Source organism: Ursus arctos, chromosome Y, assembly GCF_023065955.2.
Source record: "Ursus arctos isolate Adak ecotype North America chromosome Y, UrsArc2.0, whole genome shotgun sequence".
NCBI classification, from domain to species: Eukaryota; Metazoa; Chordata; class Mammalia; order Carnivora; family Ursidae; genus Ursus; species Ursus arctos.
In genome coordinates, this window is record NC_079874.1 from 1398846 (window position 1) to 1468246 (window position 69401).

Consider the following 69401-nt stretch of genomic DNA (forward strand, 5'->3'; position numbering starts at 1 on the left):
TGTTGTGAGTGTGGCAGTGTGTGTTTCTGTGTGTGTTTGTGTTGGCGGGAAAACATTGTGTATGCCTGTAAGAATAAGTCGATGGATGTTTGTGTGAGTTTCATGTGTATGTGTGTGTCGCAACCACATTTGTCAATATTTTAGGGCAGTTCCAAGTGTTGATGGTTCTGCTGGATACCCATTGTGAGTGCTGTGTTGTAAGTGTGACTGTGTGTGTGTGTGTGTTCGCGGGATACCGTTGTGTATGCCTGTAAGAAAAAGTCGATGGGTGTTTGTGTGTGTTTCTTGTGTATGTGTGTGTCGGTAAAACGTGTGTGAGTATGTTAGGGCAGTTCCAAGTGTTGATGGTTCTGCCGAGGCCCAGTGTGTGTACTGTGCTGTTAGTGTGACAGTGTGTGTGTGTGTGTGTGTGTGTGTGTTGGGGGAAACCCCACTCTGTCTGCCTGTAACAAAAAGTTGATGGGTGTTTGTGTGTGTTTCTTGTGTATGTGTGTGTCGGGACCACGTTTGTGTGTATGTTAGGGCAGATTCAAGTGCCAGTGTGAATGCTGTGTTGTGAGTGTGATAGTGTGTGTGTGTTTGCGGAAACCATTGTGCATGACTGTACGCAAAAGTCAATGGGAGTTTGTGTGTGTTTCTTGTGTATGTGTGTGTCGGGACCACGTTTGTGAGTATGTTAGGGCAGTTCCAACTGTTGATGGCTATGCCGGGGACCCAGTGTGAGTGCTGTGTTGTGCGTGTGATAGTGTATCTGTGTGTGTGTGTGTGTGTGTTTTGCTGGATACCATTGTGTATGTCTGTAAGAAAAAGTCGTAGGGTGTTTTTGTGTGTTTCTTCTGCATGTGTGTTTCGGGACCACGTTTGTGAATATGTTAAGGTAATTCCAAGTGTTGATGGCTCTGCTAGAGATCCAATGTGAGTGCTCTGTCGTGAGTGTGACTTTTGTGTGTGTGTGTGTGTGTGTGTTTGCAGGAAACCATTGTGTATGCCTGCAAGAAAAAGTCGATGGGTGTTTGTGTGTGTTATTTGTATATGTGTGTGTCAGGACCATGTTTGTGATTATGTTAAAGCAGTTCCAAGTGTTGACGGCTGTGTTGGAGACCCAGTGTGAGTGCTGTGTTGTGAGTGTGATAGTGTGTGTGTGTCTGTGTGTGTTTCAGAACCCCCTGTGTACGCCTGTAAGAAAAATTCAATGGGTGTTTGTGTGTGTTTCTTGTGTATGTGTGTGTCGGGAAAACGTTTGTGAGTATGTTAGGGCAGTTCCAAGTGTTGATGGCTCTGCCGAGGCCCAGTGTGAGTGCTGTGTTGCGAGTGTGACAGTGTGTGTGTATGTGTGTGTGTGTGTGTGTTTTCGGGTAACCATTGTGTATGCCTGTATGAAAAAGTCCATGGGTGTATTTGTGTGTTCTTGCGTATTGTGTTTCAGATCCACATTTGTGAGTGTGTGAGGGCAGTTCCAAGTGTTGATGGCTCTGCTGGATACGCACTGTGAGTGCTGTGTTGTGAGTGTGATAGTGTGTGTGCGTGTGTGTTTGCGGGAAACCATTGTGTACGCCTGTAAGAAAATGTCGATGGGTGTTTGTGTGTTTCTTGTGTATGTCTGTGTTGGGAAAACGTTTGTGAGTATGTTAGGGCAGTTCCAAGTGTTGATGCTCCGCCGAGGTACAGAGTGAGTGCTGTGTTGTGAGTGTGAGAGTGTGTGTGTGTGTGTGTGTGTGCGTGTTTTCGGGTAACCATTGTGTATGCCTGTATGAAATAGTCGATGGGTGTATTTGTGTGTTCTTGCGTATTGTGTTTCAGATCCTCATTTGTGAGTGTGTGAGTGCAGTTCCAAGTGTTCATGAGTTTGCTGGATATCCAGTGTGAACGTGTGTTGTGAGTGTGACAGTGTGTGTGCGTGTCTGTGTGTGTGCTTGCAGGAAACCAGTCTGTATGCCTATAAGAAAAATTCGATGGGTGTTTGTGTGTGTTTCTTCTGTATGTGTGTGTCGGGACCACATCTGTGAATATGTTAGGGCAGTTCCAAGTGTTGATGGCTCTGCTGGAGACCCAGTGAGAGTGCTGTGTTGTGAGTGTGACAGTGTGTGTGTGTCTCTGTGTGTGTGTGTTTGGGGGAACCCCACAGTGTATGCTTCTAAGAAAAAGTCGATGGGTGTTTGTGTGTGTTTCTTGTGTATGTGTGTGTCGGGACCACGTATGTGAGTATGTTGTGGCAGTTCCAAGTGCCAGTGTGAATGCTGTGTTGTGAGTGTGGCAGTGTGTGTTTCTGTGTGTGTTTGTGTTGGCGGGAAAACATTGTGTATGCCTGTAAGAATAAGTCGATGGATGTTTGTGTGAGTTTCATGTGTATGTGTGTGTCGCAACCACATTTGTCAATATTTTAGGGCAGTTCCAAGTGTTGATGGTTCTGCTGGATACCCATTGTGAGTGCTGTGTTGTAAGTGTGACTGTGTGTGTGTGTGTGTTCGCGGGATACCGTTGTGTATGCCTGTAAGAAAAAGTCGATGGGTGTTTGTGTGTGTTTCTTGTGTATGTGTGTGTCGGTAAAACGTGTGTGAGTATGTTAGGGCAGTTCCAAGTGTTGATGGTTCTGCCGAGGCCCAGTGTGTGTACTGTGCTGTTAGTGTGACAGTGTGTGTGTGTGTGTGTGTGTGTGTGTTGGGGGAAACCCCACTCTGTCTGCCTGTAACAAAAAGTTGATGGGTGTTTGTGTGTGTTTCTTGTGTATGTGTGTGTCGGGACCACGTTTGTGTGTATGTTAGGGCAGATTCAAGTGCCAGTGTGAATGCTGTGTTGTGAGTGTGATAGTGTGTGTGTGTTTGCGGAAACCATTGTGCATGACTGTACGTAAAAGTCAATGGGAGTTTGTGTGTGTTTCTTGTGTATGTGTGTGTCGGGACCACGTTTGTGAGTATGTTAGGGCAGTTCCAACTGTTGATGGCTATGCCGGGGACCCAGTGTGAGTGCTGTGTTGTGCGTGTGATAGTGTATCTGTGTGTGTGTGTGTGTGTGTGTTTTGCTGGATACCATTGTGTATGTCTGTAAGAAAAAGTCGTAGGGTGTTTTTGTGTGTTTCTTCTGCATGTGTGTTTCGGGACCACGTTTGTGAATATGTTAAGGTAATTCCAAGTGTTGATGGCTCTGCTAGAGATCCAATGTGAGTGCTCTGTCGTGAGTGTGACTTTTGTGTGTGTGTGTGTGTGTGTGTGTGTTTGCAGGAAACCATTGTGTATGCCTGCAAGAAAAAGTCGATGGGTGTTTGTGTGTGTTATTTGTATATGTGTGTGTCAGGACCATGTTTGTGATTATGTTAAAGCAGTTCCAAGTGTTGACGGCTGTGTTGGAGACCCAGTGTGAGTGCTGTGTTGTGAGTGTGATAGTGTGTGTGTGTCTGTGTGTGTTTCAGAACCCCCTGTGTACGCCTGTAAGAAAAATTCAATGGGTGTTTGTGTGTGTTTCTTGTGTATGTGTGTGTCGGGAAAACGTTTGTGAGTATGTTAGGGCAGTTCCAAGTGTTGATGGCTCTGCCGAGGCCCAGTGTGAGTGCTGTGTTGCGAGTGTGACAGTGTGTGTGTATGTGTGTGTGTGTGTGTTTTCGGGTAACCATTGTGTATGCCTGTATGAAAAAGTCCATGGGTGTATTTGTGTGTTCTTGCGTATTGTGTTTCAGATCCACATTTGTGAGTGTGTGAGGGCAGTTCCAAGTGTTGATGGCTCTGCTGGATACGCACTGTGAGTGCTGTGTTGTGAGTGTGATAGTGTGTGTGCGTGTGTGTTTGCGGGAAACCATTGTGTACGCCTGTAAGAAAATGTCGATGGGTGTTTGTGTGTTTCTTGTGTATGTCTGTGGTGGGAAAACGTTTGTGAGTATGTTAGGGCAGTTCCAAGTGTTGATGCTCCGCCGAGGTACAGAGTGAGTGCTGTGTTGTGAGTGTGAGAGTGTGTGTGTGTGTGCGTGTGTGTGCGTGTTTTCGGGTAACCATTGTGTATGCCTGTATGAAATAGTCGATGGGTGTATTTGTGTGTTCTTGCGTATTGTGTTTCAGATCCACATTTGTGAGTGTGTGAGTGCAGTTCCAAGTGTTCATGAGTTTGCTGGATATCCAGTGTGAACGTGTGTTGTGAGTGTGACAGTGTGTGTGCGTGTCTGTGTGTGTGCTTGCAGGAAACCAGTCTGTATGCCTATAAGAAAAATTCGATGGGTGTTTGTGTGTGTTTCTTCTGTATGTGTGTGTCGGGACCACATCTGTGAATATGTTAGGGCAGTTCCAAGTGTTGATGGCTCTGCTGGAGACCCAGTGAGAGTGCTGTGTTGTGAGTGTGACAGTGTGTGTGTGTCTCTGTGTGTGTGTGTTTGGGGGAACCCCACAGTGTATGCTTCTAAGAAAAAGTCGATGGGTGTTTGTGTGTGTTTCTTGTGTATGTGTGTGTCGGGACCACGTATGTGAGTATGTTGTGGCAGTTCCAAGTGCCAGTGTGAATGCTGTGTTGTGAGTGTGGCAGTGTGTGTTTCTGTGTGTGTTTGTGTTGGCGGGAAAACATTGTGTATGCCTGTAAGAATAAGTCGATGGATGTTTGTGTGAGTTTCATGTGTATGTGTGTGTCGCAACCACATTTGTCAATATTTTAGGGCAGTTCCAAGTGTTGATGGTTCTGCTGGATACCCATTGTGAGTGCTGTGTTGTAAGTGTGACTGTGTGTGTGTGTGTTCGCGGGATACCGTTGTGTATGCCTGTAAGAAAAAGTCGATGGGTGTTTGTGTGTGTTTCTTGTGTATGTGTGTGTCGGTAAAACGTGTGTGAGTATGTTAGGGCAGTTCCAAGTGTTGATGGTTCTGCCGAGGCCCAGTGTGCGTACTGTGCTGTTAGTGTGACAGTGTGTGTGTGTGTGTGTGTGTGTGTGTGTTTGGGGAAACCCCACTCTGTCTGCCTGTAACAAAAAGTTGATGGGTGTTTGTGTGTGTTTCTTGTGTATGTGTGTGTCGGGACTACGTTTGTGTGTATGTTAGGGCAGATTCAAGTGCCAGTGTGAATGCTGTGTTGTGAGTGTGATAGTGTGTGTGTGTTTGCGGAAACCATTGTGCATGACTGTACGCAAAAGTCAATGGGAGTTTGTGTGTGTTTCTTGTGTATGTGTGTGTCGGGACCACGTTTGTGAGTATGTTAGGGCAGTTCCAACTGTTGATGGCTATGCCGGGGACCCAGTGTGAGTGCTGTGTTGTGCGTGTGATAGTGTATCTGTGTGTGTGTGTGTGTGTGTTTTGCTGGATACCATTGTGTATGTCTGTAAGAAAAAGTCGTAGGGTGTTTTTGTGTGTTTCTTCTGCATGTGTGTTTCGGGACCACGTTTGTGAATATGTTAAGGTAATTCCAAGTGTTGATGGGTCTGCTAGAGATCCAATGTGAGTGCTCTGTCGTGAGTGTGACTTTTTTTTTGTGTGTGTGTGTGTGTGTGTGTTTGCAGGAAACCATTGTGTATGCCTGCAAGAAAAAGTCGATGGGTGTTTGTGTGTGTTATTTGTATATGTGTGTGTCAGGACCATGTTTGTGATTATGTTAAAGCAGTTCCAAGTGTTGACGGCTGTGTTGGAGACCCAGTGTGAGTGCTGTGTTGTGAGTGTGATAGTGTGTGTGTGTCTGTGTGTGTTTCAGAACCCCCTGTGTACGCCTGTAAGAAAAATTCAATGGGTGTTTGTGTGTGTTTCTTGTGTATGTGTGTGTCGGGAAAACGTTTGTGAGTATGTTAGGGCAGTTCCAAGTGTTGATGGCTCTGCCGAGGCCCAGTGTGAGTGCTGTGTTGCGAGTGTGACAGTGTGTGTGTATGTGTGTGTGTGTGTGTTTTCGGGTAACCATTGTGTATGCCTGTATGAAAAAGTCCATGGGTGTATTTGTGTGTTCTTGCGTATTGTGTTTCAGATCCACATTTGTGAGTGTGTGAGGGCAGTTCCAAGTGTTGATGGCTCTGCTGGATACGCACTGTGAGTGCTGTGTTGTGAGTGTGATAGTGTGTGTGCGTGTGTGTTTGCGGGAAACCATTGTGTACGCCTGTAAGAAAATGTCGATGGGTGTTTGTGTGTTTCTTGTGTATGTCTGTGTTGGGAAAACGTTTGTGAGTATGTTAGGGCAGTTCCAAGTGTTGATGCTCCGCCGAGGTACAGAGTGAGTGCTGTGTTGTGAGTGTGAGAGTGTGTGTGTGTGTGTGTGTGTGCGTGTTTTCGGGTAACCATTGTGTATGCCTGTATGAAATAGTCGATGGGTGTATTTGTGTGTTCTTGCGTATTTTGTTTCAGATCCTCATTTGTGAGTGTGTGAGTGCAGTTCCAAGTGTTCATGAGTTTGCTGGATATCCAGTGTGAACGTGTGTTGTGAGTGTGACAGTGTGTGTGCGTGTCTGTGTGTGTGCTTGCAGGAAACCAGTCTGTATGCCTATAAGAAAAATTCGATGGGTGTTTGTGTGTGTTTCTTCTGTATGTGTGTGTCGGGACCACATCTGTGAATATGTTAGGGCAGTTCCAAGTGTTGATGGCTCTGCTGGAGACCCAGTGAGAGTGCTGTGTTGTGAGTGTGACAGTGTGTGTGTGTCTCTGTGTGTGTGTGTTTGGGGGAACCCACAGTGTATGCTTCTAAGAAAAAGTCGATGGGTGTTTCTGTGTGTTTCTTGTGTATGTGTGTGTCGGGACCACGTATGTGAGTATGTTGTGGCAGTTCCAAGTGCCAGTGTGAATGCTGTGTTGTGAGTGTGGCAGTGTGTGTTTCTGTGTGTGTTTGTGTTGGCGGGAAAACATTGTGTATGCCTGTAAGAATAAGTCGATGGATGTTTGTGTGAGTTTCATGTGTATGTGTGTGTCGCAACCACATTTGTCAATATTTTAGGGCAGTTCCAAGTGTTGATGGTTCTGCTGGATACCCATTGTGAGTGCTGTGTTGTAAGTGTGACTGTGTGTGTGTGTGTGTTCGCGGGATACCGTTGTGTATGCCTGTAAGAAAAAGTCGATGGGTGTTTGTGTGTGTTTCTTGTGTATGTGTGTGTCGGTAAAACGTGTGTGAGTATGTTAGGGCAGTTCCAAGTGTTGATGGTTCTGCCGAGGCCCAGTGTGTGTACTGTGCTGTTAGTGTGACAGTGTGTGTGTGTGTGTGTGTGTGTGCGTTGGGGGAAACCCCACTCTGTCTGCCTGTAACAAAAAGTTGATGGGTGTTTGTGTGTGTTTCTTGTGTATGTGTGTGTCGGGACCACGTTTGTGTGTATGTTAGGGCAGATTCAAGTGCCAGTGTGAATGCTGTGTTGTGAGTGTGATAGTGTGTGTGTGTTTGCGGAAACCATTGTGCATGACTGTACGTAAAAGTCAATGGGAGTTTGTGTGTGTTTCTTGTGTATGTGTGTGTCGGGACCACGTTTGTGAGTATGTTAGGGCAGTTCCAACTGTTGATGGCTATGCCGGGGATCCAGTGTGAGTTCTGTGTTGTGCGTGTGATAGTGTATCTGTGTGTGTGTGTGTGTGTGTGTTTTGCTGGATACCATTGTGTATGTCTGTAAGAAAAAGTCGTAGGGTGTTTTTGTGTGTTTCTTCTGCATGTGTGTTTCGGGACCACATTTGTTAATATGTTAAGGTAATTCCAAGTGTTGATGGCTCTGCTAGAGATCCAATGTGAGTGCTCTGTCGTGAGTGTGACTTTTGTGTGTGTGTGTGTGTGTGTGTGTGTGTGTGTTTGCAGGAAACCATTGTGTATGCCTGCAAGAAAAAGTCGATGGGTGTTTGTGTGTGTTATTTGTATATGTGTGTGTCAGGACCATGTTTGTGATTATGTTAAAGCAGTTCCAAGTGTTGACGGCTGTGTTGGAGACCCAGTGTGAGTGCTGTGTTGTGAGTGTGATAGTGTGTGTGTGTCTGTGTGTGTTTCAGAACCCCCTGTGTACGCCTGTAAGAAAAATTCAATGGGTGTTTGTGTGTGTTTCTTGTGTATGTGTGTGTCGGGAAAACGTTTGTGAGTATGTTAGGGCAGTTCCAAGTGTTGATGGCTCTGCCGAGGCCCAGTGTGAGTGCTGTGTTGCGAGTGTGACAGTGTGTGTGTATGTGTGTGTGTGTGTGTTTTCGGGTAACCATTGTGTATGCCTGTATGAAAAAGTCCATGGGTGTATTTGTGTGTTCTTGCGTATTGTGTTTCAGATCCACATTTGTGAGTGTGTGAGGGCAGTTCCAAGTGTTGATGGCTCTGCTGGATACGCACTGTGAGTGCTGTGTTGTGAGTGTGATAGTGTGTGTGCGTGTGTGTTTGCGGGAAACCATTGTGTACGCCTGTAAGAAAATGTCGATGGGTGTTTGTGTGTTTCTTGTGTATGTCTGTGGTGGGAAAACGTTTGTGAGTATGTTAGGGCAGTTCCAAGTGTTGATGCTCCGCCGAGGTACAGAGTGAGTGCTGTGTTGTGAGTGTGAGAGTGTGTGTGTGTGTGTGTGCGTGTTTTCGGGTAACCATTGTGTATGCCTCTATGAAATAGTCGATGGGTGTATTTGTGTGTTCTTGCGTATTGTGTTTCAGATCCACATTTGGGAGTGTGTGAGTGCAGTTCCAAGTGTTCATGAGTTTGCTGGATATCCAGTGTGAACGTGTGTTGTGAGTGTGACAGTGTGTGTGCGTGTCTGTGTGTGTGCTTGCAGGAAACCAGTCTGTATGCCTATAAGAAAAATTCGATGGGTGTTTGTGTGTGTTTCTTCTGTATGTGTGTGTCGGGACCACATCTGTGAATATGTTAGGGCAGTTCCAAGTGTTGATGGCTCTGCTGGAGACCCAGTGAGAGTGCTGTGTTGTGAGTGTGACAGTGTGTGTGTGTCTCTGTGTGTGTGTGTTTGGGGGAACCCCACAGTGTATGCTTCTAAGAAAAAGTCGATGGGTGTTTGTGTGTGTTTCTTGTGTATGTGTGTGTCGGGACCACGTATGTGAGTATGTTGTGGCAGTTCCAAGTGCCAGTGTGAATGCTGTGTTGTGAGTGTGGCAGTGTGTGTTTCTGTGTGTGTTTGTGTTGGCGGGAAAACATTGTGTATGCCTGTAAGAATAAGTCGATGGAGGTTTGTGTGAGTTTCATGTGTATGTGTGTGTCGCAACCACATTTGTCAATATTTTAGGGCAGTTCCAAGTGTTGATGGTTCTGCTGGATACCCATTGTGAGTGCTGTGTTGTAAGTGTGACTGTGTGTGTGTGTGTTCGCGGGATACCGTTGTGTATGCCTGTAAGAAAAAGTCGATGGGTGTTTGTGTGTGTTTCTTGTGTATGTGTGTGTCGGTAAAACGTGTGTGAGTATGTTAGGGCAGTTCCAAGTGTTGATGGTTCTGCCGAGGCCCAGTGTGTGTACTGTGCTGTTAGTGTGACAGTGTGTGTGTGTGTGTGTGTGTGTGTTGGGGGAAACCCCACTCTGTCTGCCTGTAACAAAAAGTTGATGGGTGTTTGTGTGTGTTTCTTGTGTATGTGTGTGTCGGGACCACGTTTGTGTGTATGTTAGGGCAGATTCAAGTGCCAGTGTGAATGCTGTGTTGTGAGTGTGATAGTGTGTGTGTGTTTGCGGAAACCATTGTGCATGACTGTACGTAAAAGTCAATGGGAGTTTGTGTGTGTTTCTTGTGTATGTGTGTGTCGGGACCACGTTTGTGAGTATGTTAGGGCAGTTCCAACTGTTGATGGCTATGCCGGGGACCCAGTGTGAGTGCTGTGTTGTGCGTGTGATAGTGTATCTCTGTGTGTGTGTGTGTGTGTGTTTTGCTGGATACCATTGTGTATGTCTGTAAGAAAAAGTCGTAGGGTGTTTTTGTGTGTTTCTTCTGCATGTGTGTTTCGGGACCACGTTTGTGAATATGTTAAGGTAATTCCAAGTGTTGATGGCTCTGCTAGAGATCCAATGTGAGTGCTCTGTCGTGAGTGTGACTTTTGTGTGTGTGTGTGTGTGTGTGTGTGTGTGTTTGCAGGAAACCATTGTGTATGCCTGCAAGAAAAAGTCGATGGGTGTTTGTGTGTGTTATTTGTATATGTGTGTGTCAGGACCATGTTTGTGATTATGTTAAAGCAGTTCCAAGTGTTGACGGCTGTGTTGGAGACCCAGTGTGAGTGCTGTGTTGTGAGTGTGATAGTGTGTGTGTGTCTGTGTGTGTTTCAGAACCCCCTGTGTACGCCTGTAAGAAAAACTCAATGGGTGTTTGTGTGTGTTTCTTGTGTATGTGTGTGTCGGGAAAACGTTTGTGAGTATGTTAGGGCAGTTCCAAGTGTTGATGGCTCTGCCGAGGCCCAGTGTGAGTGCTGTGTTGCGAGTGTGACAGTGTGTGTGTATGTGTGTGTGTGTTTGTTTTCGGGTAACCATTGTGTATGCCTGTATGAAAAAGTCCATGGGTGTATTTGTGTGTTCTTGCGTATTGTGTTTCAGATCCACATTTGTGAGTGTGTGAGGGCAGTTCCAAGTGTTGATGGCTCTGCTGGATACGCACTGTGAGTGCTGTGTTGTGAGTGTGATAGTGTGTGTGCGTGTGTGTTTGCGGGAAACCATTGTGTACGCCTGTAAGAAAATGTCGATGGGTGTTTGTGTGTTTCTTGTGTATGTCTGTGGTGGGAAAACGTTTGTGAGTATGTTAGGGCAGTTCCAAGTGTTGATGCTCCGCCGAGGTACAGAGTGAGTGCTGTGTTGTGAGTGTGAGAGTGTGTGTGTGTGTGCGTGTGTGTGCGTGTTTTCGGGTAACCATTGTGTATGCCTGTATGAAATAGTCGATGGGTGTATTTGTGTGTTCTTGCGTATTGTGTTTCAGATCCACATTTGTGAGTGTGTGAGTGCAGTTCCAAGTGTTCATGAGTTTGCTGGATATCCAGTGTGAACGTGTGTTGTGAGTGTGACAGTGTGTGTGCGTGTCTGTGTGTGTGCTTGCAGGAAACCAGTCTGTATGCCTATAAGAAAAATTCGATGGGTGTTTGTGTGTGTTTCTTCTGTATGTGTGTGTCGGGACCACATCTGTGAATATGTTAGGGCAGTTCCAAGTGTTGATGGCTCTGCTGGAGACCCAGTGAGAGTGCTGTGTTGTGAGTGTGACAGTGTGTGTGTCTCTGTGTGTGTGTGTTTGGGGGAACCCCACAGTGTATGCTTCTAAGAAAAAGTCGATGGGTGTTTCTGTGTGTTTCTTGTGTATGTGTGTGTCGGGACCACGTATGTGAGTATGTTGTGGCAGTTCCAAGTGCCAGTGTGAATGCTGTGTTGTGAGTGTGGCAGTGTGTGTTTCTGTGTGTGTTTGTGTTGGCGGGAAAACATTGTGTATGCCTGTAAGAATAAGTCGATGGATGTTTGTGTGAGTTTCATGTGTATGTGTGTGTCGCAACCACATTTGTCAATATTTTAGGACAGTTCCAAGTGTTGATGGTTCTGCTGGATACCCATTGTGAGTGCTGTGTTGTAAGTGTGACTGTGTGTGTGTGTGTTCGCGGGATACCGTTGTGTATGTATGTAAGAAAAAGTCGATGGGTGTTTGTGTGTGTTTCTTGTGTATGTGTGTGTCGGTAAAACGTGTGTGAGTATGTTAGGGCAGTTCCAAGTGTTGATGGTTCTGCCGAGGCCCAGTGTGCGTACTGTGCTGTTAGTGTGACAGTGTGTGTGTGTGTGTGTGTGTGTGTGTGTTGGGGGAAACCCCACTCTGTCTGCCTGTAACAAAAAGTTGATGGGTGTTTGTGTGTGTTTCTTGTGTATGTGTGTGTCGGGACCACGTTTGTGTGTATGTTAGGGCAGATTCAAGTGCCAGTGTGAATGCTGTGTTGTGAGTGTGATAGTGTGTGTGTGTTTGCGGAAACCATTGTGCATGACTGTACGTAAAAGTCAATGGGAGTTTGTGTGTGTTTCTTGTGTATGTGTGTGTCGGGACCACGTTTGTGAGTATGTTAGGGCAGTTCCAACTGTTGATGGCTATGCCGGGGACCCAGTGTGAGTGCTGTGTTGTGCGTGTGATAGTGTATCTGTGTGTGTGTGTGTGTGTGTGTTTTGCTGGATACCATTGTGTATGTCTGTAAGAAAAAGTCGCAGGGTGTTTTTGTGTGTTTCTTCTGCATGTGTGTTTCGGGACCACGTTTGTGAATATGTTAAGGTAATTCCAAGTGTTGATGGCTCTGCTAGAGATCCAATGTGAGTGCTCTGTCGTGAGTGTGACTTTTTTGTGTGTGTGTGTGTGTGTGTGTGTTTGCAGGAAACCATTGTGTATGCCTGCAAGAAAAAGTCGATGGGTGTTTGTGTGTGTTATTTGTATATGTGTGTGTCAGGACCATGTTTGTGATTATGTTAAAGCAGTTCCAAGTGTTGACGGCTGTGTTGGAGACCCAGTGTGAGTGCTGTGTTGTGAGTGTGATAGTGTGTGTGTGTCTGTGTGTGTTTCAGAACCCCCTGTGTACGCCTGTAAGAAAAATTCAATGGGTGTTTGTGTGTGTTTCTTGTGTATGTGTGTGTCGGGAAAACGTTTGTGAGTATGTTAGGGCAGTTCCAAGTGTTGATGGCTCTGCCGAGGCCCAGTGTGAGTGCTGTGTTGCGAGTGTGACAGTGTGTGTGTATGTGTGTGTGTGTGTGTTTTCGGGTAACCATTGTGTATGCCTGTATGAAAAAGTCCATGGGTGTATTTGTGTGTTCTTGCGTATTGTGTTTCAGATCCACATTTGTGAGTGTGTGAGGGCAGTTCCAAGTGTTGATGGCTCTGCTGGATACGCACTGTGAGTGCTGTGTTGTGAGTGTGATAGTGTGTGTGCGTGTGTGTTTGCGGGAAACCATTGTGTACGCCTGTAAGAAAATGTCGATGGGTGTTTGTGTGTTTCTTGTGTATGTCTGTGGTGGGAAAACGTTTGTGAGTATGTTAGGGCAGTTCCAAGTGTTGATGCTCCGCCGAGGTACAGAGTGAGTGCTGTGTTGTGAGTGTGAGAGTGTGTGTGTGTGTGCGTGTGTGTGCGTGTTTTCGGGTAACCATTGTGTATGCCTGTATGAAATAGTCGATGGGTGTATTTGTGTGTTCTTGCGTATTGTGTTTCAGATCCACATTTGTGAGTGTGTGAGTGCAGTTCCAAGTGTTCATGAGTTTGCTGGATATCCAGTGTGAACGTGTGTTGTGAGTGTGACAGTGTGTGTGCGTGTCTGTGTGTGTGCTTGCAGGAAACCAGTCTGTATGCCTATAAGAAAAATTCGATGGGTGTTTGTGTGTGTTTCTTCTGTATGTGTGTGTCGGGACCACATCTGTGAATATGTTAGGGCAGTTCCAAGTGTTGATGGCTCTGCTGGAGACCCAGTGAGAGTGCTGTGTTGTGAGTGTGACAGTGTGTGTGTGTCTCTGTGTGTGTGTGTTTGGGGGAACCCCACAGTGTATGCTTCTAAGAAAAAGTCGATGGGTGTTTCTGTGTGTTTCTTGTGTATGTGTGTGTCGGGACCACGTATGTGAGTATGTTGTGGCAGTTCCAAGTGCCAGTGTGAATGCTGTGTTGTGAGTGTGGCAGTGTGTGTTTCTGTGTGTGTTTGTGTTGGCGGGAAAACATTGTGTATGCCTGTAAGAATAAGTCGATGGATGTTTGTGTGAGTTTCATGTGTATGTGTGTGTCGCAACCACATTTGTCAATATTTTAGGGCAGTTCCAAGTGTTGATGGTTCTGCTGGATACCCATTGTGAGTGCTGTGTTGTAAGTGTGACTGTGTGTGTGTGTGTGTTCGCGGGATACCGTTGTGTATGCCTGTAAGAAAAAGTCGATGGGTGTTTGTGTGTGTTTCTTGTGTATGTGTGTGTCGGTAAAACGTGTGTGAGTATGTTAGGGCAGTTCCAAGTGTTGATGGTTCTGCCGCGGCCCAGTGTGCGTACTGTGCTGTTAGTGTGACAGTGTGTGTGTGTGTGTGTGTGTGTGTTGGGGGAAACCCCACTCTGTCTGCCTGTAACAAAAAGTTGATGGGTGTTTGTGTGTGTTTCTTGTGTATGTGTGTGTCGGGACCACGTTTGTGTGTATGTTAGGGCAGATTCAAGTGCCAGTGTGAATGCTGTGTTGTGAGTGTGATAGTGTGTGTGTGTTTGCGGAAACCATTGTGCATGACTGTACGTAAAAGTCAATGGGAGTTTGTGTGTGTTTCTTGTGTATGTGTGTGTCGGGACCACGTTTGTGAGTATGTTAGGGCAGTTCCAACTGTTGATGGCTATGCCGGGGACCCAGTGTGAGTGCTGTGTTGTGCGTGTGATAGTGTATGTGTGTGTGTGTGTGTGTGTGTGTTTTGCTGGATACCATTGTGTATGTCTGTAAGAAAAAGTCGTAGGGTGTTTTTGTGTGTTTCTTCTGCATGTGTGTTTCGGGACCACGTTTGTGAATATGTTAAGGTAATTCCAAGTGTTGATGGCTCTGCTAGAGATCCAATGTGAGTGCTCTGTCGTGAGTGTGACTTTTGTGTGTGTGTGTGTGTGTGTGTGTGTGTGTTTGCAGGAAACCATTGTGTATGCCTGCAAGAAAAAGTCGATGGGTGTTTGTGTGTGTTATTTGTATATGTGTGTGTCAGGACCATGTTTGTGATTATGTTAAAGCAGTTCCAAGTGTTGACGGCTGTGTTGGAGACCCAGTGTGAGTGCTGTGTTGTGAGTGTGATAGTGTGTGTGTGTCTGTGTGTGTTTCAGAACCCCCTGTGTACGCCTGTAAGAAAAATTCAATGGGTGTTTGTGTGTGTTTCTTGTGTATGTGTGTGTCGGGAAAACGTTTGTGAGTATGTTAGGGCAGTTCCAAGTGTTGATGGCTCTGCCGAGGCCCAGTGTGAGTGCTGTGTTGCGAGTGTGACAGTGTGTGTGTATGTGTGTGTGTGTGTGTTTTCGGGTAACCATTGTGTATGCCTGTATGAAAAAGTCCATGGGTGTATTTGTGTGTTCTTGCGTATTGTGTTTCAGATCCACATTTGTGAGTGTGTGAGGGCAGTTCCAAGTGTTGATGGCTCTGCTGGATACGCACTGTGAGTGCTGTGTTGTGAGTGTGATAGTGTGTGTGCGTGTGTGTTTGCGGGAAACCATTGTGTACGCCTGTAAGAAAATGTCGATGGGTGTTTGTGTGTTTCTTGTGTATGTCTGTGGTGGGAAAACGTTTGTGAGTATGTTAGGGCAGTTCCAAGTGTTGATGCTCCGCCGAGGTACAGAGTGAGTGCTGTGTTGTGAGTGTGAGAGTGTGTGTGTGTGTGCGTGTGTGTGCGTGTTTTCGGGTAACCATTGTGTATGCCTGTATGAAATAGTCGATGGGTGTATTTGTGTGTTCTTGCGTATTGTGTTTCAGATCCACATTTGTGAGTGTGTGAGTGCAGTTCCAAGTGTTCATGAGTTTGCTGGATATCCAGTGTGAACGTGTGTTGTGAGTGTGACAGTGTGTGTGCGTGTCTGTGTGTGTGCTTGCAGGAAACCAGTCTGTATGCCTATAAGAAAAATTCGATGGGTGTTTGTGTGTGTTTCTTCTGTATGTGTGTGTCGGGACCACATCTGTGAATATGTTAGGGCAGTTCCAAGTGTTGATGGCTCTGCTGGAGACCCAGTGAGAGTGCTGTGTTGTGAGTGTGACAGTGTGTGTGTCTCTGTGTGTGTGTGTTTGGGGGAACCCCACAGTGTATGCTTCTAAGAAAAAGTCGATGGGTGTTTCTGTGTGTTTCTTGTGTATGTGTGTGTCGGGACCACGTATGTGAGTATGTTGTGGCAGTTCCAAGTGCCAGTGTGAATGCTGTGTTGTGAGTGTGGCAGTGTGTGTTTCTGTGTGTGTTTGTGTTGGCGGGAAAACATTGTGTATGCCTGTAAGAATAAGTCGATGGATGTTTGTGTGAGTTTCATGTGTATGTGTGTGTCGCAACCACATTTGTCAATATTTTAGGACAGTTCCAAGTGTTGATGGTTCTGCTGGATACCCATTGTGAGTGCTGTGTTGTAAGTGTGACTGTGTGTGTGTGTGTTCGCGGGATACCGTTGTGTATGTATGTAAGAAAAAGTCGATGGGTGTTTGTGTGTGTTTCTTGTGTATGTGTGTGTCGGTAAAACGTGTGTGAGTATGTTAGGGCAGTTCCAAGTGTTGATGGTTCTGCCGAGGCCCAGTGTGCGTACTGTGCTGTTAGTGTGACAGTGTGTGTGTGTGTGTGTGTGTGTGTGTTGGGGGAAACCCCACTCTGTCTGCCTGTAACAAAAAGTTGATGGGTGTTTGTGTGTGTTTCTTGTGTATGTGTGTGTCGGGACCACGTTTGTGTGTATGTTAGGGCAGATTCAAGTGCCAGTGTGAATGCTGTGTTGTGAGTGTGATAGTGTGTGTGTGTTTGCGGAAACCATTGTGCATGACTGTACGTAAAAGTCAATGGGAGTTTGTGTGTGTTTCTTGTGTATGTGTGTGTCGGGACCACGTTTGTGAGTATGTTAGGGCAGTTCCAACTGTTGATGGCTATGCCGGGGACCCAGTGTGAGTGCTGTGTTGTGCGTGTGATAGTGTATCTCTGTGTGTGTGTGTGTGTGTGTTTTGCTGGATACCATTGTGTATGTCTGTAAGAAAAAGTCGCAGGGTGTTTTTGTGTGTTTCTTCTGCATGTGTGTTTCGGGACCACGTTTGTGAATATGTTAAGGTAATTCCAAGTGTTGATGGCTCTGCTAGAGATCCAATGTGAGTGCTCTGTCGTGAGTGTGACTTTTTTGTGTGTGTGTGTGTGTGTGTGTGTTTGCAGGAAACCAATTGTGTATGCCTGCAAGAAAAAGTCGATGGGTGTTTGTGTGTGTTATTTGTATATGTGTGTGTCAGGACCATGTTTGTGATTATGTTAAAGCAGTTCCAAGTGTTGACGGCTGTGTTGGAGACCCAGTGTGAGTGCTGTGTTGTGAGTGTGATAGTGTGTGTGTGTCTGTGTGTGTTTCAGAACCCCCTGTGTACGCCTGTAAGAAAAATTCAATGGGTGTTTGTGTGTGTTTCTTGTGTATGTGTGTGTCGGGAAAACGTTTGTGAGTATGTTAGGGCAGTTCCAAGTGTTGATGGCTCTGCCGAGGCCCAGTGTGAGTGCTGTGTTGCGAGTGTGACAGTGTGTGTGTATGTGTGTGTGTGTGTGTTTTCGGGTAACCATTGTGTATGCCTGTATGAAAAAGTCCATGGGTGTATTTGTGTGTTCTTGCGTATTGTGTTTCAGATCCACATTTGTGAGTGTGTGAGGGCAGTTCCAAGTGTTGATGGCTCTGCTGGATACGCACTGTGAGTGCTGTGTTGTGAGTGTGATAGTGTGTGTGCGTGTGTGTTTGCGGGAAACCATTGTGTACGCCTGTAAGAAAATGTCGATGGGTGTTTGTGTGTTTCTTGTGTATGTCTGTGGTGGGAAAACGTTTGTGAGTATGTTAGGGCAGTTCCAAGTGTTGATGCTCCGCCGAGGTACAGAGTGAGTGCTGTGTTGTGAGTGTGAGAGTGTGTGTGTGTGTGCGTGTGTGTGCGTGTTTTCGGGTAACCATTGTGTATGCCTGTATGAAATAGTCGATGGGTGTATTTGTGTGTTCTTGCGTATTGTGTTTCAGATCCACATTTGTGAGTGTGTGAGTGCAGTTCCAAGTGTTCATGAGTTTGCTGGATATCCAGTGTGAACGTGTGTTGTGAGTGTGACAGTGTGTGTGCGTGTCTGTGTGTGTGCTTGCAGGAAACCAGTCTGTATGCCTATAAGAAAAATTCGATGGGTGTTTGTGTGTGTTTCTTCTGTATGTGTGTGTCGGGACCACATCTGTGAATATGTTAGGGCAGTTCCAAGTGTTGATGGCTCTGCTGGAGACCCAGTGAGAGTGCTGTGTTGTGAGTGTGACAGTGTGTGTGTGTCTCTGTGTGTGTGTGTTTGGGGGAACCCCACAGTGTATGCTTCTAAGAAAAAGTCGATGGGTGTTTCTGTGTGTTTCTTGTGTATGTGTGTGTCGGGACCACGTATGTGAGTATGTTGTGGCAGTTCCAAGTGCCAGTGTGAATGCTGTGTTGTGAGTGTGGCAGTGTGTGTTTCTGTGTGTGTTTGTGTTGGCGGGAAAACATTGTGTATGCCTGTAAGAATAAGTCGATGGATGTTTGTGTGAGTTTCATGTGTATGTGTGTGTCGCAACCACATTTGTCAATATTTTAGGGCAGTTCCAAGTGTTGATGGTTCTGCTGGATACCCATTGTGAGTGCTGTGTTGTAAGTGTGACTGTGTGTGTGTGTGTGTTCGCGGGATACCGTTGTGTATGCCTGTAAGAAAAAGTCGATGGGTGTTTGTGTGTGTTTCTTGTGTATGTGTGTGTCGGTAAAACGTGTGTGAGTATGTTAGGGCAGTTCCAAGTGTTGATGGTTCTGCCGCGGCCCAGTGTGCGTACTGTGCTGTTAGTGTGACAGTGTGTGTGTGTGTGTGTGTGTGTGTTGGGGGAAACCCCACTCTGTCTGCCTGTAACAAAAAGTTGATGGGTGTTTGTGTGTGTTTCTTGTGTATGTGTGTGTCGGGACCACGTTTGTGTGTATGTTAGGGCAGATTCAAGTGCCAGTGTGAATGCTGTGTTGTGAGTGTGATAGTGTGTGTGTGTTTGCGGAAACCATTGTGCATGACTGTACGTAAAAGTCAATGGGAGTTTGTGTGTGTTTCTTGTGTATGTGTGTGTCGGGACCACGTTTGTGAGTATGTTAGGGCAGTTCCAACTGTTGATGGCTATGCCGGGGATCCAGTGTGAGTGCTGTGTTGTGCGTGTGATAGTGTATCTCTGTGTGTGTGTGTGTGTGTGTTTTGCTGGATACCATTGTGTATGTCTGTAAGAAAAAGTCGTAGGGTGTTTTTGTGTGTTTCTTCTGCATGTGTGTTTCGGGACCACGTTTGTGAATATGTTAAGGTAATTCCAAGTGTTGATGGCTCTGCTAGAGATCCAATGTGAGTGCTCTGTCGTGAGTGTGACTTTTGTGTGTGTGTGTGTGTGTGTGTGTGTGTGTTTGCAGGAAACCATTGTGTATGCCTGCAAGAAAAAGTCGATGGGTGTTTGTGTGTGTTATTTGTATATGTGTGTGTCAGGACCATGTTTGTGATTATGTTAAAGCAGTTCCAAGTGTTGACGGCTGTGTTGGAGACCCAGTGTGAGTGCTGTGTTGTGAGTGTGATAGTGTGTGTGTGTCTGTGTGTGTTTCAGAACCCCCTGTGTACGCCTGTAAGAAAAACTCAATGGGTGTTTGTGTGTGTTTCTTGTGTATGTGTGTGTCGGGAAAACGTTTGTGAGTATGTTAGGGCAGTTCCAAGTGTTGATGGCTCTGCCGAGGCCCAGTGTGAGTGCTGTGTTGCGAGTGTGACAGTGTGTGTGTATGTGTGTGTGTGTTTGTTTTCGGGTAACCATTGTGTATGCCTGTATGAAAAAGTCCATGGGTGTATTTGTGTGTTCTTGCGTATTGTGTTTCAGATCCACATTTGTGAGTGTGTGAGGGCAGTTCCAAGTGTTGATGGCTCTGCTGGATACGCACTGTGAGTGCTGTGTTGTGAGTGTGATAGTGTGTGTGCGTGTGTGTTTGCGGGAAACCATTGTGTACGCCTGTAAGAAAATGTCGATGGGTGTTTGTGTGTTTCTTGTGTATGTCTGTGGTGGGAAAACGTTTGTGAGTATGTTAGGGCAGTTCCAAGTGTTGATGCTCCGCCGAGGTACAGAGTGAGTGCTGTGTTGTGAGTGTGAGAGTGTGTGTGTGTGTGCGTGTGTGTGCGTGTTTTCGGGTAACCATTGTGTATGCCTGTATGAAATAGTCGATGGGTGTATTTGTGTGTTCTTGCGTATTGTGTTTCAGATCCACATTTGTGAGTGTGTGAGTGCAGTTCCAAGTGTTCATGAGTTTGCTGGATATCCAGTGTGAACGTGTGTTGTGAGTGTGACAGTGTGTGTGCGTGTCTGTGTGTGTGCTTGCAGGAAACCAGTCTGTATGCCTATAAGAAAAATTCGATGGGTGTTTGTGTGTGTTTCTTCTGTATGTGTGTGTCGGGACCACATCTGTGAATATGTTAGGGCAGTTCCAAGTGTTGATGGCTCTGCTGGAGACCCAGTGAGAGTGCTGTGTTGTGAGTGTGACAGTGTGTGTGTCTCTGTGTGTGTGTGTTTGGGGGAACCCCACAGTGTATGCTTCTAAGAAAAAGTCGATGGGTGTTTCTGTGTGTTTCTTGTGTATGTGTGTGTCGGGACCACGTATGTGAGTATGTTGTGGCAGTTCCAAGTGCCAGTGTGAATGCTGTGTTGTGAGTGTGGCAGTGTGTGTTTCTGTGTGTGTTTGTGTTGGCGGGAAAACATTGTGTATGCCTGTAAGAATAAGTCGATGGATGTTTGTGTGAGTTTCATGTGTATGTGTGTGTCGCAACCACATTTGTCAATATTTTAGGACAGTTCCAAGTGTTGATGGTTCTGCTGGATACCCATTGTGAGTGCTGTGTTGTAAGTGTGACTGTGTGTGTGTGTGTTCGCGGGATACCGTTGTGTATGTATGTAAGAAAAAGTCGATGGGTGTTTGTGTGTGTTTCTTGTGTATGTGTGTGTCGGTAAAACGTGTGTGAGTATGTTAGGGCAGTTCCAAGTGTTGATGGTTCTGCCGAGGCCCAGTGTGCGTACTGTGCTGTTAGTGTGACAGTGTGTGTGTGTGTGTGTGTGTGTGTGTGTTGGGGGAAACCCCACTCTGTCTGCCTGTAACAAAAAGTTGATGGGTGTTTGTGTGTGTTTCTTGTGTATGTGTGTGTCGGGACCACGTTTGTGTGTATGTTAGGGCAGATTCAAGTGCCAGTGTGAATGCTGTGTTGTGAGTGTGATAGTGTGTGTGTGTTTGCGGAAACCATTGTGCATGACTGTACGTAAAAGTCAATGGGAGTTTGTGTGTGTTTCTTGTGTATGTGTGTGTCGGGACCACGTTTGTGAGTATGTTAGGGCAGTTCCAACTGTTGATGGCTATGCCGGGGACCCAGTGTGAGTGCTGTGTTGTGCGTGTGATAGTGTATCTGTGTGTGTGTGTGTGTGTGTGTTTTGCTGGATACCATTGTGTATGTCTGTAAGAAAAAGTCGCAGGGTGTTTTTGTGTGTTTCTTCTGCATGTGTGTTTCGGGACCACGTTTGTGAATATGTTAAGGTAATTCCAAGTGTTGATGGCTCTGCTAGAGATCCAATGTGAGTGCTCTGTCGTGAGTGTGACTTTTTTGTGTGTGTGTGTGTGTGTGTGTGTTTGCAGGAAACCATTGTGTATGCCTGCAAGAAAAAGTCGATGGGTGTTTGTGTGTGTTATTTGTATATGTGTGTGTCAGGACCATGTTTGTGATTATGTTAAAGCAGTTCCAAGTGTTGACGGCTGTGTTGGAGACCCAGTGTGAGTGCTGTGTTGTGAGTGTGATAGTGTGTGTGTGTCTGTGTGTGTTTCAGAACCCCCTGTGTACGCCTGTAAGAAAAATTCAATGGGTGTTTGTGTGTGTTTCTTGTGTATGTGTGTGTCGGGAAAACGTTTGTGAGTATGTTAGGGCAGTTCCAAGTGTTGATGGCTCTGCCGAGGCCCAGTGTGAGTGCTGTGTTGCGAGTGTGACAGTGTGTGTGTATGTGTGTGTGTGTGTGTTTTCGGGTAACCATTGTGTATGCCTGTATGAAAAAGTCCATGGGTGTATTTGTGTGTTCTTGCGTATTGTGTTTCAGATCCACATTTGTGAGTGTGTGAGGGCAGTTCCAAGTGTTGATGGCTCTGCTGGATACGCACTGTGAGTGCTGTGTTGTGAGTGTGATAGTGTGTGTGCGTGTGTGTTTGCGGGAAACCATTGTGTACGCCTGTAAGAAAATGTCGATGGGTGTTTGTGTGTTTCTTGTGTATGTCTGTGGTGGGAAAACGTTTGTGAGTATGTTAGGGCAGTTCCAAGTGTTGATGCTCCGCCGAGGTACAGAGTGAGTGCTGTGTTGTGAGTGTGAGAGTGTGTGTGTGTGTGCGTGTGTGTGCGTGTTTTCGGGTAACCATTGTGTATGCCTGTATGAAATAGTCGATGGGTGTATTTGTGTGTTCTTGCGTATTGTGTTTCAGATCCACATTTGTGAGTGTGTGAGTGCAGTTCCAAGTGTTCATGAGTTTGCTGGATATCCAGTGTGAACGTGTGTTGTGAGTGTGACAGTGTGTGTGCGTGTCTGTGTGTGTGCTTGCAGGAAACCAGTCTGTATGCCTATAAGAAAAATTCGATGGGTGTTTGTGTGTGTTTCTTCTGTATGTGTGTGTCGGGACCACATCTGTGAATATGTTAGGGCAGTTCCAAGTGTTGATGGCTCTGCTGGAGACCCAGTGAGAGTGCTGTGTTGTGAGTGTGACAGTGTGTGTGTGTCTCTGTGTGTGTGTGTTTGGGGGAACCCCACAGTGTATGCTTCTAAGAAAAAGTCGATGGGTGTTTCTGTGTGTTTCTTGTGTATGTGTGTGTCGGGACCACGTATGTGAGTATGTTGTGGCAGTTCCAAGTGCCAGTGTGAATGCTGTGTTGTGAGTGTGGCAGTGTGTGTTTCTGTGTGTGTTTGTGTTGGCGGGAAAACATTGTGTATGCCTGTAAGAATAAGTCGATGGATGTTTGTGTGAGTTTCATGTGTATGTGTGTGTCGCAACCACATTTGTCAATATTTTAGGGCAGTTCCAAGTGTTGATGGTTCTGCTGGATACCCATTGTGAGTGCTGTGTTGTAAGTGTGACTGTGTGTGTGTGTGTGTTCGCGGGATACCGTTGTGTATGCCTGTAAGAAAAAGTCGATGGGTGTTTGTGTGTGTTTCTTGTGTATGTGTGTGTCGGTAAAACGTGTGTGAGTATGTTAGGGCAGTTCCAAGTGTTGATGGTTCTGCCGCGGCCCAGTGTGCGTACTGTGCTGTTAGTGTGACAGTGTGTGTGTGTGTGTGTGTGTGTGTTGGGGGAAACCCCACTCTGTCTGCCTGTAACAAAAAGTTGATGGGTGTTTGTGTGTGTTTCTTGTGTATGTGTGTGTCGGGACCACGTTTGTGTGTATGTTAGGGCAGATTCAAGTGCCAGTGTGAATGCTGTGTTGTGAGTGTGATAGTGTGTGTGTGTTTGCGGAAACCATTGTGCATGACTGTACGTAAAAGTCAATGGGAGTTTGTGTGTGTTTCTTGTGTATGTGTGTGTCGGGACCACGTTTGTGAGTATGTTAGGGCAGTTCCAACTGTTGATGGCTATGCCGGGGATCCAGTGTGAGTGCTGTGTTGTGCGTGTGATAGTGTATCTCTGTGTGTGTGTGTGTGTGTGTTTTGCTGGATACCATTGTGTATGTCTGTAAGAAAAAGTCGTAGGGTGTTTTTGTGTGTTTCTTCTGCATGTGTGTTTCGGGACCACGTTTGTGAATATGTTAAGGTAATTCCAAGTGTTGATGGCTCTGCTAGAGATCCAATGTGAGTGCTCTGTCGTGAGTGTGACTTTTGTGTGTGTGTGTGTGTGTGTGTGTGTGTGTTTGCAGGAAACCATTGTGTATGCCTGCAAGAAAAAGTCGATGGGTGTTTGTGTGTGTTATTTGTATATGTGTGTGTCAGGACCATGTTTGTGATTATGTTAAAGCAGTTCCAAGTGTTGACGGCTGTGTTGGAGACCCAGTGTGAGTGCTGTGTTGTGAGTGTGATAGTGTGTGTGTGTCTGTGTGTGTTTCAGAACCCCCTGTGTACGCCTGTAAGAAAAACTCAATGGGTGTTTGTGTGTGTTTCTTGTGTATGTGTGTGTCGGGAAAACGTTTGTGAGTATGTTAGGGCAGTTCCAAGTGTTGATGGCTCTGCCGAGGCCCAGTGTGAGTGCTGTGTTGCGAGTGTGACAGTGTGTGTGTATGTGTGTGTGTGTTTGTTTTCGGGTAACCATTGTGTATGCCTGTATGAAAAAGTCCATGGGTGTATTTGTGTGTTCTTGCGTATTGTGTTTCAGATCCACATTTGTGAGTGTGTGAGGGCAGTTCCAAGTGTTGATGGCTCTGCTGGATACGCACTGTGAGTGCTGTGTTGTGAGTGTGATAGTGTGTGTGCGTGTGTGTTTGCGGGAAACCATTGTGTACGCCTGTAAGAAAATGTCGATGGGTGTTTGTGTGTTTCTTGTGTATGTCTGTGGTGGGAAAACGTTTGTGAGTATGTTAGGGCAGTTCCAAGTGTTGATGCTCCGCCGAGGTACAGAGTGAGTGCTGTGTTGTGAGTGTGAGAGTGTGTGTGTGTGTGCGTGTGTGTGCGTGTTTTCGGGTAACCATTGTGTATGCCTGTATGAAATAGTCGATGGGTGTATTTGTGTGTTCTTGCGTATTGTGTTTCAGATCCACATTTGTGAGTGTGTGAGTGCAGTTCCAAGTGTTCATGAGTTTGCTGGATATCCAGTGTGAACGTGTGTTGTGAGTGTGACAGTGTGTGTGCGTGTCTGTGTGTGTGCTTGCAGGAAACCAGTCTGTATGCCTATAAGAAAAATTCGATGGGTGTTTGTGTGTGTTTCTTCTGTATGTGTGTGTCGGGACCACATCTGTGAATATGTTAGGGCAGTTCCAAGTGTTGATGGCTCTGCTGGAGACCCAGTGAGAGTGCTGTGTTGTGAGTGTGACAGTGTGTGTGTCTCTGTGTGTGTGTGTTTGGGGGAACCCCACAGTGTATGCTTCTAAGAAAAAGTCGATGGGTGTTTCTGTGTGTTTCTTGTGTATGTGTGTGTCGGGACCACGTATGTGAGTATGTTGTGGCAGTTCCAAGTGCCAGTGTGAATGCTGTGTTGTGAGTGTGGCAGTGTGTGTTTCTGTGTGTGTTTGTGTTGGCGGGAAAACATTGTGTATGCCTGTAAGAATAAGTCGATGGATGTTTGTGTGAGTTTCATGTGTATGTGTGTGTCGCAACCACATTTGTCAATATTTTAGGACAGTTCCAAGTGTTGATGGTTCTGCTGGATACCCATTGTGAGTGCTGTGTTGTAAGTGTGACTGTGTGTGTGTGTGTTCGCGGGATACCGTTGTGTATGTATGTAAGAAAAAGTCGATGGGTGTTTGTGTGTGTTTCTTGTGTATGTGTGTGTCGGTAAAACGTGTGTGAGTATGTTAGGGCAGTTCCAAGTGTTGATGGTTCTGCCGAGGCCCAGTGTGCGTACTGTGCTGTTAGTGTGACAGTGTGTGTGTGTGTGTGTGTGTGTGTGTGTTGGGGGAAACCCCACTCTGTCTGCCTGTAACAAAAAGTTGATGGGTGTTTGTGTGTGTTTCTTGTGTATGTGTGTGTCGGGACCACGTTTGTGTGTATGTTAGGGCAGATTCAAGTGCCAGTGTGAATGCTGTGTTGTGAGTGTGATAGTGTGTGTGTGTTTGCGGAAACCATTGTGCATGACTGTACGTAAAAGTCAATGGGAGTTTGTGTGTGTTTCTTGTGTATGTGTGTGTCGGGACCACGTTTGTGAGTATGTTAGGGCAGTTCCAACTGTTGATGGCTATGCCGGGGACCCAGTGTGAGTGCTGTGTTGTGCGTGTGATAGTGTATCTGTGTGTGTGTGTGTGTGTGTGTTTTGCTGGATACCATTGTGTATGTCTGTAAGAAAAAGTCGCAGGGTGTTTTTGTGTGTTTCTTCTGCATGTGTGTTTCGGGACCACGTTTGTGAATATGTTAAGGTAATTCCAAGTGTTGATGGCTCTGCTAGAGATCCAATGTGAGTGCTCTGTCGTGAGTGTGACTTTTTTGTGTGTGTGTGTGTGTGTGTGTGTTTGCAGGAAACCATTGTGTATGCCTGCAAGAAAAAGTCGATGGGTGTTTGTGTGTGTTATTTGTATATGTGTGTGTCAGGACCATGTTTGTGATTATGTTAAAGCAGTTCCAAGTGTTGACGGCTGTGTTGGAGACCCAGTGTGAGTGCTGTGTTGTGAGTGTGATAGTGTGTGTGTGTCTGTGTGTGTTTCAGAACCCCCTGTGTACGCCTGTAAGAAAAATTCAATGGGTGTTTGTGTGTGTTTCTTGTGTATGTGTGTGTCGGGAAAACGTTTGTGAGTATGTTAGGGCAGTTCCAAGTGTTGATGGCTCTGCCGAGGCCCAGTGTGAGTGCTGTGTTGCGAGTGTGACAGTGTGTGTGTATGTGTGTGTGTGTGTGTTTTCGGGTAACCATTGTGTATGCCTGTATGAAAAAGTCCATGGGTGTATTTGTGTGTTCTTGCGTATTGTGTTTCAGATCCACATTTGTGAGTGTGTGAGGGCAGTTCCAAGTGTTGATGGCTCTGCTGGATACGCACTGTGAGTGCTGTGTTGTGAGTGTGATAGTGTGTGTGCGTGTGTGTTTGCGGGAAACCATTGTGTACGCCTGTAAGAAAATGTCGATGGGTGTTTGTGTGTTTCTTGTGTATGTCTGTGGTGGGAAAACGTTTGTGAGTATGTTAGGGCAGTTCCAAGTGTTGATGCTCCGCCGAGGTACAGAGTGAGTGCTGTGTTGTGAGTGTGAGAGTGTGTGTGTGTGTGCGTGTGTGTGCGTGTTTTCGGGTAACCATTGTGTATGCCTGTATGAAATAGTCGATGGGTGTATTTGTGTGTTCTTGCGTATTGTGTTTCAGATCCACATTTGTGAGTGTGTGAGTGCAGTTCCAAGTGTTCATGAGTTTGCTGGATATCCAGTGTGAACGTGTGTTGTGAGTGTGACAGTGTGTGTGCGTGTCTGTGTGTGTGCTTGCAGGAAACCAGTCTGTATGCCTATAAGAAAAATTCGATGGGTGTTTGTGTGTGTTTCTTCTGTATGTGTGTGTCGGGACCACATCTGTGAATATGTTAGGGCAGTTCCAAGTGTTGATGGCTCTGCTGGAGACCCAGTGAGAGTGCTGTGTTGTGAGTGTGACAGTGTGTGTGTGTCTCTGTGTGTGTGTGTTTGGGGGAACCCCACAGTGTATGCTTCTAAGAAAAAGTCGATGGGTGTTTCTGTGTGTTTCTTGTGTATGTGTGTGTCGGGACCACGTATGTGAGTATGTTGTGGCAGTTCCAAGTGCCAGTGTGAATGCTGTGTTGTGAGTGTGGCAGTGTGTGTTTCTGTGTGTGTTTGTGTTGGCGGGAAAACATTGTGTATGCCTGTAAGAATAAGTCGATGGATGTTTGTGTGAGTTTCATGTGTATGTGTGTGTCGCAACCACATTTGTCAATATTTTAGGGCAGTTCCAAGTGTTGATGGTTCTGCTGGATACCCATTGTGAGTGCTGTGTTGTAAGTGTGACTGTGTGTGTGTGTGTGTTCGCGGGATACCGTTGTGTATGCCTGTAAGAAAAAGTCGATGGGTGTTTGTGTGTGTTTCTTGTGTATGTGTGTGTCGGTAAAACGTGTGTGAGTATGTTAGGGCAGTTCCAAGTGTTGATGGTTCTGCCGCGGCCCAGTGTGCGTACTGTGCTGTTAGTGTGACAGTGTGTGTGTGTGTGTGTGTGTGTGTTGGGGGAAACCCCACTCTGTCTGCCTGTAACAAAAAGTTGATGGGTGTTTGTGTGTGTTTCTTGTGTATGTGTGTGTCGGGACCACGTTTGTGTGTATGTTAGGGCAGATTCAAGTGCCAGTGTGAATGCTGTGTTGTGAGTGTGATAGTGTGTGTGTGTTTGCGGAAACCATTGTGCATGACTGTACGTAAAAGTCAATGGGAGTTTGTGTGTGTTTCTTGTGTATGTGTGTGTCGGGACCACGTTTGTGAGTATGTTAGGGCAGTTCCAACTGTTGATGGCTATGCCGGGGACCCAGTGTGAGTGCTGTGTTGTGCGTGTGATAGTGTATGTGTGTGTGTGTGTGTGTGTGTGTTTTGCTGGATACCATTGTGTATGTCTGTAAGAAAAATTCGTAGGATGTTTTTGTGTGTTTCTTCTGCATGTGTGTTTCGGGACCACGTTTGTGAATATGTTAAGGTAATTCCAAGTGTTGATGGCTCTGCTAGAGATCCAATGTGAGTGCTCTGTCGTGAGTGTGACTTTTGTGTGTGTGTGTGTGTGTGTGTGTGTGTGTGTGTGTTTGCAGGAAACCATTGTGTATGCCTGCAAGAAAAAGTCGATGGGTGTTTGTGTGTGTTATTTGTATATGTGTGTGTCAGGACCATGTTTGTGATTATGTTAAAGCAGTTCCAAGTGTTGACGGCTGTGTTGGAGACCCAGTGTGAGTGCTGTGTTGTGAGTGTGATAGTGTGTGTGTGTCTGTGTGTGTTTCAGAACCCCCTGTGTACGCCTGTAAGAAAAATTCAATGGGTGTTTGTGTGTGTTTCTTGTGTATGTGTGTGTCGGGAAAACGTTTGTGAGTATGTTAGGGCAGTTCCAAGTGTTGATGGCTCTGCCGAGGCCCAGTGTGAGTGCTGTGTTGCGAGTGTGACAGTGTGTGTGTATGTGTGTGTGTGTGTGTTTTCGGGTAACCATTGTGTATGCCTGTATGAAAAAGTCCATGGGTGTATTTGTGTGTTCTTGCGTATTGTGTTTCAGATCCACATTTGTGAGTGTGTGAGGGCAGTTCCAAGTGTTGATGGCTCTGCTGGATACGCACTGTGAGTGCTGTGTTGTGAGTGTGATAGTGTGTGTGCGTGTGTGTTTGCGGGAAACCATTGTGTATGCCTGTAAGAAAATGTCGATGGGTGTTTGTGTGTTTCTTGTGTATGTCTGTGGTGGGAAAACGTTTGTGAGTATGTTAGGGCAGTTCCAAGTGTTGATGCTCCGCCGAGGTACAGAGTGAGTGCTGTGTTGTGAGTGTGAGAGTGTGTGTGTGTGTGCGTGTGTGTGCGTGTTTTCGGGTAACCATTGTGTATGCCTGTATGAAATAGTCGATGGGTGTATTTGTGTGTTCTTGCGTATTGTGTTTCAGATCCACATTTGTGAGTGTGTGAGTGCAGTTCCAAGTGTTCATGAGTTTGCTGGATATCCAGTGTGAACGTGTGTTGTGAGTGTGACAGTGTGTGTGCGTGTCTGTGTGTGTGCTTGCAGGAAACCAGTCTGTATGCCTATAAGAAAAATTCGATGGGTGTTTGTGTGTGTTTCTTCTGTATGTGTGTGTCGGGACCACATCTGTGAATATGTTAGGGCAGTTCCAAGTGTTGATGGCTCTGCTGGAGACCCAGTGAGAGTGCTGTGTTGTGAGTGTGACAGTGTGTGTGTCTCTGTGTGTGTGTGTTTGGGGGAACCCCACAGTGTATGCTTCTAAGAAAAAGTCGATGGGTGTTTCTGTGTGTTTCTTGTGTATGTGTGTGTCGGGACCACGTATGTGAGTATGTTGTGGCAGTTCCAAGTGCCAGTGTGAATGCTGTGTTGTGAGTGTGGCAGTGTGTGTTTCTGTGTGTGTTTGTGTTGGCGGGAAAACATTGTGTATGCCTGTAAGAATAAGTCGATGGATGTTTGTGTGAGTTTCATGTGTATGTGTGTGTCGCAACCACATTTGTCAATATTTTAGGACAGTTCCAAGTGTTGATGGTTCTGCTGGATACCCATTGTGAGTGCTGTGTTGTAAGTGTGACTGTGTGTGTGTGTGTTCGCGGGATACCGTTGTGTATGTATGTAAGAAAAAGTCGATGGGTGTTTGTGTGTGTTTCTTGTGTATGTGTGTGTCGGTAAAACGTGTGTGAGTATGTTAGGGCAGTTCCAAGTGTTGATGGTTCTGCCGAGGCCCAGTGTGCGTACTGTGCTGTTAGTGTGACAGTGTGTGTGTGTGTGTGTGTGTGTGTGTGTTGGGGGAAACCCCACTCTGTCTGCCTGTAACAAAAAGTTGATGGGTGTTTGTGTGTGTTTCTTGTGTATGTGTGTGTCGGGACCACGTTTGTGTGTATGTTAGGGCAGATTCAAGTGCCAGTGTGAATGCTGTGTTGTGAGTGTGATAGTGTGTGTGTGTTTGCGGAAACCATTGTGCATGACTGTACGTAAAAGTCAATGGGAGTTTGTGTGTGTTTCTTGTGTATGTGTGTGTCGGGACCACGTTTGTGAGTATGTTAGGGCAGTTCCAACTGTTGATGGCTATGCCGGGGACCCAGTGTGAGTGCTGTGTTGTGCGTGTGATAGTGTATCTCTGTGTGTGTGTGTGTGTGTGTTTTGCTGGATACCATTGTGTATGTCTGTAAGAAAAAGTCGCAGGGTGTTTTTGTGTGTTTCTTCTGCATGTGTGTTTCGGGACCACGTTTGTGAATATGTTAAGGTAATTCCAAGTGTTGATGGCTCTGCTAGAGATCCAATGTGAGTGCTCTGTCGTGAGTGTGACTTTTTTGTGTGTGTGTGTGTGTGTGTGTGTTTGCAGGAAACCAATTGTGTATGCCTGCAAGAAAAAGTCGATGGGTGTTTGTGTGTGTTATTTGTATATGTGTGTGTCAGGACCATGTTTGTGATTATGTTAAAGCAGTTCCAAGTGTTGACGGCTGTGTTGGAGACCCAGTGTGAGTGCTGTGTTGTGAGTGTGATAGTGTGTGTGTGTCTGTGTGTGTTTCAGAACCCCCTGTGTACGCCTGTAAGAAAAATTCAATGGGTGTTTGTGTGTGTTTCTTGTGTATGTGTGTGTCGGGAAAACGTTTGTGAGTATGTTAGGGCAGTTCCAAGTGTTGATGGCTCTGCCGAGGCCCAGTGTGAGTGCTGTGTTGCGAGTGTGACAGTGTGTGTGTATGTGTGTGTGTGTGTGTTTTCGGGTAACCATTGTGTATGCCTGTATGAAAAAGTCCATGGGTGTATTTGTGTGTTCTTGCGTATTGTGTTTCAGATCCACATTTGTGAGTGTGTGAGGGCAGTTCCAAGTGTTGATGGCTCTGCTGGATACGCACTGTGAGTGCTGTGTTGTGAGTGTGATAGTGTGTGTGCGTGTGTGTTTGCGGGAAACCATTGTGTACGCCTGTAAGAAAATGTCGATGGGTGTTTGTGTGTTTCTTGTGTATGTCTGTGGTGGGAAAACGTTTGTGAGTATGTTAGGGCAGTTCCAAGTGTTGATGCTCCGCCGAGGTACAGAGTGAGTGCTGTGTTGTGAGTGTGAGAGTGTGTGTGTGTGTGCGTGTGTGTGCGTGTTTTCGGGTAACCATTGTGTATGCCTGTATGAAATAGTCGATGGGTGTATTTGTGTGTTCTTGCGTATTGTGTTTCAGATCCACATTTGTGAGTGTGTGAGTGCAGTTCCAAGTGTTCATGAGTTTGCTGGATATCCAGTGTGAACGTGTGTTGTGAGTGTGACAGTGTGTGTGCGTGTCTGTGTGTGTGCTTGCAGGAAACCAGTCTGTATGCCTATAAGAAAAATTCGATGGGTGTTTGTGTGTGTTTCTTCTGTATGTGTGTGTCGGGACCACATCTGTGAATATGTTAGGGCAGTTCCAAGTGTTGATGGCTCTGCTGGAGACCCAGTGAGAGTGCTGTGTTGTGAGTGTGACAGTGTGTGTGTCTCTGTGTGTGTGTGTTTGGGGGAACCCCACAGTGTATGCTTCTAAGAAAAAGTCGATGGGTGTTTCTGTGTGTTTCTTGTGTATGTGTGTGTCGGGACCACGTATGTGAGTATGTTGTGGCAGTTCCAAGTGCCAGTGTGAATGCTGTGTTGTGAGTGTGGCAGTGTGTGTTTCTGTGTGTGTTTGTGTTGGCGGGAAAACATTGTGTATGCCTGTAAGAATAAGTCGATGGATGTTTGTGTGAGTTTCATGTGTATGTGTGTGTCGCAACCACATTTGTCAATATTTTAGGACAGTTCCAAGTGTTGATGGTTCTGCTGGATACCCATTGTGAGTGCTGTGTTGTAAGTGTGACTGTGTGTGTGTGTGTTCGCGGGATACCGTTGTGTATGTATGTAAGAAAAAGTCGATGGGTGTTTGTGTGTGTTTCTTGTGTATGTGTGTGTCGGTAAAACGTGTGTGAGTATGTTAGGGCAGTTCCAAGTGTTGATGGTTCTGCCGAGGCCCAGTGTGCGTACTGTGCTGTTAGTGTGACAGTGTGTGTGTGTGTGTGTGTGTGTGTGTGTTGGGGGAAACCCCACTCTGTCTGCCTGTAACAAAAAGTTGATGGGTGTTTGTGTGTGTTTCTTGTGTATGTGTGTGTCGGGACCACGTTTGTGTGTATGTTAGGGCAGATTCAAGTGCCAGTGTGAATGCTGTGTTGTGAGTGTGATAGTGTGTGTGTGTTTGCGGAAACCATTGTGCATGACTGTACGTAAAAGTCAATGGGAGTTTGTGTGTGTTTCTTGTGTATGTGTGTGTCGGGACCACGTTTGTGAGTATGTTAGGGCAGTTCCAACTGTTGATGGCTATGCCGGGGACCCAGTGTGAGTGCTGTGTTGTGCGTGTGATAGTGTATCTCTGTGTGTGTGTGTGTGTGTGTTTTGCTGGATACCATTGTGTATGTCTGTAAGAAAAAGTCGCAGGGTGTTTTTGTGTGTTTCTTCTGCATGTGTGTTTCGGGACCACGTTTGTGAATATGTTAAGGTAATTCCAAGTGTTGATGGCTCTGCTAGAGATCCAATGTGAGTGCTCTGTCGTGAGTGTGACTTTTTTGTGTGTGTGTGTGTGTGTGTGTGTTTGCAGGAAACCAATTGTGTATGCCTGCAAGAAAAAGTCGATGGGTGTTTGTGTGTGTTATTTGTATATGTGTGTGTCAGGACCATGTTTGTGATTATGTTAAAGCAGTTCCAAGTGTTGACGGCTGTGTTGGAGACCCAGTGTGAGTGCTGTGTTGTGAGTGTGATAGTGTGTGTGTGTCTGTGTGTGTTTCAGAACCCCCTGTGTACGCCTGTAAGAAAAATTCAATGGGTGTTTGTGTGTGTTTCTTGTGTATGTGTGTGTCGGGAAAACGTTTGTGAGTATGTTAGGGCAGTTCCAAGTGTTGATGGCTCTGCCGAGGCCCAGTGTGAGTGCTGTGTTGCGAGTGTGACAGTGTGTGTGTATGTGTGTGTGTGTGTGTTTTCGGGTAACCATTGTGTATGCCTGTATGAAAAAGTCCATGGGTGTATTTGTGTGTTCTTGCGTATTGTGTTTCAGATCCACATTTGTGAGTGTGTGAGGGCAGTTCCAAGTGTTGATGGCTCTGCTGGATACGCACTGTGAGTGCTGTGTTGTGAGTGTGATAGTGTGTGTGCGTGTGTGTTTGCGGGAAACCATTGTGTACGCCTGTAAGAAAATGTCGATGGGTGTTTGTGTGTTTCTTGTGTATGTCTGTGGTGGGAAAACGTTTGTGAGTATGTTAGGGCAGTTCCAAGTGTTGATGCTCCGCCGAGGTACAGAGTGAGTGCTGTGTTGTGAGTGTGAGAGTGTGTGTGTGTGTGCGTGTGTGTGCGTGTTTTCGGGTAACCATTGTGTATGCCTGTATGAAATAGTCGATGGGTGTATTTGTGTGTTCTTGCGTATTGTGTTTCAGATCCACATTTGTGAGTGTGTGAGTGCAGTTCCAAGTGTTCATGAGTTTGCTGGATATCCAGTGTGAACGTGTGTTGTGAGTGTGACAGTGTGTGTGCGTGTCTGTGTGTGTGCTTGCAGGAAACCAGTCTGTATGCCTATAAGAAAAATTCGATGGGTGTTTGTGTGTGTTTCTTCTGTATGTGTGTGTCGGGACCACATCTGTGAATATGTTAGGGCAGTTCCAAGTGTTGATGGCTCTGCTGGAGACCCAGTGAGAGTGCTGTGTTGTGAGTGTGACAGTGTGTGTGTGTCTCTGTGTGTGTGTGTTTGGGGGAACCCCACAGTGTATGCTTCTAAGAAAAAGTCGATGGGTGTTTCTGTGTGTTTCTTGTGTATGTGTGTGTCGGGACCACGTATGTGAGTATGTTGTGGCAGTTCCAAGTGCCAGTGTGAATGCTGTGTTGTGAGTGTGGCAGTGTGTGTTTCTGTGTGTGTTTGTGTTGGCGGGAAAACATTGTGTATGCCTGTAAGAATAAGTCGATGGATGTTTGTGTGAGTTTCATGTGTATGTGTGTGTCGCAACCACATTTGTCAATATTTTAGGGCAGTTCCAAGTGTTGATGGTTCTGCTGGATACCCATTGTGAGTGCTGTGTTGTAAGTGTGACTGTGTGTGTGTGTGTGTTCGCGGGATACCGTTGTGTATGCCTGTAAGAAAAAGTCGATGGGTGTTTGTGTGTGTTTCTTGTGTATGTGTGTGTCGGTAAAACGTGTGTGAGTATGTTAGGGCAGTTCCAAGTGTTGATGGTTCTGCCGCGGCCCAGTGTGCGTACTGTGCTGTTAGTGTGACAGTGTGTGTGTGTGTGTGTGTGTGTGTGTTGGGGGAAACCCCACTCTGTCTGCCTGTAACAAAAAGTTGATGGGTGTTTGTGTGTGTTTCTTGTGTATGTGTGTGTCGGGACCACGTTTGTGTGTATGTTAGGGCAGATTCAAGTGCCAGTGTGAATGCTGTGTTGTGAGTGTGATAGTGTGTGTGTGTTTGCGGAAACCATTGTGCATGACTGTACGTAAAAGTCAATGGGAGTTTGTGTGTGTTTCTTGTGTATGTGTGTGTCGGGACCACGTTTGTGAGTATGTTAGGGCAGTTCCAACTGTTGATGGCTATGCCGGGGACCCAGTGTGAGTGCTGTGTTGTGCGTGTGATAGTGTATGTGTGTGTGTGTGTGTGTGTGTGTTTTGCTGGATACCATTGTGTATGTCTGTAAGAAAAAGTCGTAGGGTGTTTTTGTGTGTTTCTTCTGCATGTGTGTTTCGGGACCACGTTTGTGAATATGTTAAGGTAATTCCAAGTGTTGATGGCTCTGCTAGAGATCCAATGTGAGTGCTCTGTCGTGAGTGTGACTTTTGTGTGTGTGTGTGTGTGTGTGTGTGTGTGTTTGCAGGAAACCATTGTGTATGCCTGCAAGAAAAAGTCGATGGGTGTTTGTGTGTGTTATTTGTATATGTGTGTGTCAGGACCATGTTTGTGATTATGTTAAAGCAGTTCCAAGTGTTGACGGCTGTGTTGGAGACCCAGTGTGAGTGCTGTGTTGTGAGTGTGATAGTGTGTGTGTGTCTGTGTGTGTTTCAGAACCCCCTGTGTACGCCTGTAAGAAAAATTCAATGGGTGTTTGTGTGTGTTTCTTGTGTATGTGTGTGTCGGGAAAACGTTTGTGAGTATGTTAGGGCAGTTCCAAGTGTTGATGGCTCTGCCGAGGCCCAGTGTGAGTGCTGTGTTGCGAGTGTGACAGTGTGTGTGTATGTGTGTGTGTGTGTGTGTTTTCGGGTAACCATTGTGTATGCCTGTATGAAAAAGTCCATGGGTGTATTTGTGTGTTCTTGCGTATTGTGTTTCAGATCCACATTTGTGAGTGTGTGAGGGCAGTTCCAAGTGTTGATGGCTCTGCTGGATACGCACTGTGAGTGCTGTGTTGTGAGTGTGATAGTGTGTGTGCGTGTGTGTTTGCGGGAAACCATTGTGTACGCCTGTAAGAAAATGTCGATGGGTGTTTGTGTGTTTCTTGTGTATGTCTGTGTTGGGAAAACGTTTGTGAGTATGTTAGGGCAGTTCCAAGTGTTGATGCTCCGCCGAGGTACAGAGTGAGTGCTGTGTTGTGAGTGTGAGAGTGTGTGTGTGTGTGTGTGTGTGCGTGTTTTCGGGTAACCATTGTGTATGCCTGTATGAAATAGTCGATGGGTGTATTTGTGTGTTCTTGCGTATTGTGTTTCAGATCCACATTTGTGAGTGTGTGAGTGCAGTTCCAAGTGTTCATGAGTTTGCTGGATATCCAGTGTGAACGTGTGTTGTGAGTGTGACAGTGTGTGTGCGTGTCTGTGTGTGTGCTTGCAGGAAACCAGTCTGTATGCCTATAAGAAAAATTCGATGGGTGTTTGTGTGTGTTTCTTCTGTATGTGTGTGTCGGGACCACATCTGTGAATATGTTAGGGCAGTTCCAAGTGTTGATGGCTCTGCTGGAGACCCAGTGAGAGTGCTGTGTTGTGAGTGTGACAGTGTGTGTGTGTCTCTGTGTGTGTGTGTTTGGGGGAACCCCACAGTGTATGCTTCTAAGAAAAAGTCGATGGGTGTTTGTGTGTGTTTCTTGTGTATGTGTGTGTCGGGACCACGTATGTGAGTATGTTGTGGCAGTTCCAAGTGCCAGTGTGAATGCTGTGTTGTGAGTGTGGCAGTGTGTGTTTCTGTGTGTGTTTGTGTTGGCGGGAAAACATTGTGTATGCCTGTAAGAATAAGTCGATGGATGTTTGTGTGAGTTTCATGTGTATGTGTGTGTCGCAACCACATTTGTCAATATTTTAGGGCAGTTCCAAGTGTTGATGGTTCTGCTGGATACCCATTGTGAGTGCTGTGTTGTAAGTGTGACTGTGTGTGTGTGTGTTCGCGGGATACCGTTGTGTATGCCTGTAAGAAAAAGTCGATGGGTGTTTGTGTGTGTTTCTTGTGTATGTGTGTGTCGGTAAAACGTGTGTGAGTATGTTAGGGCAGTTCCAAGTGTTGATGGCTCTGCCGAGGCCCAGTGTGCGTACTGTGCTGTTAGTGTGACAGTGTGTGTGTGTGTGTGTGTGTGTGTGTGTGTTTGGGGAAACCCCACTCTGTCTGCCTGTAACAAAAAGTTGATGGGTGTTTGTGTGTGTTTCTTGTGTATGTGTGTGTCGGGACCACGTTTGTGTGTATGTTAGGGCAGATTCAAGTGCCAGTGTGAATGCTGTGTTGTGAGTGTGATAGTGTGTGTGTGTTTGCGGAAACCATTGTGCATGACTGTACGTAAAAGTCAATGGGAGTTTGTGTGTGTTTCTTGTGTATGTGTGTGTCGGGACCACGTTTGTGAGTATGTTAGGGCAGTTCCAACTGTTGATGGCTATGCCGGGGACCCAGTGTGAGTGCTGTGTTGTGCGTGTGATAGTGTTTGTGTGTGTGTGTGTGTGTGTGTTTTGCTGGATACCATTGTGTATGTCTGTAAGAAAAAGTCGTAGGGTGTTTTTGTGTGTTTCTTCTGCATGTGTGTTTCGGGACCACGTTTGTGAATATGTTAAGGTAATTCCAAGTGTTGATGGCTCTGCTGGAGATCCAATGTGAGTGCTCTGTCGTGAGTGTGACTTTTCTGTGTGTGTGTGTGTGTGTGTGTGTGTTTGCAGGCAACCATTGTGTATGCCTGCAAGAAAAAGTCGATGGGTGTTTGTGTGTGTTATTTGTATATGTGTGTGTCAGGACCATGTTTGTGATTATGTTAAAGCAGTTCCAAGTGTTGACGGCTGTGTTGGAGACCCAGTGTGAGTGCTGTGTTGTGAGTGTGATAGTGTGTGTGTGTCTGTGTGTGTTTCAGAACCCCCTGTGTACGCCTGTAAGAAAAATTCAATGGGTGTTTGTGTGTGTTTCTTGTGTATGTGTGTGTCGGGAAAACGTTTGTGAGTATGTTAGGGCAGTTCCAAGTGTTGATGGCTCTGCCGAGGCCCAGTGTGAGTGCTGTGTTGCGAGTGTGACAGTGTGTGTGTATGTGTGTGTGTGTGTGTTTTCGGGTAACCATTGTGTACGCCTGTATGAAAAAGTCCATGGGTGTATTTGTGTGTTCTTGCGTATTGTGTTTCAGATCCACATTTGTGAGTGTGTGAGGGCAGTTCCAAGTGTTGATGGCTCTGCTGGATACGCACTGTGAGTGCTGTGTTGTGAGTGTGATAGTGTGTGTGCGTGTGTGTTTGCGGGAAACCATTGTGTACGCCTGTAAGAAAATGTCGATGGGTGTTTGTGTGTTTCTTGTGTATGTCTGTGGTGGGAAAACGTTTGTGAGTATGTTAGGGCAGTTCCAAGTGTTGATGCTCCGCCGAGGTACAGAGTGAGTGCTGTGTTGTGAGTGTGAGAGTGTGTGTGTGTGTGCGTGTGTGTGCGTGTTTTCGGGTAACCATTGTGTATGCCTGTATGAAATAGTCGATGGGTGTATTTGTGTGTTCTTGCGTATTGTGTTTCAGATCCACATTTGTGAGTGTGTGAGTGCAGTTCCAAGTGTTCATGAGTTTGCTGGATATCCAGTGTGAACGTGTGTTGTGAGTGTGACAGTGTGTGTGCGTGTCTGTGTGTGTGCTTGCAGGAAACCAGTCTGTATGCCTATAAGAAAAATTCGATGGGTGTTTGTGTGTGTTTCTTCTGTATGTGTGTGTCGGGACCACATCTGTGAATATGTTAGGGCAGTTCCAAGTGTTGATGGCTCTGCTGGAGACCCAGTGAGAGTGCTGTGTTGTGAGTGTGACAGTGTGTGTGTGTCTCTGTGTGTGTGTGTTTGGGGGAACCCCACAGTGTATGCTTCTAAGAAAAAGTCGATGGGTGTTTCTGTGTGTTTCTTGTGTATGTGTGTGTCGGGACCACGTATGTGAGTATGTTGTGGCAGTTCCAAGTGCCAGTGTGAATGCTGTGTTGTGAGTGTGGCAGTGTGTGTTTCTGTGTGTGTTTGTGTTGGCGGGAAAACATTGTGTATGCCTGTAAGAATAAGTCGATGGATGTTTGTGTGAGTTTCATGTGTATGTGTGTGTCGCAACCACAGTTGTCAATATTTTAGGGCAGTTCCAAGTGTTGATGGTTCTGCTGGATACCCATTGTGAGTGCTGTGTTGTAAGTGTGACTGTGTGTGTGTGTGTGTTCGCGGGATACCGTTGTGTATGCCTGTAAGAAAAAGTCGATGGGTGTTTGTGTGTGTTTCTTGTGTATGTGTGTGTCGGTAAAACGTGTGTGAGTATGTTAGGGCAGTTCCAAGTGTTGATGGTTCTGCCGCGGCCCAGTGTGCGTACTGTGCTGTTAGTGTGACAGTGTGTGTGTGTGTGTGTGTGTGTGTTGGGGGAAACCCCACTCTGTCTGCCTGTAACAAAAAGTTGATGGGTGTTTGTGTGTGTTTCTTGTGTATGTGTGTGTCGGGACCACGTTTGTGTGTATGTTAGGGCAGATTCAAGTGCCAGTGTGAATGCTGTGTTGTGAGTGTGATAGTGTGTGTGTGTTTGCGGAAACCATTGTGCATGACTGTACGTAAAAGTCAATGGGAGTTTGTGTGTGTTTCTTGTGTATGTGTGTGTCGGGACCACGTTTGTGAGTATGTTAGGGCAGTTCCAACTGTTGATGGCTATGCCGGGGACCCAGTGTGAGTGCTGTGTTGTGCGTGTGATAGTGTATGTGTGTGTGTGTGTGTGTGTGTGTTTTGCTGGATACCATTGTGTATGTCTGTAAGAAAAAGTCGTAGGGTGTTTTTGTGTGTTTCTTCTGCATGTGTGTTTCGGGACCACGTTTGTGAATATGTTAAGGTAATTCCAAGTGTTGATGGCTCTGCTAGAGATCCAATGTGAGTGCTCTGTCGTGAGTGTGACTTTTGTGTGTGTGTGTGTGTGTGTGTGTGTGTGTTTGCAGGAAACCATTGTGTATGCCTGCAAGAAAAAGTCGATGGGTGTTTGTGTGTGTTATTTGTATATGTGTGTGTCAGGACCATGTTTGTGATTATGTTAAAGCAGTTCCAAGTGTTGACGGCTGTGTTGGAGACCCAGTGTGAGTGCTGTGTTGTGAGTGTGATAGTGTGTGTGTGTCTGTGTGTGTTTCAGAACCCCCTGTGTACGCCTGTAAGAAAAATTCAATGGGTGTTTGTGTGTGTTTCTTGTGTATGTGTGTGTCGGGAAAACGTTTGTGAGTATGTTAGGGCAGTTCCAAGTGTTGATGGCTCTGCCGAGGCCCAGTGTGAGTGCTGTGTTGCGAGTGTGACAGTGTGTGTGTATGTGTGTGTGTGTGTGTTTTCGGGTAACCATTGTGTATGCCTGTATGAAAAAGTCCATGGGTGTATTTGTGTGTTCTTGCGTATTGTGTTTCAGATCCACATTTGTGAGTGTGTGAGGGCAGTTCCAAGTGTTGATGGCTCTGCTGGATACGCACTGTGAGTGCTGTGTTGTGAGTGTGATAGTGTGTGTGCGTGTGTGTTTGCGGGAAACCATTGTGTACGCCTGTAAGAAAATGTCGATGGGTGTTTGTGTGTTTCTTGTGTATGTCTGTGGTGGGAAAACGTTTGTGAGTATGTTAGGGCAGTTCCAAGTGTTGATGCTCCGCCGAGGTACAGAGTGAGTGCTGTGTTGTGAGTGTGAGAGTGTGTGTGTGTGTGCGTGTGTGTGCGTGTTTTCGGGTAACCATTGTGTATGCCTGTATGAAATAGTCGATGGGTGTATTTGTGTGTTCTTGCGTATTGTGTTTCAGATCCACATTTGTGAGTGTGTGAGTGCAGTTCCAAGTGTTCATGAGTTTGCTGGATATCCAGTGTGAACGTGTGTTGTGAGTGTGACAGTGTGTGTGCGTGTCTGTGTGTGTGCTTGCAGGAAACCAGTCTGTATGCCTATAAGAAAAATTCGATGGGTGTTTGTGTGTGTTTCTTCTGTATGTGTGTGTCGGGACCACATCTGTGAATATGTTAGGGCAGTTCCAAGTGTTGATGGCTCTGCTGGAGACCCAGTGAGAGTGCTGTGTTGTGAGTGTGACAGTGTGTGTGTGTCTCTGTGTGTGTGTGTTTGGGGGAACCCCACAGTGTATGCTTCTAAGAAAAAGTCGATGGGTGTTTCTGTGTGTTTCTTGTGTATGTGTGTGTCGGGACCACGTATGTGAGTATGTTGTGGCAGTTCCAAGTGCCAGTGTGAATGCTGTGTTGTGAGTGTGGCAGTGTGTGTTTCTGTGTGTGTTTGTGTTGGCGGGAAAACATTGTGTATGCCTGTAAGAATAAGTCGATGGATGTTTGTGTGAGTTTCATGTGTATGTGTGTGTCGCAACCACATTTGTCAATATTTTAGGACAGTTCCAAGTGTTGATGGTTCTGCTGGATACCCATTGTGAGTGCTGTGTTGTAAGTGTGACTGTGTGTGTGTGTGTTCGCGGGATACCGTTGTGTATGCATGTAAGAAAAAGTCGATGGGTGTTTGTGTGTGTTTCTTGTGTATGTGTGTGTCGGTAAAACGTGTGTGAGTATGTTAGGGCAGTTCCAAGTGTTGATGGTTCTGCCGAGGCCCAGTGTGCGTACTGTGCTGTTAGTGTGACAGTGTGTGTGTGTGTGTGTGTGTGTGTGTGTTGGGGGAAACCCCACTCTGTCTGCCTGTAACAAAAAGTTGATGGGTGTTTGTGTGTGTTTCTTGTGTATGTGTGTGTCGGGACCACGTTTGTGTGTATGTTAGGGCAGATTCAAGTGCCAGTGTGAATGCTGTGTTGTGAGTGTGATAGTGTGTGTGTGTTTGCGGAAACCATTGTGCATGACTGTACGTAAAAGTCAATGGGAGTTTGTGTGTGTTTCTTGTGTATGTGTGTGTCGGGACCACGTTTGTGAGTATGTTAGGGCAGTTCCAACTGTTGATGGCTATGCCGGGGACCCAGTGTGAGTGCTGTGTTGTGCGTGTGATAGTGTATCTCTGTGTGTGTGTGTGTGTGTGTTTTGCTGGATACCATTGTGTATGTCTGTAAGAAAAAGTCGCAGGGTGTTTTTGTGTGTTTCTTCTGCATGTGTGTTTCGGGACCACGTTTGTGAATATGTTAAGGTAATTCCAAGTGTTGATGGCTCTGCTAGAGATCCAATGTGAGTGCTCTGTCGTGAGTGTGACTTTTTTGTGTGTGTGTGTGTGTGTGTGTGTTTGCAGGAAACCATTGTGTATGCCTGCAAGAAAAAGTCGATGGGTGTTTGTGTGTGTTATTTGTATATGTGTGTGTCAGGACCATGTTTGTGATTATGTTAAAGCAGTTCCAAGTGTTGACGGCTGTGTTGGAGACCCAGTGTGAGTGCTGTGTTGTGAGTGTGATAGTGTGTGTGTGTCTGTGTGTGTTTCAGAACCCCCTGTGTACGCCTGTAAGAAAAATTCAATGGGTGTTTGTGTGTGTTTCTTGTGTATGTGTGTGTCGGGAAAACGTTTGTGAGTATGTTAGGGCAGTTCCAAGTGTTGATGGCTCTGCCGAGGCCCAGTGTGAGTGCTGTGTTGCGAGTGTGACAGTGTGTGTGTATGTGTGTGTGTGTGTGTTTTCGGGTAACCATTGTGTATGCCTGTATGAAAAAGTCCATGGGTGTATTTGTGTGTTCTTGCGTATTGTGTTTCAGATCCACATTTGTGAGTGTGTGAGGGCAGTTCCAAGTGTTGATGGCTCTGCTGGATACGCACTGTGAGTGCTGTGTTGTGAGTGTGATAGTGTGTGTGCGTGTGTGTTTGCGGGAAACCATTGTGTACGCCTGTAAGAAAATGTCGATGGGTGTTTGTGTGTTTCTTGTGTATGTCTGTGGTGGGAAAACGTTTGTGAGTATGTTAGGGCAGTTCCAAGTGTTGATGCTCCGCCGAGGTACAGAGTGAGTGCTGTGTTGTGAGTGTGAGAGTGTGTGTGTGTGTGCGTGTGTGTGCGTGTTTTCGGGTAACCATTGTGTATGCCTGTATGAAATAGTCGATGGGTGTATTTGTGTGTTCTTGCGTATTGTGTTTCAGATCCACATTTGTGAGTGTGTGAGTGCAGTTCCAAGTGTTCATGAGTTTGCTGGATATCCAGTGTGAACGTGTGTTGTGAGTGTGACAGTGTGTGTGCGTGTCTGTGTGTGTGCTTGCAGGAAACCAGTCTGTATGCCTATAAGAAAAATTCGATGGGTGTTTGTGTGTGTTTCTTCTGTATGTGTGTGTCGGGACCACATCTGTGAATATGTTAGGGCAGTTCCAAGTGTTGATGGCTCTGCTGGAGACCCAGTGAGAGTGCTGTGTTGTGAGTGTGACAGTGTGTGTGTGTCTCTGTGTGTGTGTGTTTGGGGGAACCCCACAGTGTATGCTTCTAAGAAAAAGTCGATGGGTGTTTCTGTGTGTTTCTTGTGTATGTGTGTGTCGGGACCACGTATGTGAGTATGTTGTGGCAGTTCCAAGTGCCAGTGTGAATGCTGTGTTGTGAGTGTGGCAGTGTGTGTTTCTGTGTGTGTTTGTGTTGGCGGGAAAACATTGTGTATGCCTGTAAGAATAAGTCGATGGATGTTTGTGTGAGTTTCATGTGTATGTGTGTGTCGCAACCACAGTTGTCAATATTTTAGGGCAGTTCCAAGTGTTGATGGTTCTGCTGGATACCCATTGTGAGTGCTGTGTTGTAAGTGTGACTGTGTGTGTGTGTGTGTTCGCGGGATACCGTTGTGTATGCCTGTAAGAAAAAGTCGATGGGTGTTTGTGTGTGTTTCTTGTGTATGTGTGTGTCGGTAAAACGTGTGTGAGTATGTTAGGGCAGTTCCAAGTGTTGATGGTTCTGCCGCGGCCCAGTGTGCGTACTGTGCTGTTAGTGTGACAGTGTGTGTGTGTGTGTGTGTGTGTGTTGGGGGAAACCCCACTCTGTCTGCCTGTAACAAAAAGTTGATGGGTGTTTGTGTGTGTTTCTTGTGTATGTGTGTGTCGGGACCACGTTTGTGTGTATGTTAGGGCAGATTCAAGTGCCAGTGTGAATGCTGTGTTGTGAGTGTGATAGTGTGTGTGTGTTTGCGGAAACCATTGTGCATGACTGTACGTAAAAGTCAATGGGAGTTTGTGTGTGTTTCTTGTGTATGTGTGTGTCGGGACCACGTTTGTGAGTATGTTAGGGCAGTTCCAACTGTTGATGGCTATGCCGGGGACCCAGTGTGAGTGCTGTGTTGTGCGTGTGATAGTGTATGTGTGTGTGTGTGTGTGTGTGTGTTTTGCTGGATACCATTGTGTATGTCTGTAAGAAAAAGTCGTAGGGTGTTTTTGTGTGTTTCTTCTGCATGTGTGTTTCGGGACCACGTTTGTGAATATGTTAAGGTAATTCCAAGTGTTGATGGCTCTGCTAGAGATCCAATGTGAGTGCTCTGTCGTGAGTGTGACTTTTGTGTGTGTGTGTGTGTGTGTGTGTGTGTGTTTGCAGGAAACCATTGTGTATGCCTGCAAGAAAAAGTCGATGGGTGTTTGTGTGTGTTATTTGTATATGTGTGTGTCAGGACCATGTTTGTGATTATGTTAAAGCAGTTCCAAGTGTTGACGGCTGTGTTGGAGACCCAGTGTGAGTGCTGTGTTGTGAGTGTGATAGTGTGTGTGTGTCTGTGTGTGTTTCAGAACCCCCTGTGTACGCCTGTAAGAAAAATTCAATGGGTGTTTGTGTGTGTTTCTTGTGTATGTGTGTGTCGGGAAAACGTTTGTGAGTATGTTAGGGCAGTTCCAAGTGTTGATGGCTCTGCCGAGGCCCAGTGTGAGTGCTGTGTTGCGAGTGTGACAGTGTGTGTGTATGTGTGTGTGTGTGTGTTTTCGGGTAACCATTGTGTATGCCTGTATGAAAAAGTCCATGGGTGTATTTGTGTGTTCTTGCGTATTGTGTTTCAGATCCACATTTGTGAGTGTGTGAGGGCAGTTCCAAGTGTTGATGGCTCTGCTGGATACGCACTGTGAGTGCTGTGTTGTGAGTGTGATAGTGTGTGTGCGTGTGTGTTTGCGGGAAACCATTGTGTACGCCTGTAAGAAAATGTCGATGGGTGTTTGTGTGTTTCTTGTGTATGTCTGTGGTGGGAAAACGTTTGTGAGTATGTTAGGGCAGTTCCAAGTGTTGATGCTCCGCCGAGGTACAGAGTGAGTGCTGTGTTGTGAGTGTGAGAGTGTGTGTGTGTGTGCGTGTGTGTGCGTGTTTTCGGGTAACCATTGTGTATGCCTGTATGAAATAGTCGATGGGTGTATTTGTGTGTTCTTGCGTATTGTGTTTCAGATCCACATTTGTGAGTGTGTGAGTGCAGTTCCAAGTGTTCATGAGTTTGCTGGATATCCAGTGTGAACGTGTGTTGTGAGTGTGACAGTGTGTGTGCGTGTCTGTGTGTGTGCTTGCAGGAAACCAGTCTGTATGCCTATAAGAAAAATTCGATGGGTGTTTGTGTGTGTTTCTTCTGTATGTGTGTGTCGGGACCACATCTGTGAATATGTTAGGGCAGTTCCAAGTGTTGATGGCTCTGCTGGAGACCCAGTGAGAGTGCTGTGTTGTGAGTGTGACAGTGTGTGTGTGTCTCTGTGTGTGTGTGTTTGGGGGAACCCCACAGTGTATGCTTCTAAGAAAAAGTCGATGGGTGTTTCTGTGTGTTTCTTGTGTATGTGTGTGTCGGGACCACGTATGTGAGTATGTTGTGGCAGTTCCAAGTGCCAGTGTGAATGCTGTGTTGTGAGTGTGGCAGTGTGTGTTTCTGTGTGTGTTTGTGTTGGCGGGAAAACATTGTGTATGCCTGTAAGAATAAGTCGATGGATGTTTGTGTGAGTTTCATGTGTATGTGTGTGTCGCAACCACATTTGTCAATATTTTAGGACAGTTCCAAGTGTTGATGGTTCTGCTGGATACCCATTGTGAGTGCTGTGTTGTAAGTGTGACTGTGTGTGTGTGTGTTCGCGGGATACCGTTGTGTATGCATGTAAGAAAAAGTCGATGGGTGTTTGTGTGTGTTTCTTGTGTATGTGTGTGTCGGTAAAACGTGTGTGAGTATGTTAGGGCAGTTCCAAGTGTTGATGGTTCTGCCGAGGCCCAGTGTGCGTACTGTGCTGTTAGTGTGACAGTGTGTGTGTGTGTGTGTGTGTGTGTGTGTTGGGGGAAACCCCACTCTGTCTGCCTGTAACAAAAAGTTGATGGGTGTTTGTGTGTGTTTCTTGTGTATGTGTGTGTCGGGACCACGTTTGTGTGTATGTTAGGGCAGATTCAAGTGCCAGTGTGAATGCTGTGTTGTGAGTGTGATAGTGTGTGTGTGTTTGCGGAAACCATTGTGCATGACTGTACGTAAAAGTCAATGGGAGTTTGTGTGTGTTTCTTGTGTATGTGTGTGTCGGGACCACGTTTGTGAGTATGTTAGGGCAGTTCCAACTGTTGATGGCTATGCCGGGGACCCAGTGTGAGTGCTGTGTTGTGCGTGTGATAGTGTATCTCTGTGTGTGTGTGTGTGTGTGTTTTGCTGGATACCATTGTGTATGTCTGTAAGAAAAAGTCGCAGGGTGTTTTTGTGTGTTTCTTCTGCATGTGTGTTTCGGGACCACGTTTGTGAATATGTTAAGGTAATTCCAAGTGTTGATGGCTCTGCTAGAGATCCAATGTGAGTGCTCTGTCGTGAGTGTGACTTTTTTGTGTGTGTGTGTGTGTGTGTGTGTTTGCAGGAAACCATTGTGTATGCCTGCAAGAAAAAGTCGATGGGTGTTTGTGTGTGTTATTTGTATATGTGTGTGTCAGGACCATGTTTGTGATTATGTTAAAGCAGTTCCAAGTGTTGACGGCTGTGTTGGAGACCCAGTGTGAGTGCTGTGTTGTGAGTGTGATAGTGTGTGTGTGTCTGTGTGTGTTTCAGAACCCCCTGTGTACGCCTGTAAGAAAAATTCAATGGGTGTTTGTGTGTGTTTCTTGTGTATGTGTGTGTCGGGAAAACGTTTGTGAGTATGTTAGGGCAGTTCCAAGTGTTGATGGCTCTGCCGAGGCCCAGTGTGAGTGCTGTGTTGCGAGTGTGACAGTGTGTGTGTATGTGTGTGTGTGTGTGTTTTCGGGTAACCATTGTGTATGCCTGTATGAAAAAGTCCATGGGTGTATTTGTGTGTTCTTGCGTATTGTGTTTCAGATCCACATTTGTGAGTGTGTGAGGGCAGTTCCAAGTGTTGATGGCTCTGCTGGATACGCACTGTGAGTGCTGTGTTGTGAGTGTGATAGTGTGTGTGCGTGTGTGTTTGCGGGAAACCATTGTGTACGCCTGTAAGAAAATGTCGATGGGTGTTTGTGTGTTTCTTGTGTATGTCTGTGGTGGGAAAACGTTTGTGAGTATGTTAGGGCAGTTCCAAGTGTTGATGCTCCGCCGAGGTACAGAGTGAGTGCTGTGTTGTGAGTGTGAGAGTGTGTGTGTGTGTGCGTGTGTGTGCGTGTTTTCGGGTAACCATTGTGTATGCCTGTATGAAATAGTCGATGGGTGTATTTGTGTGTTCTTGCGTATTGTGTTTCAGATCCACATTTGTGAGTGTGTGAGTGCAGTTCCAAGTGTTCATGAGTTTGCTGGATATCCAGTGTGAACGTGTGTTGTGAGTGTGACAGTGTGTGTGCGTGTCTGTGTGTGTGCTTGCAGGAAACCAGTCTGTATGCCTATAAGAAAAATTCGATGGGTGTTTGTGTGTGTTTCTTCTGTATGTGTGTGTCGGGACCACATCTGTGAATATGTTAGGGCAGTTCCAAGTGTTGATGGCTCTGCTGGAGACCCAGTGAGAGTGCTGTGTTGTGAGTGTGACAGTGTGTGTGTGTCTCTGTGTGTGTGTGTTTGGGGGAACCCCACAGTGTATGCTTCTAAGAAAAAGTCGATGGGTGTTTCTGTGTGTTTCTTGTGTATGTGTGTGTCGGGACCACGTATGTGAGTATGTTGTGGCAGTTCCAAGTGCCAGTGTGAATGCTGTGTTGTGAGTGTGGCAGTGTGTGTTTCTGTGTGTGTTTGTGTTGGCGGGAAAACATTGTGTATGCCTGTAAGAATAAGTCGATGGATGTTTGTGTGAGTTTCATGTGTATGTGTGTGTCGCAACCACATTTGTCAATATTTTAGGGCAGTTCCAAGTGTTGATGGTTCTGCTGGATACCCATTGTGAGTGCTGTGTTGTAAGTGTGACTGTGTGTGTGTGTGTGTTCGCGGGATACCGTTGTGTATGCCTGTAAGAAAAAGTCGATGGGTGTTTGTGTGTGTTTCTTGTGTATGTGTGTGTCGGTAAAACGTGTGTGAGTATGTTAGGGCAGTTCCAAGTGTTGATGGTTCTGCCGCGGCCCAGTGTGTGTACTGTGCTGTTAGTGTGACAGTGTGTGTGTGTGTGTGTGTGTGTGTTGGGGGAAACCCCACTCTGTCTGCCTGTAACAAAAAGTTGATGGGTGTTTGTGTGTGTTTCTTGTGTATGTGTGTGTCGGGACCACGTTTGTGTGTATGTTAGGGCAGATTCAAGTGCCAGTGTGAATGCTGTGTTGTGAGTGTGATAGTGTGTGTGTGTTTGCGGAAACCATTGTGCATGACTGTACGTAAAAGTCAATGGGAGTTTGTGTGTGTTTCTTGTGTATGTGTGTGTCGGGACCACGTTTGTGAGTATGTTAGGGCAGTTCCAACTGTTGATGGCTATGCCGGGGACCCAGTGTGAGTGCTGTGTTGTGCGTGTGATAGTGTATGTGTGTGTGTGTGTGTGTGTGTGTTTTGCTGGATACCATTGTGTATGTCTGTAAGAAAAAGTCGTAGGGTGTTTTTGTGTGTTTCTTCTGCATGTGTGTTTCGGGACCACGTTTGTGAATATGTTAAGGTAATTCCAAGTGTTGATGGCTCTGCTAGAGATCCAATGTGAGTGCTCTGTCGTGAGTGTGACTTTTGTGTGTGTGTGTGTGTGTGTGTGTGTGTTTGCAGGAAACCATTGTGTATGCCTGCAAGAAAAAGTCGATGGGTGTTTGTGTGTGTTATTTGTATATGTGTGTGTCAGGACCATGTTTGTGATTATGTTAAAGCAGTTCCAAGTGTTGACGGCTGTGTTGGAGACCCAGTGTGAGTGCTGTGTTGTGAGTGTGATAGTGTGTGTGTGTCTGTGTGTGTTTCAGAACCCCCTGTGTACGCCTGTAAGAAAAATTCAATGGGTGTTTGTGTGTGTTTCTTGTGTATGTGTGTGTCGGGAAAACGTTTGTGAGTATGTTAGGGCAGTTCCAAGTGTTGATGGCTCTGCCGAGGCCCAGTGTGAGTGCTGTGTTGCGAGTGTGACAGTGTGTGTGTATGTGTGTGTGTGTGTGTTTTCGGGTAACCATTGTGTATGCCTGTATGAAAAAGTCCATGGGTGTATTTGTGTGTTCTTGCGTATTGTGTTTCAGATCCACATTTGTGAGTGTGTGAGGGCAGTTCCAAGTGTTGATGGCTCTGCTGGATACGCACTGTGAGTGCTGTGTTGTGAGTGTGATAGTGTGTGTGCGTGTGTGTTTGCGGGAAACCATTGTGTACGCCTGTAAGAAAATGTCGATGGGTGTTTGTGTGTTTCTTGTGTATGTCTGTGTTGGGAAAACGTTTGTGAGTATGTTAGGGCAGTTCCAAGTGTTGATGCTCCGCCGAGGTACAGAGTGAGTGCTGTGTTGTGAGTGTGAGAGTGTGTGTGTGTGTGTGTGTGTGTGCGTGTTTTCGGGTAACCATTGTGTATGCCTGTATGAAATAGTCGATGGGTGTATTTGTGTGTTCTTGCGTATTGTGTTTCAGATCCACATTTGTGAGTGTGTGAGTGCAGTTCCAAGTGTTCATGAGTTTGCTGGATATCCAGTGTGAACGTGTGTTGTGAGTGTGACAGTGTGTGTGCGTGTCTGTGTGTGTGCTTGCAGGAAACCAGTCTGTATGCCTATAAGAAAAATTCGATGGGTGTTTGTGTGTGTTTCTTCTGTATGTGTGTGTCGGGACCACATCTGTGAATATGTTAGGGCAGTTCCAAGTGTTGATGGCTCTGCTGGAGACCCAGTGAGAGTGCTGTGTTGTGAGTGTGACAGTGTGTGTGTGTCTCTGTGTGTGTGTGTTTGGGGGAAACCCACAGTGTATGCTTCTAAGAAAAAGTCGATGGGTGTTTCTGTGTGTTTCTTGTGTATGTGTGTGTCGGGACCACGTATGTGAGTATGTTGTGGCAGTTCCAAGTGCCAGTGTGAATGCTGTGTTGTGAGTGTGGCAGTGTGTGTTTCTGTGTGTGTTTGTGTTGGCGGGAAAACATTGTGTATGCCTGTAAGAATAAGTCGATGGATGTTTGTGTGAGTTTCATGTGTATGTGTGTGTCGCAACCACATTTGTCAATATTTTAGGACAGTTCCAAGTGTTGATGGTTCTGCTGGATACCCATTGTGAGTGCTGTGTTGTAAGTGTGACTGTGTGTGTGTGTGTTCGCGGGATACCGTTGTGTATGTATGTAAGAAAAAGTCGATGGGTGTTTGTGTGTGTTTCTTGTGTATGTGTGTGTCGGTAAAACGTGTGTGAGTATGTTAGGGCAGTTCCAAGTGTTGATGGTTCTGCCGAGGCCCAGTGTGCGTACTGTGCTGTTAGTGTGACAGTGTGTGTGTGTGTGTGTGTGTGTGTGTGTTGGGGGAAACCCCACTCTGTCTGCCTGTAACAAAAAGTTGATGGGTGTTTGTGTGTGTTTCTTGTGTATGTGTGTGTCGGGACCACGTTTGTGTGTATGTTAGGGCAGATTCAAGTGCCAGTGTGAATGCTGTGTTGTGAGTGTGATAGTGTGTGTGTGTTTGCGGAAACCATTGTGCATGACTGTACGTAAAAGTCAATGGGAGTTTGTGTGTGTTTCTTGTGTATGTGTGTGTCGGGACCACGTTTGTGAGTATGTTAGGGCAGTTCCAACTGTTGATGGCTATGCCGGGGACCCAGTGTGAGTGCTGTGTTGTGCGTGTGATAGTGTATCTCTGTGTGTGTGTGTGTGTGTGTTTTGCTGGATACCATTGTGTATGTCTGTAAGAAAAAGTCGCAGGGTGTTTTTGTGTGTTTCTTCTGCATGTGTGTTTCGGGACCACGTTTGTGAATATGTTAAGGTAATTCCAAGTGTTGATGGCTCTGCTAGAGATCCAATGTGAGTGCTCTGTCGTGAGTGTGACTTTTTTGTGTGTGTGTGTGTGTGTGTGTTTGCAGGAAACCATTGTGTATGCCTGCAAGAAAAAGTCGATGGGTGTTTGTGTGTGTTATTTGTATATGTGTGTGTCAGGACCATGTTTGTGATTATGTTAAAGCAGTTCCAAGTGTTGACGGCTGTGTTGGAGACCCAGTGTGAGTGCTGTGTTGTGAGTGTGATAGTGTGTGTGTGTCTGTGTGTGTTTCAGAACCCCCTGTGTACGCCTGTAAGAAAAATTCAATGGGTGTTTGTGTGTGTTTCTTGTGTATGTGTGTGTCGGGAAAACGTTTGTGAGTATGTTAGGGCAGTTCCAAGTGTTGATGGCTCTGCCGAGGCCCAGTGTGAGTGCTGTGTTGCGAGTGTGACAGTGTGTGTGTATGTGTGTGTGTGTGTGTTTTCGGGTAACCATTGTGTATGCCTGTATGAAAAAGTCCATGGGTGTATTTGTGTGTTCTTGCGTATTGTGTTTCAGATCCACATTTGTGAGTGTGTGAGGGCAGTTCCAAGTGTTGATGGCTCTGCTGGATACGCACTGTGAGTGCTGTGTTGTGAGTGTGATAGTGTGTGTGCGTGTGTGTTTGCGGGAAACCATTGTGTACGCCTGTAAGAAAATGTCGATGGGTGTTTGTGTGTTTCTTGTGTATGTCTGTGGTGGGAAAACGTTTGTGAGTATGTTAGGGCAGTTCCAAGTGTTGATGCTCCGCCGAGGTACAGAGTGAGTGCTGTGTTGTGAGTGTGAGAGTGTGTGTGTGTGTGCGTGTGTGTGCGTGTTTTCGGGTAACCATTGTGTATGCCTGTATGAAATAGTCGATGGGTGTATTTGTGTGTTCTTGCGTATTGTGTTTCAGATCCACATTTGTGAGTGTGTGAGTGCAGTTCCAAGTGTTCATGAGTTTGCTGGATATCCAGTGTGAACGTGTGTTGTGAGTGTGACAGTGTGTGTGCGTGTCTGTGTGTGTGCTTGCAGGAAACCAGTCTGTATGCCTATAAGAAAAATTCGATGGGTGTTTGTGTGTGTTTCTTCTGTATGTGTGTGTCGGGACCACATCTGTGAATATGTTAGGGCAGTTCCAAGTGTTGATGGCTCTGCTGGAGACCCAGTGAGAGTGCTGTGTTGTGAGTGTGACAGTGTGTGTGTGTCTCTGTGTGTGTGTGTTTGGGGGAACCCCACAGTGTATGCTTCTAAGAAAAAGTCGATGGGTGTTTCTGTGTGTTTCTTGTGTATGTGTGTGTCGGGACCACGTATGTGAGTATGTTGTGGCAGTTCCAAGTGCCAGTGTGAATGCTGTGTTGTGAGTGTGGCAGTGTGTGTTTCTGTGTGTGTTTGTGTTGGCGGGAAAACATTGTGTATGCCTGTAAGAATAAGTCGATGGATGTTTGTGTGAGTTTCATGTGTATGTGTGTGTCGCAACCACATTTGTCAATATTTTAGGGCAGTTCCAAGTGTTGATGGTTCTGCTGGATACCCATTGTGAGTGCTGTGTTGTAAGTGTGACTGTGTGTGTGTGTGTTCGCGGGATACCGTTGTGTATGCCTGTAAGAAAAAGTCGATGGGTGTTTGTGTGTGTTTCTTGTGTATGTGTGTGTCGGTAAAACGTGTGTGAGTATGTTAGGGCAGTTCCAAGTGTTGATGGTTCTGCCGAGGCCCAGTGTGCGTACTGTGCTGTTAGTGTGACAGTGTGTGTGTGTGTGTGTGTGTGTGTTGGGGGAAACCCCACTCTGTCTGCCTGTAACAAAAAGTTGATGGGTGTTTGTGTGTGTTTCTTGTGTATGTGTGTGTCGGGACCACGTTTGTGTGTATGTTAGGGCAGATTCAAGTGCCAGTGTGAATGCTGTGTTGTGAGTGTGATAGTGTGTGTGTGTTTGCGGAAACCATTGTGCATGACTGTACGTAAAAGTCAATGGGAGTTTGTGTGTGTTTCTTGTGTATGTGTGTGTCGGGACCACGTTTGTGAGTATGTTAGGGCAGTTCCAACTGTTGATGGCTATGCCGGGGACCCAGTGTGAGTGCTGTGTTGTGCGTGTGATAGTGTATCTCTGTGTGTGTGTGTGTGTGTGTTTTGCTGGATACCATTGTGTATGTCTGTAAGAAAAAGTCGTAGGGTGTTTTTGTGTGTTTCTTCTGCATGTGTGTTTCGGGACCACGTTTGTGAATATGTTAAGGTAATTCCAAGTGTTGATGGCTCTGCTAGAGATCCAATGTGAGTGCTCTGTCGTGAGTGTGACTTTTGTGTGTGTGTGTGTGTGTGTGTGTGTTTGCAGGAAACCATTGTGTATGCCTGCAAGAAAAAGTCGATGGGTGTTTGTGTGTGTTATTTGTATATGTGTGTGTCAGGACCATGTTTGTGATTATGTTAAAGCAGTTCCAAGTGTTGACGGCTGTGTTGGAGACCCAGTGTGAGTGCTGTGTTGTGAGTGTGATAGTGTGTGTGTGTCTGTGTGTGTTTCAGAACCCCCTGTGTACGCCTGTAAGAAAAATTCAATGGGTGTTTGTGTGTGTTTCTTGTGTATGTGTGTGTCGGGAAAACGTTTGTGAGTATGTTAGGGCAGTCCAAGTGTTGATGGCTCTGCCGAGGCCCAGTGTGAGTGCTGTGTTGCGAGTGTGACAGTGTGTGTGTATGTGTGTGTGTGTGTGTTTTCGGGTAACCATTGTGTATGCCTGTATGAAAAAGTCCATGGGTGTATTTGTGTGTTCTTGCGTATTGTGTTTCAGATCCACATTTGTGAGTGTGTGAGGGCAGTTCCAAGTGTTGATGGCTCTGCTGGATACGCACTGTGAGTGCTGTGTTGTGAGTGTGATAGTGTGTGTGCGTGTGTGTTTGCGGGAAACCATTGTGTACGCCTGTAAGAAAATGTCGATGGGTGTTTGTGTGTTTCTTGTGTATGTCTGTGGTGGGAAAACGTTTGTGAGTATGTTAGGGCAGTTCCAAGTGTTGATGCTCCGCCGAGGTACAGAGTGAGTGCTGTGTTGTGAGTGTGAGAGTGTGTGTGTGTGTGTGTGTGTGTGCGTGTTTTCGGGTAACCATTGTGTATGCCTGTATGAAATAGTCGATGGGTGTATTTGTGTGTTCTTGCGTATTGTGTTTCAGATCCACATTTGTGAGTGTGTGAGTGCAGTTCCAAGTGTTCATGAGTTTGCTGGATATCCAGTGTGAACGTGTGTTGTGAGTGTGACAGTGTGTGTGCGTGTCTGTGTGTGTGCTTGCAGGAAACCAGTCTGTATGCCTATAAGAAAAATTCGATGGGTGTTTGTGTGTGTTTCTTCTGTATGTGTGTGTCGGGACCACATCTGTGAATATGTTAGGGCAGTTCCAAGTGTTGATGGCTCTGCTGGAGACCCAGTGAGAGTGCTGTGTTGTGAGTGTGACAGTGTGTGTGTGTCTCTGTGTGTGTGTGTTTGGGGGAACCCCACAGTGTATGCTTCTAAGAAAAAGTCGATGGGTGTTTCTGTGTGTTTCTTGTGTATGTGTGTGTCGGGACCACGTATGTGAGTATGTTGTGGCAGTTCCAAGTGCCAGTGTGAATGCTGTGTTGTGAGTGTGGCAGTGTGTGTTTCTGTGTGTGTTTGTGTTGGCGGGAAAACATTGTGTATGCCTGTAAGAATAAGTCGATGGATGTTTGTGTGAGTTTCATGTGTATGTGTGTGTCGCAACCACATTTGTCAATATTTTAGGGCAGTTCCAAGTGTTGATGGTTCTGCTGGATACCCATTGTGAGTGCTGTGTTGTAAGTGTGACTGTGTGTGTGTGTGTGTTCGCGGGATACCGTTGTGTATGCCTGTAAGAAAAAGTCGATGGGTGTTTGTGTGTGTTTCTTGTGTATGTGTGTGTCGGTAAAACGTGTGTGAGTATGTTAGGGCAGTTCCAAGTGTTGATGGTTCTGCCGAGGCCCAGTGTGTGTACTGTGCTGTTAGTGTGACAGTGTGTGTGTGTGTGTGTGTGTGTGTGTTGGGGGAAACCCCACTCTGTCTGCCTGTAACAAAAAGTTGATGGGTGTTTGTGTGTGTTTCTTGTGTATGTGTGTGTCGGGACCACGTTTGTGTGTATGTTAGGGCAGATTCAAGTGCCAGTGTGAATGCTGTGTTGTGAGTGTGATAGTGTGTGTGTGTTTGCGGAAACCATTGTGCATGACTGTACGCAAAAGTCAATGGGAGTTTGTGTGTGTTTCTTGTGTATGTGTGTGTCGGGACCACGTTTGTGAGTATGTTAGGGCAGTTCCAACTGTTGATGGCTATGCCGGGGACCCAGTGTGAGTGCTGTGTTGTGCGTGTGATAGTGTATCTGTGTGTGTGTGTGTGTGTGTTTTGCTGGATACCATTGTGTATGTCTGTAAGAAAAAGTCGTAGGGTGTTTTTGTGTGTTTCTTCTGCATGTGTGTTTCGGGACCACGTTTGTGAATATGTTAAGGTAATTCCAAGTGTTGATGGCTCTGCTAGAGATCCAATGTGAGTGCTCTGTCGTGAGTGTGACTTTTGTGTGTGTGTGTGTGTGTGTGTGTGTTTGCAGGAAACCATTGTGTATGCCTGCAAGAAAAAGTCGATGGGTGTTTGTGTGTGTTATTTGTATATGTGTGTGTCAGGACCATGTTTGTGATTATGTTAAAGCAGTTCCAAGTGTTGACGGCTGTGTTGGAGACCCAGTGTGAGTGCTGTGTTGTGAGTGTGATAGTGTGTGTGTGTCTGTGTGTGTTTCAGAACCCCCTGTGTACGCCTGTAAGAAAAATTCAATGGGTGTTTGTGTGTGTTTCTTGTGTATGTGTGTGTCGGGAAAACGTTTGTGAGTATGTTAGGGCAGTTCCAAGTGTTGATGGCTCTGCCGAGGCCCAGTGTGAGTGCTGTGTTGCGAGTGTGACAGTGTGTGTGTATGTGTGTGTGTGTGTGTGTTTTCGGGTAACCATTGTGTATGCCTGTATGAAAAAGTCCATGGGTGTATTTGTGTGTTCTTGCGTATTGTGTTTCAGATCCACATTTGTGAGTGTGTGAGGGCAGTTCCAAGTGTTGATGGCTCTGCTGGATACGCACTGTGAGTGCTGTGTTGTGAGTGTGATAGTGTGTGTGCGTGTGTGTTTGCGGGAAACCATTGTGTACGCCTGTAAGAAAATGTCGATGGGTGTTTGTGTGTTTCTTGTGTATGTCTGTGTTGGGAAAACGTTTGTGAGTATGTTAGGGCAGTTCCAAGTGTTGATGCTCCGCCGAGGTACAGAGTGAGTGCTGTGTTGTGAGTGTGAGAGTGTGTGTGTGTGTGTGTGTGTGCGTGTTTTCGGGTAACCATTGTGTATGCCTGTATGAAATAGTCGATGGGTGTATTTGTGTGTTCTTGCGTATTGTGTTTCAGATCCTCATTTGTGAGTGTGTGAGTGCAGTTCCAAGTGTTCATGAGTTTGCTGGATATCCAGTGTGAACGTGTGTTGTGAGTGTGACAGTGTGTGTGCGTGTCTGTGTGTGTGCTTGCAGGAAACCAGTCTGTATGCCTATAAGAAAAATTCGATGGGTGTTTGTGTGTGTTTCTTCTGTATGTGTGTGTCGGGACCACATCTGTGAATATGTTAGGGCAGTTCCAAGTGTTGATGGCTCTGCTGGAGACCCAGTGAGAGTGCTGTGTTGTGAGTGTGACAGTGTGTGTGTGTCTCTGTGTGTGTGTGTTTGGGGGAACCCCACAGTGTATGCTTCTAAGAAAAAGTCGATGGGTGTTTCTGTGTGTTTCTTGTGTATGTGTGTGTCGGGACCACGTATGTGAGTATGTTGTGGCAGTTCCAAGTGCCAGTGTGAATGCTGTGTTGTGAGTGTGGCAGTGTGTGTTTCTGTGTGTGTTTGTGTTGGCGGGAAAACATTGTGTATGCCTGTAAGAATAAGTCGATGGATGTTTGTGTGAGTTTCATGTGTATGTGTGTGTCGCAACCACATTTGTCAATATTTTAGGGCAGTTCCAAGTGTTGATGGTTCTGCTGGATACCCATTGTGAGTGCTGTGTTGTAAGTGTGACTGTGTGTGTGTGTGTGTTCGCGGGATACCGTTGTGTATGCCTGTAAGAAAAAGTCGATGGGTGTTTGTGTGTGTTTCTTGTGTATGTGTGTGTCGGTAAAACGTGTGTGAGTATGTTAGGGCAGTTCCAAGTGTTGATGGTTCTGCCGAGGCCCAGTGTGTGTACTGTGCTGTTAGTGTGACAGTGTGTGTGTGTGTGTGTGTGTGTGTGTGTTGGGGGAAACCCCACTCTGTCTGCCTGTAACAAAAAGTTGATGGGTGTTTGTGTGTGTTTCTTGTGTATGTGTGTGTCGGGACCACGTTTGTGTGTATGTTAGGGCAGATTCAAGTGCCAGTGTGAATGCTGTGTTGTGAGTGTGATAGTGTGTGTGTGTTTGCGGAAACCATTGTGCATGACTGTACGTAAAAGTCAATGGGAGTTTGTGTGTGTTTCTTGTGTATGTGTGTGTCGGGACCACGTTTGTGAGTATGTTAGGGCAGTTCCAACTGTTGATGGCTATGCCGGGGACCCAGTGTGAGTGCTGTGTTGTGCGTGTGATAGTGTATCTGTGTGTGTGTGTGTGTGTGTGTTTTGCTGGATACCATTGTGTATGTCTGTAAGAAAAAGTCGTAGGGTGTTTTTGTGTGTTTCTTCTGCATGTGTGTTTCGGGACCACGTTTGTGAATATGTTAAGGTAATTCCAAGTGTTGATGGCTCTGCTAGAGATCCAATGTGAGTGCTCTGTCGTGAGTGTGACTTTTGTGTGTGTGTGTGTGTGTGTGTGTGTTTGCAGGAAACCATTGTGTATGCCTGCAAGAAAAAGTCGATGGGTGTTTGTGTGTGTTATTTGTATATGTGTGTGTCAGGACCATGTTTGTGATTATGTTAAAGCAGTTCCAAGTGTTGACGGCTGTGTTGGAGACCCAGTGTGAGTGCTGTGTTGTGAGTGTGATAGTGTGTGTGTGTCTGTGTGTGTTTCAGAACCCCCTGTGTACGCCTGTAAGAAAAATTCAATGGGTGTTTGTGTGTGTTTCTTGTGTATGTGTGTGTCGGGAAAACGTTTGTGAGTATGTTAGGGCAGTTCCAAGTGTTGATGGCTCTGCCGAGGCCCAGTGTGAGTGCTGTGTTGCGAGTGTGACAGTGTGTGTGTATGTGTGTGTGTGTGTGTTTTCGGGTAACCATTGTGTATGCCTGTATGAAAAAGTCCATGGGTGTATTTGTGTGTTCTTGCGTATTGTGTTTCAGATCCACATTTGTGAGTGTGTGAGGGCAGTTCCAAGTGTTGATGGCTCTGCTGGATACGCACTGTGAGTGCTGTGTTGTGAGTGTGATAGTGTGTGTGCGTGTGTGTTTGCGGGAAACCATTGTGTACGCCTGTAAGAAAATGTCGATGGGTGTTTGTGTGTTTCTTGTGTATGTCTGTGGTGGGAAAACGTTTGTGAGTATGTTAGGGCAGTTCCAAGTGTTGATGCTCCGCCGAGGTACAGAGTGAGTGCTGTGTTGTGAGTGTGAGAGTGTGTGTGTGTGTGCGTGTGTGTGCGTGTTTTCGGGTAACCATTGTGTATGCCTGTATGAAATAGTCGATGGGTGTATTTGTGTGTTCTTGCGTATTGTGTTTCAGATCCACATTTGTGAGTGTGTGAGTGCAGTTCCAAGTGTTCATGAGTTTGCTGGATATCCAGTGTGAACGTGTGTTGTGAGTGTGACAGTGTGTGTGCGTGTCTGTGTGTGTGCTTGCAGGAAACCAGTCTGTATGCCTATAAGAAAAATTCGATGGGTGTTTGTGTGTGTTTCTTCTGTATGTGTGTGTCGGGACCACATCTGTGAATATGTTAGGGCAGTTCCAAGTGTTGATGGCTCTGCTGGAGACCCAGTGAGAGTGCTGTGTTGTGAGTGTGACAGTGTGTGTGTGTCTCTGTGTGTGTGTGTTTGGGGGAACCCCACAGTGTATGCTTCTAAGAAAAAGTCGATGGGTGTTTGTGTGTGTTTCTTGTGTATGTGTGTGTCGGGACCACGTATGTGAGTATGTTGTGGCAGTTCCAAGTGCCAGTGTGAATGCTGTGTTGTGAGTGTGGCAGTGTGTGTTTCTGTGTGTGTTTGTGTTGGCGGGAAAACATTGTGTATGCCTGTAAGAATAAGTCGATGGATGTTTGTGTGAGTTTCATGTGTATGTGTGTGTCGCAACCACATTTGTCAATATTTTAGGGCAGTTCCAAGTGTTGATGGTTCTGCTGGATACCCATTGTGAGTGCTGTGTTGTAAGTGTGACTGTGTGTGTGTGTGTTCGCGGGATACCGTTGTGTATGCCTGTAAGAAAAAGTCGATGGGTGTTTGTGTGTGTTTCTTGTGTATGTGTGTGTCGGTAAAACGTGTGTGAGTATGTTAGGGCAGTTCCAAGTGTTGATGGTTCTGCCGAGGCCCAGTGTGCGTACTGTGCTGTTAGTGTGACAGTGTGTGTGTGTGTGTGTGTGTGTGTGTGTTTGGGGAAACCCCACTCTGTCTGCCTGTAACAAAAAGTTGATGGGTGTTTGTGTGTGTTTCTTGTGTATGTGTGTGTCGGGACTACGTTTGTGTGTATGTTAGGGCAGATTCAAGTGCCAGTGTGAATGCTGTGTTGTGAGTGTGATAGTGTGTGTGTGTTTGCGGAAACCATTGTGCATGACTGTACGCAAAAGTCAATGGGAGTTTGTGTGTGTTTCTTGTGTATGTGTGTGTCGGGACCACGTTTGTGAGTATGTTAGGGCAGTTCCAACTGTTGATGGCTATGCCGGGGACCCAGTGTGAGTGCTGTGTTGTGCGTGTGATAGTGTATCTGTGTGTGTGTGTGTGTGTGTTTTGCTGGATACCATTGTGTATGTCTGTAAGAAAAAGTCGTAGGGTGTTTTTGTGTGTTTCTTCTGCATGTGTGTTTCGGGACCACGTTTGTGAATATGTTAAGGTAATTCCAAGTGTTGATGGCTCTGCTAGAGATCCAATGTGAGTGCTCTGTCGTGAGTGTGACTTTTTTTGTGTGTGTGTGTGTGTGTGTGTGTTTGCAGGAAACCATTGTGTATGCCTGCAAGAAAAAGTCGATGGGTGTTTGTGTGTGTTATTTGTATATGTGTGTGTCAGGACCATGTTTGTGATTATGTTAAAGCAGTTCCAAGTGTTGACGGCTGTGTTGGAGACCCAGTGTGAGTGCTGTGTTGTGAGTGTGATAGTGTGTGTGTGTCTGTGTGTGTTTCAGAACCCCCTGTGTACGCCTGTAAGAAAAATTCAATGGGTGTTTGTGTGTGTTTCTTGTGTATGTGTGTGTCGGGAAAACGTTTGTGAGTATGTTAGGGCAGTTCCAAGTGTTGATGGCTCTGCCGAGGCCCAGTGTGAGTGCTGTGTTGCGAGTGTGACAGTGTGTGTGTATGTGTGTGTGTGTGTGTTTTCGGGTAACCATTGTGTATGCCTGTATGAAAAAGTCCATGGGTGTATTTGTGTGTTCTTGCGTATTGTGTTTCAGATCCACATTTGTGAGTGTGTGAGGGCAGTTCCAAGTGTTGATGGCTCTGCTGGATACGCACTGTGAGTGCTGTGTTGTGAGTGTGATAGTGTGTGTGCGTGTGTGTTTGCGGGAAACCATTGTGTACGCCTGTAAGAAAATGTCGATGGGTGTTTGTGTGTTTCTTGTGTATGTCTGTGTTGGGAAAACGTTTGTGAGTATGTTAGGGCAGTTCCAAGTGTTGATGCTCCGCCGAGGTACAGAGTGAGTGCTGTGTTGTGAGTGTGAGAGTGTGTGTGTGTGTGTGTGCGTGTTTTCGGGTAACCATTGTGTATGCCTGTATGAAATAGTCGATGGGTGTATTTGTGTGTTCTTGCGTATTGTGTTTCAGATCCTCATTTGTGAGTGTGTGAGTGCAGTTCCAAGTGTTCATGAGTTTGCTGGATATCCAGTGTGAACGTGTGTTGTGAGTGTGACAGTGTGTGTGCGTGTCTGTGTGTGTGCTTGCAGGAAACCAGTCTGTATGCCTATAAGAAAAATTCGATGGGTGTTTGTGTGTGTTTCTTCTGTATGTGTGTGTCGGGACCACATCTCTGAATATGTTAGGGCAGTTCCAAGTGTTGATGGCTCTGCTGGAGACCCAGTGAGAGTGCTGTGTTGTGAGTGTGACAGTGTGTGTGTGTCTCTGTGTGTGTGTGTTTGGGGGAACCCACAGTGTATGCTTCTAAGAAAAAGTCGATGGGTGTTTCTGTGTGTTTCTTGTGTATGTGTGTGTCGGGACCACGTATGTGAGTATGTTGTGGCAGTTCCAAGTGCCAGTGTGAATGCTGTGTTGTGAGTGTGGCAGTGTGTGTTTCTGTGTGTGTTTGTGTTGGCGGGAAAACATTGTGTATGCCTGTAAGAATAAGTCGATGGATGTTTGTGTGAGTTTCATGTGTATGTGTGTGTCGCAACCACATTTGTCAATATTTTAGGGCAGTTCCAAGTGTTGATGGTTCTGCTGGATACCCATTGTGAGTGCTGTGTTGTAAGTGTGACTGTGTGTGTGTGTGTGTTCGCGGGATACCGTTGTGTATGCCTGTAAGAAAAAGTCGATGGGTGTTTGTGTGTGTTTCTTGTGTATGTGTGTGTCGGTAAAACGTGTGTGAGTATGTTAGGGCAGTTCCAAGTGTTGATGGTTCTGCCGAGGCCCAGTGTGTGTACTGTGCTGTTAGTGTGACAGTGTGTGTGTGTGTGTGTGTGTGTGTGTTGGGGGAAACCCCACTCTGTCTGCCTGTAACAAAAAGTTGATGGGTGTTTGTGTGTGTTTCTTGTGTATGTGTGTGTCGGGACCACGTTTGTGTGTATGTTAGGGCAGATTCAAGTGCCAGTGTGAATGCTGTGTTGTGAGTGTGATAGTGTGTGTGTGTTTGCGGAAACCATTGTGCATGACTGTACGTAAAAGTCAATGGGAGTTTGTGTGTGTTTCTTGTGTATGTGTGTGTCGGGACCACGTTTGTGAGTATGTTAGGGCAGTTCCAACTGTTGATGGCTATGCCGGGGATCCAGTGTGAGTTCTGTGTTGTGCGTGTGATAGTGTATCTGTGTGTGTGTGTGTGTGTGTGTTTTGCTGGATACCATTGTGTATGTCTGTAAGAAAAAGTCGTAGGGTGTTTTTGTGTGTTTCTTCTGCATGTGTGTTTCGGGACCACGTTTGTGAATATGTTAAGGTAATTCCAAGTGTTGATGGCTCTGCTAGAGATCCAATGTGAGTGCTCTGTCGTGAGTGTGACTTTTGTGTGTGTGTGTGTGTGTGTGTGTGTGTGTTTGCAGGAAACCATTGTGTATGCCTGCAAGAAAAAGTCGATGGGTGTTTGTGTGTGTTATTTGTATATGTGTGTGTCAGGACCATGTTTGTGATTATGTTAAAGCAGTTCCAAGTGTTGACGGCTGTGTTGGAGACCCAGTGTGAGTGCTGTGTTGTGAGTGTGATAGTGTGTGTGTGTCTGTGTGTGTTTCAGAACCCCCTGTGTACGCCTGTAAGAAAAATTCAATGGGTGTTTGTGTGTGTTTCTTGTGTATGTGTGTGTCGGGAAAACGTTTGTGAGTATGTTAGGGCAGTTCCAAGTGTTGATGGCTCTGCCGAGGCCCAGTGTGAGTGCTGTGTTGCGAGTGTGACAGTGTGTGTGTATGTGTGTGTGTGTGTGTTTTCGGGTAACCATTGTGTATGCCTGTATGAAAAAGTCCATGGGTGTATTTGTGTGTTCTTGCGTATTGTGTTTCAGATCCACATTTGTGAGTGTGTGAGGGCAGTTCCAAGTGTTGATGGCTCTGCTGGATACGCACTGTGAGTGCTGTGTTGTGAGTGTGATAGTGTGTGTGCGTGTGTGTTTGCGGGAAACCATTGTGTACGCCTGTAAGAAAATGTCGATGGGTGTTTGTGTGTTTCTTGTGTATGTCTGTGGTGGGAAAACGTTTGTGAGTATGTTAGGGCAGTTCCAAGTGTTGATGCTCCGCCGAGGTACAGAGTGAGTGCTGTGTTGTGAGTGTGAGAGTGTGTGTGTGTGTGTGTGTGTGTGCGTGTTTTCGGGTAACCATTGTGTATGCCTGTATGAAATAGTCGATGGGTGTATTTGTGTGTTCTTGCGTATTGTGTTTCAGATCCACATTTGTGAGTGTGTGAGTGCAGTTCCAAGTGTTCATGAGTTTGCTGGATATCCAGTGTGAACGTGTGTTGTGAGTGTGACAGTGTGTGTGCGTGTCTGTGTGTGTGCTTGCAGGAAACCAGTCTGTATGCCTATAAGAAAAATTCGATGGGTGTTTGTGTGTGTTTCTTCTGTATGTGTGTGTCGGGACCACATCTGTGAATATGTTAGGGCAGTTCCAAGTGTTGATGGCTCTGCTGGAGACCCAGTGAGAGTGCTGTGTTGTGAGTGTGACAGTGTGTGTGTGTCTCTGTGTGTGTGTGTTTGGGGGAACCCCACAGTGTATGCTTCTAAGAAAAAGTCGATGGGTGTTTCTGTGTGTTTCTTGTGTATGTGTGTGTCGGGACCACGTATGTGAGTATGTTGTGGCAGTTCCAAGTGCCAGTGTGAATGCTGTGTTGTGAGTGTGGCAGTGTGTGTTTCTGTGTGTGTTTGTGTTGGCGGGAAAACATTGTGTATGCCTGTAAGAATAAGTCGATGGATGTTTGTGTGAGTTTCATGTGTATGTGTGTGTCGCAACCACATTTGTCAATATTTTAGGACAGTTCCAAGTGTTGATGGTTCTGCTGGATACCCATTGTGAGTGCTGTGTTGTAAGTGTGACTGTGTGTGTGTGTGTTCGCGGGATACCGTTGTGTATGTATGTAAGAAAAAGTCGATGGGTGTTTGTGTGTGTTTCTTGTGTATGTGTGTGTCGGTAAAACGTGTGTGAGTATGTTAGGGCAGTTCCAAGTGTTGATGGTTCTGCCGAGGCCCAGTGTGCGTACTGTGCTGTTAGTGTGACAGTGTGTGTGTGTGTGTGTGTGTGTGTGTGTTGGGGGAAACCCCACTCTGTCTGCCTGTAACAAAAAGTTGATGGGTGTTTGTGTGTGTTTCTTGTGTATGTGTGTGTCGGGACCACGTTTGTGTGTATGTTAGGGCAGATTCAAGTGCCAGTGTGAATGCTGTGTTGTGAGTGTGATAGTGTGTGTGTGTTTGCGGAAACCATTGTGCATGACTGTACGTAAAAGTCAATGGGAGTTTGTGTGTGTTTCTTGTGTATGTGTGTGTCGGGACCACGTTTGTGAGTATGTTAGGGCAGTTCCAACTGTTGATGGCTATGCCGGGGACCCAGTGTGAGTGCTGTGTTGTGCGTGTGATAGTGTATCTCTGTGTGTGTGTGTGTGTGTGTTTTGCTGGATACCATTGTGTATGTCTGTAAGAAAAAGTCGCAGGGTGTTTTTGTGTGTTTCTTCTGCATGTGTGTTTCGGGACCACGTTTGTGAATATGTTAAGGTAATTCCAAGTGTTGATGGCTCTGCTAGAGATCCAATGTGAGTGCTCTGTGGTGAGTGTGACTTTTTTTGTGTGTGTGTGTGTGTGTGTGTGTTTGCAGGAAACCATTGTGTATGCCTGCAAGAAAAAGTCGATGGGTGTTTGTGTGTGTTATTTGTATATGTGTGTGTCAGGACCATGTTTGTGATTATGTTAAAGCAGTTCCAAGTGTTGACGGCTGTGTTGGAGACCCAGTGTGAGTGCTGTGTTGTGAGTGTGATAGTGTGTGTGTGTCTGTGTGTGTTTCAGAACCCCCTGTGTACGCCTGTAAGAAAAATTCAATGGGTGTTTGTGTGTGTTTCTTGTGTATGTGTGTGTCGGGAAAACGTTTGTGAGTATGTTAGGGCAGTTCCAAGTGTTGATGGCTCTGCCGAGGCCCAGTGTGAGTGCTGTGTTGCGAGTGTGACAGTGTGTGTGTATGTGTGTGTGTGTGTGTTTTCGGGTAACCATTGTGTATGCCTGTATGAAAAAGTCCATGGGTGTATTTGTGTGTTCTTGCGTATTGTGTTTCAGATCCACATTTGTGAGTGTGTGAGGGCAGTTCCAAGTGTTGATGGCTCTGCTGGATACGCACTGTGAGTGCTGTGTTGTGAGTGTGATAGTGTGTGTGCGTGTGTGTTTGCGGGAAACCATTGTGTACGCCTGTAAGAAAATGTCGATGGGTGTTTGTGTGTTTCTTGTGTATGTCTGTGGTGGGAAAACGTTTGTGAGTATGTTAGGGCAGTTCCAAGTGTTGATGCTCCGCCGAGGTACAGAGTGAGTGCTGTGTTGTGAGTGTGAGAGTGTGTGTGTGTGTGCGTGTGTGTGCGTGTTTTCGGGTAACCATTGTGTATGCCTGTATGAAATAGTCGATGGGTGTATTTGTGTGTTCTTGCGTATTGTGTTTCAGATCCACATTTGTGAGTGTGTGAGTGCAGTTCCAAGTGTTCATGAGTTTGCTGGATATCCAGTGTGAACGTGTGTTGTGAGTGTGACAGTGTGTGTGTGTCTGTGTGTGTGCTTGCAGGAAACCAGTCTGTATGCCTATAAGAAAAATTCGATGGGTGTTTGTGTGTGTTTCTTCTGTATGTGTGTGTCGGGACCACATCTGTGAATATGTTAGGGCAGTTCCAAGTGTTGATGGCTCTGCTGGAGACCCAGTGAGAGTGCTGTGTTGTGAGTGTGACAGTGTGTGTGTGTCTCTGTGTGTGTGTGTTTGGGGGAACCCCACAGTGTATGCTTCTAAGAAAAAGTCGATGGGTGTTTGTGTGTGTTTCTTGTGTATGTGTGTGTCGGGACCACGTATGTGAGTATGTTGTGGCAGTTCCAAGTGCCAGTGTGAATGCTGTGTTGTGAGTGTGGCAGTGTGTGTTTCTGTGTGTGTTTGTGTTGGCGGGAAAACATTGTGTATGCCTGTAAGAATAAGTCGATGGATGTTTGTGTGAGTTTCATGTGTATGTGTGTGTCGCAACCACATTTGTCAATATTTTAGGGCAGTTCCAAGTGTTGATGGTTCTGCTGGATACCCATTGTGAGTGCTGTGTTGTAAGTGTGACTGTGTGTGTGTGTGTTCGCGGGATACCGTTGTGTATGCCTGTAAGAAAAAGTCGATGGGTGTTTGTGTGTGTTTCTTGTGTATGTGTGTGTCGGTAAAACGTGTGTGAGTATGTTAGGGCAGTTCCAAGTGTTGATGGTTCTGCCGAGGCCCAGTGTGCGTACTGTGCTGTTAGTGTGACAGTGTGTGTGTGTGTGTGTGTGTGTGTGTTTGGGGAAACCCCACTCTGTCTGCCTGTAACAAAAAGTTGATGGGTGTTTGTGTGTGTTTCTTGTGTATGTGTGTGTCGGGACTACGTTTGTGTGTATGTTAGGGCAGATTCAAGTGCCAGTGTGAATGCTGTGTTGTGAGTGTGATAGTGTGTGTGTGTTTGCGGAAACCATTGTGCATGACTGTACGCAAAAGTCAATGGGAGTTTGTGTGTGTTTCTTGTGTATGTGTGTGTCGGGACCACGTTTGTGAGTATGTTAGGGCAGTTCCAACTGTTGATGGCTATGCCGGGGACCCAGTGTGAGTGCTGTGTTGTGCGTGTGATAGTGTATCTGTGTGTGTGTGTGTGTGTGTTTTGCTGGATACCATTGTGTATGTCTGTAAGAAAAAGTCGTAGGGTGTTTTTGTGTGTTTCTTCTGCATGTGTGTTTCGGGACCACGTTTGTGAATATGTTAAGGTAATTCCAAGTGTTGATGGCTCTGCTAGAGATCCAATGTGAGTGCTCTGTCGTGAGTGTGACTTTTTTTGTGTGTGTGTGTGTGTGTGTGTGTTTGCAGGAAACCATTGTGTATGCCTGCAAGAAAAAGTCGATGGGTGTTTGTGTGTGTTATTTGTATATGTGTGTGTCAGGACCATGTTTGTGATTATGTTAAAGCAGTTCCAAGTGTTGACGGCTGTGTTGGAGACCCAGTGTGAGTGCTGTGTTGTGAGTGTGATAGTGTGTGTGTGTCTGTGTGTGTTTCAGAACCCCCTGTGTACGCCTGTAAGAAAAATTCAATGGGTGTTTGTGTGTGTTTCTTGTGTATGTGTGTGTCGGGAAAACGTTTGTGAGTATGTTAGGGCAGTTCCAAGTGTTGATGGCTCTGCCGAGGCCCAGTGTGAGTGCTGTGTTGCGAGTGTGACAGTGTGTGTGTATGTGTGTGTGTGTGTGTTTTCGGGTAACCATTGTGTATGCCTGTATGAAAAAGTCCATGGGTGTATTTGTGTGTTCTTGCGTATTGTGTTTCAGATCCACATTTGTGAGTGTGTGAGGGCAGTTCCAAGTGTTGATGGCTCTGCTGGATACGCACTGTGAGTGCTGTGTTGTGAGTGTGATAGTGTGTGTGCGTGTGTGTTTGCGGGAAACCATTGTGTACGCCTGTAAGAAAATGTCGATGGGTGTTTGTGTGTTTCTTGTGTATGTCTGTGTTGGGAAAACGTTTGTGAGTATGTTAGGGCAGTTCCAAGTGTTGATGCTCCGCCGAGGTACAGAGTGAGTGCTGTGTTGTGAGTGTGAGAGTGTGTGTGTGTGTGTGTGCGTGTTTTCGGGTAACCATTGTGTATGCCTGTATGAAATAGTCGATGGGTGTATTTGTGTGTTCTTGCGTATTGTGTTTCAGATCCTCATTTGTGAGTGTGTGAGTGCAGTTCCAAGTGTTCATGAGTTTGCTGGATATCCAGTGTGAACGTGTGTTGTGAGTGTGACAGTGTGTGTGCGTGTCTGTGTGTGTGCTTGCAGGAAACCAGTCTGTATGCCTATAAGAAAAATTCGATGGGTGTTTGTGTGTGTTTCTTCTGTATGTGTGTGTCGGGACCACATCTGTGAATATGTTAGGGCAGTTCCAAGTGTTGATGGCTCTGCTGGAGACCCAGTGAGAGTGCTGTGTTGTGAGTGTGACAGTGTGTGTGTGTCTCTGTGTGTGTGTGTTTGGGGGAACCCACAGTGTATGCTTCTAAGAAAAAGTCGATGGGTGTTTCTGTGTGTTTCTTGTGTATGTGTGTGTCGGGACCACGTATGTGAGTATGTTGTGGCAGTTCCAAGTGCCAGTGTGAATGCTGTGTTGTGAGTGTGGCAGTGTGTGTTTCTGTGTGTGTTTGTGTTGGCGGGAAAACATTGTGTATGCCTGTAAGAATAAGTCGATGGATGTTTGTGTGAGTTTCATGTGTATGTGTGTGTCGCAACCACATTTGTCAATATTTTAGGGCAGTTCCAAGTGTTGATGGTTCTGCTGGATACCCATTGTGAGTGCTGTGTTGTAAGTGTGACTGTGTGTGTGTGTGTGTTCGCGGGATACCGTTGTGTATGCCTGTAAGAAAAAGTCGATGGGTGTTTGTGTGTGTTTCTTGTGTATGTGTGTGTCGGTAAAACGTGTGTGAGTATGTTAGGGCAGTTCCAAGTGTTGATGGTTCTGCCGAGGCCCAGTGTGCGTACTGTGCTGTTAGTGTGACAGTGTGTGTGTGTGTGTGTGTGTGTGTTGTGGGAAACCCCACTCTGTCTGCCTGTAACAAAAAGTTGATGGGTGTTTGTGTGTGTTTCTTGTGTATGTGTGTGTCGGGACCACGTTTGTGTGTATGTTAGGGCAGATTCAAGTGCCAGTGTGAATGCTGTGTTGTGAGTGTGATAGTGTGTGTGTGTTTGCGGAAACCATTGTGCATGACTGTACGTAAAAGTCAATGGGAGTTTGTGTGTGTTTCTTGTGTATGTGTGTGTCGGGACCACGTTTGTGAGTATGTTAGGGCAGTTCCAACTGTTGATGGCTATGCCGGGGATCCAGTGTGAGTTCTGTGTTGTGCGTGTGATAGTGTATCTGTGTGTGTGTGTGTGTGTGTGTTTTGCTGGATACCATTGTGTATGTCTGTAAGAAAAAGTCGTAGGGTGTTTTTGTGTGTTTCTTCTGCATGTGTGTTTCGGGACCACGTTTGTGAATATGTTAAGGTAATTCCAAGTGTTGATGGCTCTGCTAGAGATCCAATGTGAGTGCTCTGTCGTGAGTGTGACTTTTGTGTGTGTGTGTGTGTGTGTGTGTGTGTGTTTGCAGGAAACCATTGTGTATGCCTGCAAGAAAAAGTCGATGGGTGTTTGTGTGTGTTATTTGTATATGTGTGTGTCAGGACCATGTTTGTGATTATGTTAAAGCAGTTCCAAGTGTTGACGGCTGTGTTGGAGACCCAGTGTGAGTGCTGTGTTGTGAGTGTGATAGTGTGTGTGTGTCTGTGTGTGTTTCAGAACCCCCTGTGTACGCCTGTAAGAAAAATTCAATGGGTGTTTGTGTGTGTTTCTTGTGTATGTGTGTGTCGGGAAAACGTTTGTGAGTATGTTAGGGCAGTTCCAAGTGTTGATGGCTCTGCCGAGGCCCAGTGTGAGTGCTGTGTTGCGAGTGTGACAGTGTGTGTGTATGTGTGTGTGTGTGTGTTTTCGGGTAACCATTGTGTATGCCTGTATGAAAAAGTCCATGGGTGTATTTGTGTGTTCTTGCGTATTGTGTTTCAGATCCACATTTGTGAGTGTGTGAGGGCAGTTCCAAGTGTTGATGGCTCTGCTGGATACGCACTGTGAGTGCTGTGTTGTGAGTGTGATAGTGTGTGTGCGTGTGTGTTTGCGGGAAACCATTGTGTACGCCTGTAAGAAAATGTCGATGGGTGTTTGTGTGTTTCTTGTGTATGTCTGTGGTGGGAAAACGTTTGTGAGTATGTTAGGGCAGTTCCAAGTGTTGATGCTCCGCCGAGGTACAGAGTGAGTGCTGTGTTGTGAGTGTGAGAGTGTGTGTGTGTGTGTGTGTGTGTGCGTGTTTTCGGGTAACCATTGTGTATGCCTGTATGAAATAGTCGATGGGTGTATTTGTGTGTTCTTGCGTATTGTGTTTCAGATCCACATTTGTGAGTGTGTGAGTGCAGTTCCAAGTGTTCATGAGTTTGCTGGATATCCAGTGTGAACGTGTGTTGTGAGTGTGACAGTGTGTGTGCGTGTCTGTGTGTGTGCTTGCAGGAAACCAGTCTGTATGCCTATAAGAAAAATTCGATGGGTGTTTGTGTGTGTTTCTTCTGTATGTGTGTGTCGGGACCACATCTGTGAATATGTTAGGGCAGTTCCAAGTGTTG